Here is a 70,382-nt window from a genome sequence, read left to right as displayed (position 1 = left end):
TAACATTCTCCTTTCCCTTCCTCCCCCACAACAAACACTCTGTGAGGTGAGTGGGGCTGAGAGAATTCAAAGAAGTGTGACTGGCCCAAGGTCACCCAGCAGCTGCATGTGGAGGAGCGGAGACGCGAACCCGGTTCACCAGATTACGAGACTACCGCTCTTAACCACTACACCACACTGGCTCTCTGGAGCACATTGGAGCAGCCTCTCCTCTCTTTGCCCCTCTCCATCTGATTTGCTATGCAAAAAAGAGAGGGGGAAACAGAGAGGGAAAACAGCAGCTGTGTACACAAACAGGAGTGGGGATCTCTCTGCACAAGGCCCACTCAGGGTTAAACTGAAAATGGCACCTATCAGCATATTATCAGAACTTAACAGATGTCACAGCAAGGGAACCAGAGCCAGTTGTGCCATAGTGGTAAGAGGGTTGTAAGAGAGCCCAGGAGACTAAGGTTCAAATTTCCAGGTAGCCATGAAGCTCCATAGATAGAAGGTGGGATATAAGTACAGTGGTACCTCAGGTTAAGTACTTAATTCGTTCCGGAGGTCCGTACTTAACCTGAAACTGTTCTTAACCTGAAGCACCACTTTAGCTAATGGGGTCTCCTGCTGCTGCCGTGCCGCCGGAGCATGATTTATGTTCTCACCCTTAAGCAAAGTTCTTAACCCGAGGTAATATTTCTGGGTTAGCGGAGTCTGTAACCTGAAGCATATGTAACCTGAGGTACCACTGTACAATAAATAAACAGATAAATGAATGAATGCAATGACCTTGCTGAATTTCCCAGGCCACACAATGGCTTCTGGTTTAATGGAGAATTTTATGTCGGAGGATGCCTGTCCCTTGATGCTCCCAACTTTCATTCTGCTGTGAGATCTATTGGGAAATACGACCCAGTTCACGATATCAAAGTTGGCAGTCAGCTCCCCATTCTGATCAGAATACATCCCTCCTATGGATGAATTGGAAAGCCAAATTTCTTTCAAGAAAGTGTGAAGCTAGAATGGCAGAGAAAACACCAGCTTTAGAAAACATGATATCTGAATTTTGTGAGAAAATGAGTATGTGGGTATATGATTGAGCAAAGCTTTTCATGACTTTGAATATTTTGTGGGGCGTAGTCTTGTTTTTCTTGGATAATTGAGTAATGTTCCAGACATCTTACGAATTTTGAGAGAATGGTTCTAAATCAAGGACATCAAGGCCTCGTGTTAGCTAAAGATAACAACCTTTTGGTCATTACAACTGGTCCTTTATCAGGTTATAAATTCACAGGACGTATGACTCAAATAAACACATATAGAGGACACATCCTAGCAAGCACTTGGGAAGTGTAGAAAGCTAACATGCCTTTTAATTGGCTTTAACCTATCCTATTGTGATTTCAACTTTCTGTGTTTTAAATAAGGGTTTTCTTTAGTGATTTTTTTATTTTAATGTTTTTGTAAAGTGCCTTGAGGGTTTCTTCAGGAGTCAAGCAATATATAAATGTTATGAACTAAATATAGTAATTAATTAATTAAGCTTTATGTAAGAGAATGCTCCTTAACAATTTTTCATAGCTTATTTTGTGCTCTGAAAGATTCCTCCGAACCTTCCCAAATTATGTATTAAAAAATGATTTTAATCAATTTTCAAAGTATATAAGAACCACAAAAATAGATGAACAATTAAAAAATCCTTATTAACGTGTCCTACTAAAGACAGGGCATAGGAAACCTAAACATATTTAACAATAACAATGAGGTAAACTACAAAGAATATAAAATCTGAAACGGATTCCAGAGAGCATTTGCAAAAAAGGGGAGAGGACAGACCTTCCATGGCTGCAACCTTTGAAGTTCCAATCTGTCTCCTCCACCCGCCATTAACATCCATTTGGATCTGGATGAATATGCGACATTTAAGGCCTGGGCCACAAACTGGACGCCGTAGTAAGTGCTGTAGCGGTCTTGAGACCAGATTTCCCCCATCTCTTTCTGGGACAATGCTTCCAGTGGTTCCTTTTCTGTGCATCTTGTCCAACCCTCCACGGATAGCACACTGTTTGAACATGTACAACTGAATGCTCTTGACCAAAACTGTGCAGCTGCAGCTGTAGCTTCAAACGAAAGTCGAGTATAGTAGCCATGTTCTGTCCGTTTTTTGGTATTCATTACAAAGGACAAAGAACCTTGGGCAGGCTGGAAGTAATCTGTCCCACCAAACAACAGCTCATCAATGTCCAGAAGATCTGTTGTGATCCAGACTATCCCTTGAGTTTTCCTCACTTCATGAATTCTTTGTAACATCATGATTGGATAAATTCTGTGCTTAGAGTCCCCATAATAAACAAACACCTTGACTTGTCTCAAAACAGATACATTAAAATGCAAGTATGAGAGTTTCAGAAGATTAATTTTTTCCAAGAAAGCAACACAAATCTCACTCCGGATCAGCGGAGGTGTGAAAGCACTCAGGAACCTTTCTCCATTGTCATTGTCTGGAACAAAGAGACCGATCCACGTCCACCCAAAATATAGCAACAACTTGACAATCCCCATGTACTGGGTTTCTTCTTTGGGGACTATCCGGTAGATAAAAGGGAACTGGGTTTTGTCATTCAGATCATGAGCAGCTGAGCCAAAACTGATCTAGTATGAAAAGGATTGGTGTCAGGGTTTCAGGAATACACAAGAAAGGCCTCATTGCATGACCAGGCCAAAGGCCCATCTTCTCACAGTAGCTAACCAGAGGCTTATGGGATGCATGCCATGCCTCTGATGGAGGAATCCTGTTCAGTGGAGGACCTGGAGCTTACAGAGAAGGAAGTGGCTCCAATGGACACTGAGACAGACCAGGGCATCTGAGGCCTTCAGGGGTCATGGCACCCCAAACTCTTCCTAGAGCCACAATGCAAAGAATGAGAGGCAGATGCTAAACAGCAGTGCTTTTTTCTAAAAAATATGTTTAGGGGCACTTCTGCTTCCGTCTTATACTCAGGAAACACTGGGAAAGGAAAGGAAGCCGCCATTGGGGGTAGCAACGAAACTGATGATTCACGATGCTATTCAGTGGAAATGACGATTTACAATGCTAGAGAAGAAACTAAAAAATTTGTAGTTTCTTCTCCTGGTAGTTTCACAAAATGTTTAGGGCTATGCGTCTCCCTGCATCTCTACAGAAATAGCACTGCTAAGCAGCTATACAGTCTGGAGGAGTGCAAGCACTTAAACTGTGTTCAGTTAGTGCCAGACAGCCACTGGTCTTCCTGAGAAAGAAGAACACATTAGGAGCCAGGGGCTACTGTCAACTACATCTTCCTATTGACAGTCTGGGGAGGGAGACAGGAATCATAGAATCATAGAATCATAGAGTTGGAAGAGACCACAAGGGCCATCGACTCCAACCCCCTGCCAAGCAGGAAACACCATTAGAGCACTCTTGACATATGGTTGTCAAGCCTCTGCTTAAAGACCTCCAAAGAAGGAGACTCCACCACACTCCTTGGCAGCAAATTCCACTGTCGAACAGCTCTTACTGTCAGGAAGTTCTTCCTAATGTTTAGGTGGAATCTTCTTTCTTGTAGTTTGGATCCATTGCTCCGTGTCCGCTTCTCTGGAGCAGCAGAAACAACCTTTCTTCCTCCTCTATGTGACATCCTTTTCTATATTTGAACATGGCTATCATATCACCCCTTAACCTCCTCTTCTCCAGGCTAAACATGCCCAGCTCCCTTAGCCGTTCCTCATAAGGCATCGTTTCCAGGCCTTTGACCGTTTTGGTTGCCCTCCTCTGGACACGTTCCAGTTTGTCAGTGTCCTTCTTGAACTGTGGTGCCCAGAACTGGACACAGTACTCCAGGTGAGGTCTGACCAGAGCAGAATACAGTGGCACTATTACTTCCCTTGATCTAGATGCTATACTCCTATTGATGCAGCCCAGAATTGCATTGGCTTTTTTAGCTGCCGCATCACACTGTTGGCTCATGTCAAGTTTGTGGTCAACCAAGACTCCTAGATCCTTTTCACATGTACTGCTCTCAAGCCAGGTGTCACCCATCTTGTATTTGTGCCTCTCATTTTTTTTTGCCCAAGTGCAATACTTTACATTTCTCCCTGTTAAAATTCATCTTGTTTGTTTTTGCCCAGTTCTTTAATCTGTCAAGGTCGTTTTGAAGTGTGATCCTGTCCTCTGGGGTGTTAGCCACCCCTCCCAGTTTGGTGGGGAAGAGGCAGAGGGTTTTCTAAATCGCTTTCCACATTCTTAAAATGTGATTCCTCCCCGCCCCCCGGTCTCTCTTTTTCGGTGCTTCTCTTTTGTGTTCCTTGGAAAAATTGGCCCTTAGAATATTGCTGAAGTAGAAATTCCATCAGTCTGCAAAAGCATGGCTAATTGACAGAATGGTTGGCTTTGCAGTTTAGAAACTTCTGGGGGCATGAAGAGTTTCCTCACCACTGTTGGAGAGACAGCAAAGAGGAATGAAACATAACTGATCTCTTCCCTTCCAATTCCTACCTGGGGCATTTTGTAGATGCCCAACATGCTTGAAATCTGGCTGGGGATTTCAGAAGAAGTTGCTTCAAAAACCGCCAACACTCTATTCTGTCTTCCACAGCTGTAGTTCGGAATACTGTCTAGCATGGCATCGGCAGTTGTTCTGACATCAAAAGCGGCCTCATAGATGCTATAGCCCAGGGTGACATTGGCTAAATGCTTAAGATGTTGGGTGATCTCCTGGGCTGCAAACAAGATGGAGAGGACTGGTGAGGTCTCCTTTGCTGACCAACTGCAAATAAATGAATACACGAAAAATCGTTTTAGCCTTCCATTCTCCATTAAATGAAAACAACTCCTTGCTCTATACAAGTTATATCTAACGGGAAACTCTGCAGCTAGGAAGGAGCAGAATCTTGCCCAGATCCACCAACAAAGAGAGGAGCAGCATTTAGGAGAGCTTGAGCTGGGGTGAATTAGATTGAAATTTAGAATTCCTTAAGTTGGCAAGAACTATTTACAGGATGAGAAGATATGAAAGAGAGAAATGCCCTGTCTTGGGTTACTCACCTTAACTTCTGAGTCTGGTGGAACTACCTAGTAAGGTTCCTATACTGATTTGAGCGTTCCAGTGAGTCTGAAGTGAAGGAGGTGGTCACCTTACATTCTGATTTTTACACTTTCTTCGATCCCCAATCGCAAGATTAGCATGATGTAATCCAAATACACCCAACACCACATGAGACATTTAAGTTAGACAGTTCTGTTGGGAATACGGGAATAGGGGAAGCTCTGCAAAGGCATTTAATTTTGGACCAGGAAGAAACACCCTTTTTGCATAAAAATACATTAAAAAGCCAAATTTTCCTTTAATGTGTTATCTTTATATGGAGCAGTTCAGAAAGAACTTCCCAGGAAGAAGGATATGAGATGAACAACTGTGCTTTAGATGCTGCCTTTGTATTAAGGGAACTGTAGCCCAAAATAGGGAAAGGATTCAGAATTAAACTCTCTGTTTGCAGGATATCAAGGGGTCACTGGGTACTTTAATGCTGACTTTCAGTCCCTAAATCTTATTTAACAGGAAATAAGGGGGCAATGGAGAGAGAAAGTTTAATTAGGGATGGGCAGAAATTAAATGCTGTCTCTGGCAAACAGCAATAAATGTGAATAGAGGCTGGGTAACATAAAGTCACTTACGTCTTCACAGTGTTTTTGGGATGCTGGAAAAAGTTGAATGGGTAAATTCTATAAGATCCTGGAAATATGACCTGACTAATGAGGTGGTCTCCTGGCCTGTAATAATTCAGCGGATCACTTTCCTCATTTAGGTTCAATGGGCATTTTGCTTTCAGCATCCCACAGGCTCCATGGGGCATAAGCAGCACAAATAACAGCAGCACTAATATCATCCTGGCTATGCCTGCAAGAGTCATACACTCTTGTGACAGCAGTTACATTAGAAGCACAGCTGGACTCCTACAGTAGCTTCAGAAGCAGAGGTAGAAAAAGGAAACCTCCCACAGAAACAAGCCCTGCCAGCCCCAAATCTCTCAGGTGCGGCTTCTGATATTTATGACCCAGTCCTTCTTACAGGCTTGTGACAATAAGTTATCTCATTCTGCCTCTGATTCTGATGCTTATGTGATTTGTGGACTCCAAGGCCACCGTTGGGGAAATCCCTGGACTAGATGAACAAAATACCATGATGTTGATAATTATAGGGTTAAGAAGGTCCACCTCCTCTGCAACTCCCTGGAATCGGTGTGTGACTCAATGGGCAGCTGCAGAGCCAGGGAAAACATGTTTGTGAGAACTCAAAGACGGGGCTGTCAATCTGGGCCCTTCTAAACTTGAGGAAACATTGACCAGTAAAGTCCAAGAAACTATAGAATAGCTATGATGGACCAAGGCAGGACATGATAGAGGTTTATAAGCATGCTGTGGATAATATGGATAGGAAAAAGTTTTCCTCCTTCCCAGTAATAATACTAGAAGTTTGGACTTTAAGCGGGAATTTAAACCCTTGTGTCCTAGGCCCCTGTCCAACTCCCTGATCACTACACCACACTGCCTCAGAACTAAAGATTCATCAGCATCCAATGGAGGTCTCTAACACAGAGAAAAGCCATGAAATACTCACATGAGATAATAGAAGTTAGTGCTGAGTGATCCATTGGCTTTATACAGTAGCAATAATATCTGGCCTTGGCTTAGTAATACAGTGGTACCTTGGGTTACAGACGCTTCAGGTTACAGACTCCGCTAACCCAGAAATATTACCTCGGGTTAAGAACTTTGCTTCAGGATGAGAACAGAAATTGCGCAGCGGCAGCAGGAGGCCCCATTAGCTAAAGTGGTACCTCAGGTTAAGAATAGTTTCAGGTTAAGAAAGGACCTCCAGAATGAATTAAGTTCTTAACTTGAGGTACCACTGTATATTAGCAGCCGACTAGAGATTCAATTCAATTTGGCTTCCAATGAAGCTGAATGTTGGAAGAGTCAGGAGAGAGAAATCTCTTATAGACCTTGAAGATTGCTCCTTCCCTGGAAGAATTTCAATCATACATAGTTGGGCTGAGGAAGGCAATTAACATCAGTGATATCTATGCTGACCAGCATGTAACCATCCATTCAAGAACAGTGTGTTTTACTGCAGATGTTAGTGGAGTTTGGGGCAGATTCTTGAAGATGTGGAACCTTCTGAAGTGACTCTCACTGCTTGCGAATGAGGCCTTCAACTGTTGAGGTTCTATTGCTCTTTGAACCACTGGGGAAATTGCTTTTTGTAAGAACTCACTGATGGGCCTGTCAATCTGTGTATGGGTAAAAGTTCCCCATAATGCCAACAGTACAATCCTAGCATCTCTACTCAGAATTCCCGTTCAGTTTAGTGGGGCCTCCTCCCACTGTCTTTGCATGCTAGGAGAAGCTTTCCCAATGGGATTTCTGCTTCTGGAGCACATTAAGAACAAATCAGATTATAGACCCACTAGAGGTGCAAAATAAATGAAGCAGCACCATTGTGTTTTCATTGATTTTTTTAAAACTAAAATCATATTTTATAATCAAAACAGCAACAACTATTTTAATATTGATCTCCATATTCTTCTTCATGCTCAGGCTATGAACGAAAACATTAAGCTTGCTGGAGAGCCAGGCTGCTGGTGACCTAGTTGCAGGAGTTTATTGGCCACTGACGTTACCCTGGATGAATGCAGATGTATCATTGTGACATCAGGGTATGATGTCACAGACAGAATGAGCTTCAAACCCCAGCAAAGTGAGAGACAGTTAAGAGTCAGACCCAGGCTTAATGCTGTGGGTATTCGTGGCAGATGATGAAAAGGTGGAATGGCAGCTGGTTGAAGTCATTAGAAAGCATCCAGGACCGTCCATCTCCTAAAACCTGGCAAGCCTTGAAAGTAGGAGAGCAAAGAGCTCAAAGACAGAGGGCACGTGGCAGCACCCATAGAAGTGACAAATGAGGATATGGGAGAGACGAGGGTGGAGATTCACTCAGGACAACACTATTATCCAAGAGGCTGAGTTCTATAGCCTCTCTCTGTAATAATTGAACTAAGAAACGACAGTAAGAAACCTTTCCTTGTCTTTATGCTTTCCTGGGCAACCAGCCAGAAGCTGCTGACAGCATCCTGACAGATTGTCCCGAGTTAACTTTCATTGGCTGTTAGGTCATAAACCATGACAGATGGCGTAACAGGAGCTATAGGGCAGCCAGCCAATACTGATAACCGAGAAGAACAATTTCAATGGCTTTTACAACAAAATTTATTGTGAAGATGACACGTAGAACAATTAACCAGGCCAATAAATTATCAAAATGAAGAATTCGCAAAGATTTCCTGGGGTACCTCCTCACAACTGAGGGGGTGCATATGGATCCCACTAAGGTGCAGAGCGTACTTTCATAGCAGGAGCTCAGGATAATGAAAGACCTGCAGAGGTTTTAGGGTTCGTCAACTATTACCGCAAGTTCATGCCAGCCTATTTGAGACTCACAACCCCCCTCATGGATTGCAAGAGGGGCAAAAAGCCATTCCATTGGATTGCTGAGGCGCAACAGGTCTTTAGCATCTGGATCTATAGCATCTAGATCAAGGGAAGTAATAGTGCCACTGTATTCTGCTCTGGTCAGACCTCACCTGGAGTACTGTGTCCAGTTCTGGGCACCACAGTTCAAGAAGGACACTGACAATCTGGAACGTGTCCAGAGGAGGTCAACCAAAATGGTAAAAGGCCTGGAAACGATGCCTTATGAGGAACGGCTAAGGGAGCTGGGCATGTTTAGCCTGGAGAAGAGGAGGTTAAGGGGTGATATGATAGCCATGTTCAATTATGTAAAAGGATGTCACATAGAGGAGGGAGAAAGGTTGTTTTCTGCTGCCCCAGATAAGCGGACACGGAGCAATGGATCCAAACTACAAGAAAGAAGATTCCACCTAAACATGAGGAAGAACTTCCTGACAGTAAGAGCTGTTTGACAGTGGAATTTGCTGCCAAGGAGTGTGGTGGAGTCTCCTTCTTTGGAGGTCTTTAAGCAGAGGCTTGACAACCATATGTCAGGAGTGCTCTGATGGTGTTTCCTGCTTGGCAGGGGGTTGGACTCGATGGCCCTTGTGGTCTCTTCCAACTCTATGATTCTTTGATTCTATAACAGGTGTTTGAGCATCTCAAAACTTTGTTCTCCTCAGAGGTGTACCTAGCTCTGGCAGACCCCCACAGCCTGTTGGGTGTAGAAACGGATGCCTATGACCGATCGGTTGGTGATGTGCTGCTGCAGGAAGACCAAGAGGGGACCCTACGCCTGTGTGCCTTCCACTCTCAAAAATTGGCTCCTTCCGAACAGAATGACACTATTTGGGAAAAGGAGCTTTTAGCAGTCAATGAAGCCTTTGAAGTGTGGAGACACTTCCTGGAAGGGGCATAGCACAAGGTGGAGGTGTGCACCGACCATCACGATCTGGAGTGTCGTCTAAATCAGCAGCAGGTCCACTTCACACAGTTCTTTGCTCGGTTCGACTTCAGGGTCCAGTATGTGTCGGATAGTCAGAATCAAGCAGTGGATGCTCTCTCCAGGGAGCCTGAATATCAGAACGACGAGACAGTCCCAGTGTATAGGCATATCTTGAAACCAGCACAGCTACAGCTAGTTGCTGGATCAGTCATGGAAGTCAGAAACTTCCAGCAGCAAACAAGAGAGGATGCCTTTGCCAGAGGCAAGTTAACAGCACTGCAGGAAAGCAGCAATGAAGCAAAGGGCTTCGTAGATAAGGGTGGCCTATTGTAGAGAGAAGTTCTCTACATCCCAGCGGGAGACCTCTGAGCCAAGGTGCTGGGTTAATGCCATGACAACCTTAAACTGGGCTACTTCGGGCAGCACAAGACGTTAAAGCATGAGACACAGCAGTTCTAGTGGCCAAGGATGAGGGAGGAGGACAAGGAATACCTGAGAGCCTGTGAGATGTGTCAGTGGGCAAAGAGACCAAGGGAGGCACCAGCAGGCTTACTACAACTGCTGCCCACCCCACAAGGACCATGGGAAACCATAGCCATGGACTTCATCACAGATGGAGGAAGACACAGCTCAGAGGCAGATGAGGGGTAAAGTTGGGAAATAATGGGAGAGGAGGAGGAGAAGAAATGGAGCAGCGGCTTGCTGACACGGTATCAATAGAAAGCATCACAGACCCCCCCCTCGCCTCCCAGAACTCAGCAGGCCTTAAAAGTAGGAGAGCAAAGAGCCAATGACAGCATCCTGACACCAGGGTCAGGTCCACTTTAGCAATACTGTATTTTATGTGACACTAAGAATCTTCAAAGAACCAAAGAATCAGATACTACCATCTTTGCATTTTGTAGTTAGATGTGCTTTTGTGTTCAGATCAGGCCTGAGGATGATAATGTAGCACTTGGGAAGGAAGATGCAGCCCAGAAGCCCAGCACTGGAGGCCAACATAGAGAAGACCTGCACGGCCACCATATACTTCCCCTTGGTGCTCAGGTAGGTGGGCACAAAGGACACCCAAACACTGCAGAAGACCAACATGCTGAAGGTGATCAGCTTGGCTTCATTGAAGGACCCTGGAAGGTTCCTGGCTAGGAAAGCCACCGTGAAGCAGATTGCAGCCAGAAAGCCCATGTAGCCAAGGACAGTGTAAAACATGGCAACAGATCCTTCATTGCATAGAAGGATGATCTCTCTAGCTTGGGAGTGCATGTCGGAGTCTGGGAAGGGTGGGGAGATTCCCAGCCAGATGCTGCAGATGACAACCTGAATACCACAACAGGAAAGGACAATGGAGTTGGCCAGACTCTTCCCCAGCCATCTCCTCACCTTGTTCCCTGGCTTTGTGGCCAGGAAGGCCAGCACCACAGTGATGGTTTTTGCCAACACAGAGGAGACGGCAAATGAAAATATGATGCTGAATGCTGTTTGTCGTAGAAGGCAGGTCACTTTCCTTGGCCGGCCGATGAACAGGAAGGAGGACCAAAAGGAAAGCAGGAGGGAGATAAGGAGGATATAGGATAAGTCTCGATTGTTAGCTTTGACTATGGGAGTTTCCTTGTATTTAATGAAGATTCCTAGGACAACACCAGCGGTTAAGCACAAGAAGAGAGCAAAGGACACCAGGACAATCCCCAAGGATTCTTCATAAGTGAGAAATGTTATAGTCTTGGGGACACATTTGTCTCGCGCTTGATTTGCATGCTGATCTTCTGGGCATCTGGTGCAATGCTTTGCATCTAAGGAGAAGGAGAATGACTTCAGCATAACTCAGAAAATTCTTATATCCATAACTGTCTGTTTTCCGATACATTGGGAAACATCAATAATAAATTAATAGATGATAGGATTTTAATTGTCTGGAGCAGGGGTCCCCAAACTTTTTAAACAGGGGGCTGGTTCACTGTCCCTCAGACACTGTCGGGGGCCCGACTATAATTTGCAAGAAAATATGAATGAATTCCTATGCACACTGCACATATTTTATTTGTAGTGCACAAAAAGAGGAAAAACAATACAATATTTAAAATGAAGAACGATTTTAATCAACATAAACATATAAGTATTTCAACGGGAAGTATGGGCCTGCTTTTGGTTAATGAGATGGTGAATTCACTAATGCTCATCCCTACAAGCCAGGCTACACACGGATCTCCCTCACCCCCATGGCCCAGTCTACATGCAGGCCTTCCATGCCCCCATCCCCACAACCCAGCCTTGTCTGCCTGCACACACCCATCCCCACAACCCAGATGATACACGTCTCCCTAACCCAGATCCCCACGACCCAGCCAGACCCATGTCTCCTTAAGCCCCATCCTCACAACCCAACTTGCCCGAGTGTCTCCCTAACCATCACCCACCCACCCCAGCCTGTATGCCTGTCCTCCAGCCCCAAATCCTCACACTTCAGCCTGCCCATGCGTCTCCCTACCAATCTCCACGGTGCGGCCTGCATGCATGTCGCCCGTCCCCATGACTCCCGACTTACTGTGGGGCAGCTCCTCTGGCACATCATGAATTCCACGTCACGGCATTACAGATGCGCCAGATCGGGGGATTGGAGCCGGTACTGGGCTCTGGGGAGGCGCGGCAGGAGCCCTGTGATGCGGTAGCAAGGATGCGGTGTGCTGCAGTGCCAGAAAGGCCCTCATGCCGGCCCCATCCTATGCACTGCCGGCCTCTGTGGTGGGGAGGTAGGCGGGGAGAGGCCCGGCTTGCCCAGGCAGCGCGCTCACTCGCAGGTGGGTGAGGAGGCTGTGAGAGGGAGACGGGGTGCATGGGGTCTGGGGCGCGGGGGTGCCTCTTCCTCCGCAATCCCCTTCCGACTCCAGGCGGGCCAGGTCCAGGACCCTGGTGGACCAGATACAGCCCACGGGCCTGAGTTTGAGGACGCTAGGTCTGGAGTATTGAAGGTTGAAAGTCAGGCTAGGTTTCTTTCCAAGCCAGGACGTTACATGGGGCAGAGGCTCCAACACGACAAAGGCTGTTGATGGCCCATCTGAGAGGAATTCTTGGGCCTGGGAAGATGGAGGTTGCCCTGGTGATGGGGTGTGCATTTGAGGTGTCAGGAAAATACAGTCTTTAGGAAGGTAGGCTGGGAAGAATAAGGCAGAGAACAAGGAGGGACGTATCTTGGCTAGGGTGGCTGAAAAATGGTTAGGAGAGATTTCTTGCACTCGAGTTCTGCACTGCTATGGGGAACAAGTCCCTCTTGATCATGTGCTAAGATGTGGACTCCCTCCATACAGATTGAAGGTGTAAATATGTGAATAAATCATATTTCTTAAAGCTACAACAGTTTTCCCGTGTCTTCAATTCTCCGAAGGAGCACAAACTCTGGGTGACCCCTCGAACCCCCTGAAATTTTGCTTCTGCTCGGCAGAGAGTGGGGTGGTGCCCAACTTCTGTAGGCTTCAATATTTGTCCCCTTCCCTTGACGGCTGTTGTGCTCAGGCCCTGCTTATGGGCTTCTCATAAGCATCTGATTCAACGCTGTGAGAACAGGGCTTTGGACTACCTGGGCCTTTGGCCTGATCCAGCAAGCCTCTCCCTTTCCTCTGGAGTCACCCACCTTCCTGAACAGAGATGGTCCCTTCCGCACAAGGAGCACAATCATAGCAGCAAACGGTCTCCCCTTCTTTAGTCACTCTGGCATATCCTGGGTGACAGCTTTTGGTACATCTTGAACGAGGCACGACCTAAAAACACGGAGAGGGAGAATCAACGGAGAGCAGCATAAATTGCAGACATCAAAGAATAATCATTTTTAGAATTCCGAGGCCAGGTTAGAAAGCTTAAAATGGGAACGAGACCCTTTCAAATTTTGTTGGACTGTGGAGAACTTGTCTTCTTTCTGACATAAAGTTTCATTTTTAATTGTTGAACGCAAAAGATGAAACAAACTTTGGCATTTTAAACTGTATTTGATATTTATTGGTTTTTGTTGTTACTATGATAGGGTTGCCATATTCAGGACAAAGTTAAAGCAGAACCTCTACATACATCCCACTGTACTTAGGCCCGTTCCAAGTCACGGCCGCGGCAAACCCGGAAGTAAACACCGGGTTTGCCACGACTCGCGCACACGCAGAAGTGGCTGCTGCCATCTGCACATGAACAGAAGTGGGCTGCCGCCAAATGCGCCTGCACACAGTGGATCATTCCACTATAAGGATGGGCCTCCGGAAGGGACTGTGGTCGTGAGTAGAGGTTCCGCTGCATTGAGCTTTAATTTTTCTCCGCTCTCATTTTGTGTGTGTTTTTCTATGAATTACTATTATTTTAATTGCCCTACTTGTCATACATTTGATTTCTCCAGTACACTTTTCTGTTTCAGCAAAAAGCTGATTGGGTGCCATTTCTGCAGCCCAATTCTTGGATGTGTCTGAGATAACACGGAGGTATGGCAGCCCCATACTATGGTGTGTATAAAAGCACTATGGTGCTTTTATAAGCAGTTGCTGTTATTGGGCAGCTGATAAAGGCCACATGGCAGTTAGGCCCACACTGCCCACTTTTGGCCCATTGATGTGCTTGTTTCATCCACTCGGAGGGATAGATGAAAATGCAAGCTTAAGAGCAGCCTCTCCTCTATTTGCCCCTCTCCATCTGAATTGCTATGAAAAAAAGAGAGGGGAAAACAGAGAAGGAAAACAGCTGTGCTCTACACAATCAGGAGTGGGTCTCACTCTGCACAGAGCCCACTTAGGGTTAACCTGAAAATGGCTCCTATCAGCATATCATCAGAACGTAACAGATGTCACAGCAAAGGAAGCAGAGCCAGTTGTGCCATAGTGGTCAGAAGGTTGGACAAGAATCTGGGAGACTAAGGGTTAAATTCCCATGAAGCCATGAAGCTTTCTAGGTGACCTTGGGCCAGTCACTTCCTCTCAGTCCATCCTACTTCACAGGGTTGTTGTGAGGATTAAATGAAGAGGCAGAAAACCATATATAGTTCAAATAGTTCAAGTAGACAAAAAATGTGTAAACAAGCCTGATGCCTTTTGTCACGCTAATTTTGTCTGGTCAATACGAAGGGTATCGGCAAGAAAAACTGACATTCTGTCGCCTATCCCAGTATTCCTTCAGCAATTAGACCTATCCTGCACTCTGAGGAACTCCCAATTCCAGTTTTTAAGGGATTTGTCTCTTCTGAAGATGAAGGAAGTGAACATCGTGAGGAGCACAACTGGACCATCTGTGTGGCTCTCAAAATGGTCAACTTCTTGCTTGGACAACAGAAAGGCTTTACCAAGTACCTGAATAACAACAGCTTGTAGAGACCACTGGGAAACAAAAATAGCAGTCACTTGTGTGATCCTTGGGTTCTCACCAAACCATGGGAACCCAAAAAGGCATACTCTTCCATTTTCCTTTGGTCCAGTCTCTAAGCATTTCCTCACAATTGTGACAAACAATATGCAGAGCCCATTTCTTGTCTTGGTTGCCCAGGGGAATTTCAAAATAGCTTTTATAGGCACGCCTCACAAACACTGTTTGTGTTTTTGCGTCTTTGACGAGGAAGTGCGTAGCAGCCACATACATAACAAAAGGCACCAGGCTTGTTTACACATTTTTGTCTACTTGAAGAAGCCATGGTCCGATCTGAAAAATACAAATATTTAGGTTACAAAACTATAAAAATAAAGAAAAATTAAGTTTGCAAAACAAGAATTACCATGTGGTTAGGGCAGATCAAAGTGTCAGTGTCCATTTATCCCCAGTGTAAATATGACATATCGGCAAAAGTCGGAAATTGAAAGATACCTATAGCACGTACATGTAAATCGATTTCAGATTTGAAATCAGCATTGAAAGAACATATATGAACAGTTGAAAAATCTCATGCAACAGAAAATGAAAAAAAATTGTTCCCCAGTGATATATACGCAATGAAATAAAGAAAGAATGACTGAATGAATGCAATGACCTTGCTGAAGTTGCCAGGCCACACAATGGCTCCTGGTTTAATGGAGAATTTTATGTCGGAGGATGCCTGTCCCTTGATGCTCCCAACTTTCTTTCTGCTGTGAGATCTATTGGGAAATACAACCCAGTTCACGATATCAAAGTTGGCAGTCAGCTCCCCATTCTGATCAGAATACATCCCTCCTATGGATGAATTGGAAAGCCAAATTTCTTTCAAGAAAGTGTGAAGCTAAGATGGCAGAGAAAACACCAGCATTTAGAAAACATGATATCAGGGTTGTTGCAGGATGTTTCCTGGGTACATGATTGAGAAAATCCTTTCATGAAGTTGGATATTTTGTGGGATGTAGTCTTGTTTTTCTTCTTTGAGGAAGATTCCAGACATACAAATTCTCATGAAATTGTCCTAAATCTAGGACATTGAGGCAGAGGCCTTGGGTCAGCTAAATGATGACCTTTTGGACATTACAACAGGTCCTTTATCAGGTTGTAAATTCACAAAGACATATGACTCAAATAAAGACATATAGAGGACACATCCTAGCAAGCACTTGGCAATTGTAGAAAGCTAGCATGCCTTTTAATTGGTTTTAAGCTATCCTATTGTCATTTCGACTTTCTATGTTTTAAATAAGGGTTTTCTTTAGTGATAATTTTTTTATTTTAACTTTTTTGTAAAGTGTTTTGAGGTGTTTTTTCAGGAGTCAAGCAATATACAAATATTATGCAATAAATATAGTAATTAATTCATCTTTATGTAAGAGAACGCTTCTTAACAATTTTCATAGCTTAGTTTGTGCTTTGAAAGTTCCACCAACTTTCCCAAATTATCTAATTTAAAAAATGATTTTAATCAATTTTCAAAGTATCTTAGAACCTCAAAAATAGATGAACAATTTTTTAAAAACTTATTAACATGTCCTACTAAAGATAAGGCATAGTATTTAATAATTACAATGAGATAAACTGCAAAGAATATACAATCTGAAACGGATTCCAGAGAAGGACAATGTGTTTGCAAAAAAGGGGAGAGGACAGACCTGCCATGGCTGCAGCCTTTGAAGTTCCAATCTGTCTCCTCCACCCGCCATTAACCTCCATTTGGATCTGGATGAATATGCAGCATTTAGGGCCTGAGCCACAAGTTGGACACTGTAGTAAATGCTATAGCGGTCTTGAGACCAGATTGCCTCCATCTCCTCCTGGGACAAAGTTTCCTGTAGTTCCTTTTCTGTGCATCTTGTCCAACCCACCATGGGCAGCACATCCTTTGAACACGAACAATTGAATGCTTTCTCCCAAAACTGTACAGATGCAGATTCAGTTGCAAATGAAAGTCGAGTATAGTAGCCACGTTCTCTCCTTTTTTTGGTATTCATTACAAAGGACAAAGAACCTTGGGCAGGTGGGAAAGAATGCATGTTAAGAAACAACATATCGTCAATGTCCATAAGATCTGTTGTGATCCAGACTATCCCCTGAGATTCCCTCACTTGCTGAATGCTTTGTAAAATCATGATTGGATAAACTCCGTGTTCAGAGTCCCCATAATAAACAAACACCTTGACTTTTCTCAAGTCCGAAGCTTTACAATGTAAGGATGACATTTGTCGCAGGGTCAAAATCCGAAAATTTTCTAAGAAAGCAACACAAATCCCACTGCGGATCAGCAGAGGTGTGAAAGCACTCAGGAACCTTTCTCCATTGTCATTGTCTGGAACAAAGAGACCGATCCACGTCCACCTGAAATGGAGCAGCAACTTGACAATCCCCATGTGCTGGGTTTCTTCTTTGGGGATCATCCGGTAGATAAAAGGGAACTGAGTTTTGTCATTCAGATCCTGAGCAGCAGAGCCAAAACTCATCTAGTAAGAATAGGAGTGGTGTCATGTTTTCAGAAATACCCAAGAAGGGTCCCATCACATGATCAGGTCAGAGGCTCATCTAACCAGATGCTAACCACATGCTTACAGGATGTCTGCCATGCCTCTGATGGATTAATCCTGTTCAGAAGAGGACCTGGAGCTTACAGAGAAGGAACTGGCTCCAATGGACATTGAGACAGAGTATCTGGAGCCCTCAGGGGTCTTGGCACTCTAACCTCTTCCTACAGTCACAATGTGCCACTACACAGAATGAGAGGCAGAAGCTAAGCAGCTGCACAGTCTGAAGGAGTGCAGGCACCTAAACCTCTGTGTTCATTTAGCTGCCAGACAGCCACTGGTCTGCCTGAGAAACAACAACTCCTTAGCAGCCAGGGGCTACTTTTTAATACATCTTCCTATGACAGTCTGGGGAGGGAGACAGAAAGAGGCGGAGGGTTTTCTAAATCGCTTTCCACATTCTTAAAATGTGATTCCCACCCCCTTTAGTCTCTCTTTTTGGGTGCTTTTCTTTTGTGTTCCCTGGAAAATTTGGCCCTTAGGATATTGCTGAAGTACATCTCCCATCAGTCTGCACAAACATGGCTACAAATAATGGTTGTCTTTGTAGTTTAGAAACTTCTGGGGGCATGAAGGGCTTCATCACCACTGCTGGGGAGACAGCAAAGAGAAATGAAACATAATTGATCTCTTCCCTTCCAATTCCTACCTGGGGCATTTTGTAGATGCCCAACATGCTTGAAATCTGGCTGGGGATTTCAGAAGAAGTTGCTTCAAAAACAGCCAACACGTTATTCTGTCTTCCACAGCTGTAGTTTGGGATACTGTCTAGCATGGCATCGGCAGTTGTTCTGACATCAAAAGCGGCCTCATAGATGCTATAGCCCAGGGTGACATTGGCTAAATGCTTAAGATACCGGGTGATCTCCTGGGTTGCAAACAAGATGGAGAGGACTGGTGAGGTGTCCCATGCTGGCCAACTGCAAATAAATGAATACACGAAAAATCATTTTAGCCTCCTATTCCCCATTAAATGAGAACAACTTGCAACATTCCTTGCTCTGTAAGAGCATCAGAAGATCGTGCTGATTTTATATCTAACGGGCCAAACTCTGCAGCTAGAAGGAGCAGAATCTTGCCCAGATCCACCAACAAAGAGATGAGTAGTATTTAGTGGAGCTTGAACTGGGGTGAATTAGACTGAAATGATCACTTAAAGTTTCTTAAGTGCAGAGACTTGTTAGGAACTCTTTACAGGATGAGAAGATATGAAAGAGAGAAATGCGCTCTCTTGGGCTACCCACCTTAACTTCTGAGGCTGGTGGAACTACCTAGTAAGGTTCCTATACTGATTTGAGCGTTCCATAGAGTTTAAAGGGAAGAAGTTAGTCGCCTTACATTCTGATTTTTACACTTTTTTTGATCCCCAAATGCAAGATTGCGCAGTGCATTTAATACTTACTTAAGATACAATGTAATCCAAATACGCCCAAGACCACCTGGGACTTTTAAGTTAGACAGTTCTCTTTGGAATACAGGAATAGGGGAAGCTGTCAAAGGCATTTTATACTTGACTAGGAAGAAACACAGGGACACGGGTGGCGCTGTGGGTTAAAGCCTCAGCGCCTAGGGCTTGCCGATCAAGAGGTCGGCGGTTCGAATCCCTGCGGAGGGGTGCGCTCCCGCTGTTCCGTCCCAGCGCTTGCCAACCTAGCAGTTCAAAAGCACTCCCGGGTGCAAGTAGATAAATAGGGACTGCTTACTAGCGGGAAGGTAAACAGCGTTTCCGTGTGCGGCTCTGGCTCACCAGAGCAGCGATGTCACGCTGGCCACGTGACCCGGAAGTGTCTTCGGACAGCGCTGGCCCTCGGCCTCTTGAGTGAGATGGGCGCACAACCCTAGAGTCTGTCAAGACTGGCCCGTACGGGCAGGGGTACCTTTACCTTTACTTAGGAAGAAACACAGTTTTTGCATAAAAATACAAAATGAGACATGAGATGATCAACTGTGCTTTGTATTATTGAAACTCCAAAATAGTGAAACGGTTCAGAATTAGCCTCTCTGTTAGCAGGATGCCAAGGGGTTGCTAGGTACTTTGTTGCTGACTCTCAATCCCCAAATCTTCTTCCAAAGGCAATAGAGGGCCAAAGGAGAGAGAAGGTTTTTATCAGGGATGGCCAGATATTAAATGGTGTCTCTGACAAACAGCCATAAATGTGAATGAAGGCTGGGTACCATAAAGTCACTTACGTCATAACAGTGTTTTTGGGAGGGATGGAGAACTTGAATGGGTAAGTTGTATAAGCGCTTGGAAATATGACCCCACTAATGAGGTGGTCTCCTGGCCTGAAATAATTCAGAGGATCACTTTCCTCATTTAGGTTCAATGGGCATTTTGCTTTCAGCATCCCACAGGCTCCATGGGGCATAAGCAGCACAAATAACAGCAGCACTAATATCATCCTGGCTATGCCTGCAAGAATCATACACTCTTGTGACAGCAGTTACATTAGAAGCACAGCTGGACTCCTACAGTAGCTTCAGAAGCAGAGGTAGAAAAAGGAAACCTCCCACAGAAACAAGCCCTGCCAGCCCCAAATCTCTCAGGCCTGGCTTCTCATATTTATGACCCAGTTCTTCTTTCAGGCTTGTGACAATAAGGTATATCATTCTGCCTCTGATTCTGATGTTTATGTTATTTGTGGACTCCAAGGCCACCATTGGGGAAATCCCTGGAGTAAGTAAATTATCACGATTTTTATAATTATCAAGTTAAGAAGTCCACCTGCTCTGCAAATCCCTGGAATTGGTGTGTGACTCAATGGGCATCTGCAGAGCCAAAGCAAAACATGTTTGTGAGAACTCAAAGGTGGGGCTGTCAATCTGGGCCCTGCTAAACTTGAGGAAATGTTAACTTCAGTGAAGTCCAAGAAACTATAGAATAGCTATGATGGACCAAGACCAGCAAGGCAAGAGTTGTTAGACGTTTATAAATTCCTGCATGGTGTGGATAATATGGATAGTAAAAATTTTCCTCCCTCCCAGTAATAATACTAGAAGTTTGGACTTTAGACGGGAATTTAAACTCTTGTGTCCTAGGCCCCTGTCCAACTCCCTGATCACTACACCACACTGCCTCAGAACTATAGATTCATTGGCCTCTAACACAGAGATAAGTCATGAGATACTCACATGAGCTAATAGAAGTTCGGGTTCATGAGACAACCCAACCAGCTGACTGGTCCATTGGCTTTATACAGTAGCCATAATATCTGGCCTTAGCTTAGTAATATACAGGTATGTAGTAACAGCCAACTAGAGATTCAATTCTAATTCAATTCAGCTTCCAATGACGCTGAGTGTTGGAAGAGTCAGAACAGAGAAATCTGTTAGAGACCTTGAAGACTGCCCTTTCCCTGGAAGAATTTCAATCATACATAGTTGGGCTGAGGAAGGCTATTAACACAAATGTTATCTACAGAGTCCAGTATGTAATGATCCATTATACATTCAAGAACAGTGTGTTTTACTGCAGGTGGTAGTGGAGTTTGGGGCAAATTCTTGAAGATGTGGAACCTTCTGAAGTGACTCTCACTGCTTGCGAATGAGGCCTTCAACTGTTGATGTTCTATTGCTCTTTGAACCACTGGGGAAATTGTTTTTTGTAAGAACTCACTGATGGGCCTGTCAATCTGTGTATGGGTAAAAGCTTCCTGTGAAGTCATCAGTGCAATCCTAGCATCTCTACTCAGTATTCCCATTCAGTTTTGTGGGGCCTCCTCCCAAGTAAGCAGCTATTTGATTGCAGCCAAAAAGGGTTGGGAGGACATTCCTTCAGGTGTCCTTGCTGCTTACAAAACAACTCACATGAAATTGAAAAAGACTGAAGGCTCATCAGATGTTCCGGCTGATCCTGCTGGATGAACCTGGTGTTCTATTTCTGAAGGAGCTTTTGATGGGACTGTCACTGCTTGCAAGAGAACTGATGAATCGTAGAGTTGGAAGGGTACTTGAGGATCCTGTAGTATAAACTTCTGCAACGCAGGAATATGCAGCTGATGAACTTGCTAGGCGCCGAAGTCCAGCTGGTCTTTGAAACACAAATAACCTACGTTTATGAGCACTTGTTATTCCTAATAAGTGGACTTATTCAGCAGCTGTTTCATCAGGATAAAGGAGAGATGAGACTACATGTCTCTCCTGAGAGACTTCGAATGGGTGCCTGAACTTGCTGTTCCCGTTTTCCCTCCCAGACCACTTTTATGTTGTGTCTCTTAGATTGTGAGCTGAGGGCAGGATCTGTCTTCTTGATATTTGTGAGTCAATCTTGGGAGCTTACTTGTGTAGCAGGATTAAAATGCCAATAATGATTAAGCATGCATGCATATATATATATATATATATATATATATATATATATATCAACCTCTCTTTTAAACTTTTTTTTAAATGTTGTGAAAACCTATCTGTTGCCTTACTGTATCTAACATGTCATGTGTTTTTAGGTTGCATTGCCCATTTCTCCTGGGGAAAGACCTTCTTGAGATAAATTCTCTCACTCCCTAAGTGCAGACAGGAGACAGTGGTCCTTTTCCATACATGCAGGAGCATAAATAGCTCTGTGTGTGTGTGTGTGTGTGTGAGAGAGAGAGAGAGAGAGAGAGAGAGAGAGATAAGTGTATATTCTGGGAGGCATAGCTAATTGTATATAATATTTTTTATTAATTTTCAATTACAATACAGTGGTACCTCAGGTTACATACGCTTCAGGTTACAGACTCCGCTAACCCAGAAATAGTACCTCAGGTTAAGAAGTTGGCTTCAGGATGAGAACAGAAATCGTGCTCTGGCGGCGCGGCGGCAGCAGGAGGCCCCATTAGCTAAAGTGGTGCTTCAGGTTAAGAACAGTTTCAGGTTAAGAACAGACCTCCAGAATGAATTAAGTACTTAACCCGATGTACCACTGTAATCCAATGACAATCACATTATCACAAACCAAATTATACCACTAAAAAAGGAGCCAATTATTCAAATACCAAATGAAACATATTTAGGTGACTTCCCGTGTCTGGACTTCTGGGTGCGATGATCTTAATTAGGGCTTTAAAGGTCAGCACCAACACTTTGAATTGTGCTCGGGGAGCCAGTGAAGTTCCTTTAGAATCACTGTTATATGGACCTGGTGGAGATAACCAGAGCATGCACCACTCTGGTGAGACAGTTTGCGGGCAGGTAGGGTCACAGCTAGCATACCATATGGAGCTGGTAGACAGAGTTAACCTGTGCCTCCATGGACACCTGTGAGTCCAAAATGACTCACCTGCACACCTGGTCCTTCAGGGGCACAGTTGCCCCATTCAAGACCATTCAAGACCAGGGGGTCCCCCATGCCCGCCCCCATCTCCCCAAAACAGTACCTCTGTCTTGTCAGGATTCAACTTCAGTCCGTTAGCCACCATCCATTCTCCAGCCACCTCCAGATACTCACACATTAACCTTAACTGGTTCCTCAAACTGATGAACACCCAGCCCAAACCACCTGATGATCTCCATATTCTTCTTCATGCTCAGGCTATACATTAAGATTGCTGGAGAGCCAGGCTGCTGGTGACCTACTTGCAGGAGTGACGTTGGCCAGTGATGTTACCATGGATGAATGCAGATGCATCATTGTGACATCAGTGTATGATGTCACAGACAGAATGAGCTTCAAACCCCAGCAAAGTGAGAGACAGTTAACAGTCAGACCCAGGCTTAATGCTTTGCGTATTCATGGCAGATGATGAAAAGGTAAAACATCGGGGCTATGGTATCTTTTACCAAAGGTTACAGTTGTCTAGAGAGCAAAAATGAATTAGATGGATGAAACAATAATATAAGGGCACAGCAGAACATGGACCATATACATGCTGAAGGTCCTGGGTTCAATTCCTGACATCTGCAAATCATCCTGAAATCTTTGGGGCAGGAGCAAGACTGCAAGAAACCTTTAATTGCCTTTATAATTTCCAAGGCAACCAGCCGAAAGCCGCTAACAGCATTCTGACACCAGACTCGGTTCCACTTGAACAACGTGGTATATGATGTGAAGCTAAGAATCATCAAAGAAGCTAAGAATCAGACACTACCGCCTTCACTTTTTGTAGTTAGATGTGCCTTTGTGTTCAGATCAGGCCTGAGGATGATAATGTAGCACTTCGGTAGGAAGATGCAGCCCAGAAGTCCAGCACTGGAGGCCAACATAGAGAAGACCTGCACAGCTACCATGAACTTCCCTTTTGTGCTCAGGTAGGTGGGCACAAAGGACACCCAAACACTGCAGAAGACCAGCATGCTGAAGGTGATCAGCTTGGCTTCATTGAAGGACCCGGGAAGCTTTCTGGCTAGAAAAGCCACTGTGAAGCAAATGGCTGCCAGGAAACCCATGTAACCAAGGACAGTGTAAAACATGGCAACAGATCCTTCATTGCATAGAAGGATGATCTCTCCAGCTTGGGCTTGGATGTCAGAGTCTGGGAAGGGTGGGGAGATTCCCAGCCAGATGCTGCAGATGACAAGCTGCATACTGGAACAGGAAAGGACAATGGAGTTGGCCAGACTCTTCCCCAGCCATCTCCTCACCTTGTTCCCTGGCTTTGTGGCCAGGAAGGCCAGCACCACCGTGATGGTTTTTGCCAAAACAGAAGAGACAGCAACTGAGAAGATGATGCTGAAGGCTGTTTGTCGGAGAAGGCAGGTCACTTTGCTTGGCTGGCCGATGAACAGGAAGGAGGACAAAAAGGAAAGCAGGAGGGATATAAGGAGGATATAGGATAAGTCTTGATTGTTAGCTTTGACTATGGGAGTTTCCATGTATTTAATGAAGATTCCTAGGACAACACCAGTGGTTAAGCACAAGAAGAGAGCAAAGGACACCAGGAGGATCCCCAAGGGTTCTTCATAAGTGAGGAATGTTATAATCTTGGGGACACATTTGTCTCTTGCTTGATTTGCATGCTGTTCTTCTGGGCATCTGGTGCAATGCTTTGCATCTGAAGAGAAGAAGAATGACTTCAGTATCACTAACAAAATTCTTACACCCATAACTGTCTATTTCCTAATACATTGGGAAACAATAATAAGAGATTAATAAATAATAGGATTTTGATTATTTGGAATATTGAGGTATGTAAGCCAGAGGAAAAATACAGGCTAAGCTTCCTTCCAAGCCAGGACGTTATCTGGGATAGAGGTTCTAACTTGATAAAAGCTGTTGAAGGCCCATCTGCAAGGTATTCTTGGGCCTGGGAAGACAGAGGTTGCCATGGTGATGTGGTGTGCATTTGAGGTGTCAGGAAAAGAGAGTCTTTACCAAGGTGTGCTGGGAAGAATAAGGCAGAGAAGAAGAAGGGACCCATTTTGGCTAGACTGGCTGAAGAAGGGTTGGGAGAGATTTCTTGCACTCAAGTGCTGCACTGCTATGGGGAACAAGTCCCTCTTGATCATGGGCTAAGATCTGGACTTCCTCCATGCAGACTGAAGGTGTAACTATGTGAATAAATCATATTTCTTAAAGCCTCCCCTGAGTATTCATTTCCCAAAAGGAGCACAAACTCTGGGCGAGCCCCAGGAACCCCCTAGAATCTTGCTACCGCTTGGCAGAGAGTGGGGTGGTGCCCAACTTCTGTAGGCTTCAATGTTTGTCCCCTTCCACTGATGGCTGTTGCGCTAAGGTCCTTCTTGTGGGCTTTTCATAGGCACCTGGTTCAACATTGTGAAAGGGTGTTAGACTAGATGAGCCTTTGGCCTGATTAAGCAAGCCTCTCCCTTTCGTCTAGAGTCACCCACCTTCCTGAACGGAGATGGTACCTTCCGCACAAGGAGCACAATCATAGCAGCAAATGGGCTCTCCTTCTTTAGCTACTCTGGCGTATCCAGGGCGACAGATTTCGGTGCATCTTGAACGAGGCACGACCTAAAAACAAGGAGCAGGGGCATCAAAGGAGATCCGCATAAATTACAGACATCATCTGAAGGCCCTGACTGAAAAAAATGCTCAAATAAATATCATTTTTACAATACTGAGGTCAGGTGAGGAAGCTTAAAATGGGAACAAGACCCTTCCAAATTTTGCTTGGACTGTGGACACATGATTTTGTTTCTGATGTAAAGTTTCATATTTAAAAACCATAATGGGATTTATACATTGTTTACGGTAAAAGGTTAACTAATTAAACTCTCTATTGCCTTTTAAAACGTGTTTGGGGTTTATTGCGCCTGTTTGTTACTATGATATGTATTTTTGTGTTTTTATAAGCCCAGATTTTATAAGGCATTATTGGGCAGCTGTTAAAGCCCAAATGGCAGCTATGGCCCCACTGTCAACTTGGGCCCATTGATACATTTTCATCTCCCCCTCTGAGTGGATGAACAAGGAAAAGTGTAAAGACAGCCTGTCCTCTGTTTGCCCGTCTCCAACTGAATTGCTATGCAAAACAGAGAGGGCAAGGAAAACAGCAGTGATGCAGACATCTGGGAAGTGGCTGTCACCCTGGGAAGGGCCATTTTAGGGTTATCCGAACTTAGCAGATGTCACCACAAGGGAACTGCAGCCAGTGTGATGCAGTGGTTAGAGGGTGCAGTGGTGAAGTGGTTACCCGAGAGACCAAGGTTCAATTCCCACTCAGCCATGAAGCTTCCTGAGTAACCTTGGACTGTTCACTTCCTCTCTGCCCTATTTCACAGGGTTGTTGTGGGGATAAAAATAAGAGGCAGCAAAGCATATATAGGGTTTTGAGCACCATAAAGGTGGGATATGTCAGGTATAAGGGCATTTCTGAAGTACAGAAGCCATGGAAGCTTATAGAATCTAACAGAAGTGTTCCAGAATCTTCTAGTGTCTCAGGAAGTTTCCCAAGGTTCCCATGGAAACAGACATGCAGCTGGAATGAGCTCGTTCTGCTTCCAGGTCAAACTCCCCCAGCCTGCCTATAAATGAGATGGGGTCGAATGTTATTCTTACTTTCCCTCTCTCTGATATTCCTTCACTCTCTCATTCTGAATTGATTTTCTCAGAGTATGTTGTTCGTTTTAAGTTTTTTACTGTTGTATTTTACTGCAACTGGATTATTAAGAGAGTGCCCTTCCAGGGACCTGATACTGAACTGTCAAGCTTATTTCTGCCTCAGTAAACTTTTACTAATTAATCCACTGTGTCCTGAGTTCTCCCTGTGTCTTCTTGAAGCTGCTACTCACTTACAACTGCGAAGGCATTCCCCCAGAGACTTGGGGTGCATGACTCCTGACACAATATTAATGCAATCAATCAATCAATCAATCAATCAATGCAATGACCTTGCTGAAGTCCCCAGGCCACACAATGGCTTCTGAATTAATGGTGAACGTTATATCAAAGGATGCCTCTTCCTCGATGCTCCCAACTTTCATTCTGCTGTGAGATCTATTGTGAAACACGACCCAGTTCATGATATCAAAGTTGGCAGTCAGCTCCCCATTCTTATCAAAATACATCCCTCCTATGGATGAATTGGAAAGCTGGATTTCTTTTAAGAAAGCGTGAAGCTAGAACGGCAGAGAAAACAGCTGCATTTAGAAAACATGATACGAGGGTTGCGTGTGGGAACTACAGGCTTGGGTGCAAACTCCATTGCAGATGACAGTACACTATATAATTGCATAACAATTGCAAGATCTTTCCTGGGCATTTGATTTATCAAATCCATTCAAGAAGTTGGATATTTTGTGGGATGTAATCTTGTTTTCCTTTGATAATTGAGAAAGGTTCCAGACCGCTTACCACTTTTGAGCGATCTATCCTAAATCAGGGAGATAGAGGCAGAGACCTCGTATCTACTTTATTTGGTGACTTTCGGGTCATTATAACAGGTCCTTTATCAGGTTTTAAATCCTCTTGGGGATAAGAGTCAAATAAACATATATTAAGGACGTGGCCAGGAAAGCACTTTGGAACTCTAGAAAAGATACATGCTTTTTAATTTTCTATGATCTATTCTATTGTGATTTCAACTTTGTATATGTTTCAGAAATAGGGTTCAAATTAGGGTTTTAAATTTCTTTATTAGAATTTTATTGTTTTAACATTTTTGTAAACTGTTTTGAGGTTTTTTGAGCAGTCAAGCAATATATGCATCTTACGAAATAAATATATTAAATACCAATGTGACAGAACACTCCTTAGCAATTTATCATGCCCTATTTTGTGAATGAATATTTCCCAATGCTTTTGTTTATTAATTAGTTTCAAACTATTGTAGAGCCCCAAAAAGATGAACAAAAACAAAAAATTATCGGGATGCTCAGTTAAAGACAGGGCATACAATCACAATGTGATAAACTACAAAAGATATAGACTCCGTAACGGATTCCAATGATGGAAAACAGATGGCAAAAAGGGGAGAGGACAGACCTGCCATGGCTTCAACCTTTGCCGTTCCAATCTGTCTCCTCCACCCGCCATTAGCCTCCATTTGGATCTGGATGAATATGCAGCATTTAAAGCCTGAGCCACAAGTTGGATACCGTAGTAAATGTTGTAGCGATCTTGAGACCAGATTCCCTCAATCTCTTCCTGGGAAAAAGTTTCTAGTTGTTCCTTTTCTGTGCACCTTGTCCAGCCTTCCACAGACTGCACTTTGTTTGAACATGAACAATTGAATGCTCTTGACCAAAACTGTGCAGCTGCAGTTGCAGCTTCAGATGAAAGGCGAGGATAGTAGCCATGTTCTGTCCTTTTTTTGGTATTCATTACCAAGGACAAAGAACCTTGGGCAGGCTGGAAGGAAGCCACATCACCAAACAACATCACATCAATGTCAAAAACATCTGTTGTGATCCAAACTAACCCCTGAGATTTCCTCACTTCATGAATGTGTTGTATGAATGTGATTGTATAAACTCCATTTTCAGAGTCTCCATAGTAAATGAACACCTTGACTTGTCTCAGGACAGATGGTCTACAATGTAAGGATGACATCTCCATAATGAAAAAAGGCATTTTTTCCAAGAAAGCAACACAGATTCCACTGCGGATCAGCAGAGGTGTGAAAGCACTCAGGAACCTTTCTCCATTGTCATTGTCTGGAACAAAGAGACCGACCCATGTCCACCCGAAGTGGAGCAGCAACTTGACAATCCCCATGTACTGGGTTTCTTGTTTTGGGGCCATCCAGAAGATAAAAGGAAACTGTTTTTTCCCCTTAAGATCATAAGCAGTAGAGCCCAGACTGATCTAGAAATAAAAGGATTTGTGTCTTGTTTTCAGGAATAAAAAAGAAAGGCCCTGTCACATGATCAGGCCAATGATCATGTGACATCTAATCCAGCATCCTGTTTTCACAGTGACTAACCAGTTGCTTCTGGGAAACATTTCATGCCTCCGGTGGAAAACCTGGAACTCACAGAGAAGGAAGTGGCTCTAATGAATATTGAGGCAGAATAGGGCCCCTGGGGCTTTCAGGGGTCATGGCATTCTAACCTCTTCTAAGAATCACAATGGGCCACTTCAAAGAATGAGGGGCAGAAGTAGAAGCTAGGTAGTGACACAGTCTGCAGGAGTGCAGGCCCCGTAACCTTAAATTAGCTTCTAGACAGCCACAGGTCTGCCTGAGAAAGAAGAACTCCTGGGGTGCAAGGGACTATGTTGAAATATGATACTAATTCTTCCTACGCCAGTCTGGTGAGGGTGAGAGAAAGAGACCCAGGGCTTTCCAAATCAGTTCCCACTTTCTTAAGATGTGATATTCTTTCTATGGTCTCTCTTTTTGGGTACTTCTGTTTTATGTTCCCTGGAGAGTAGGGATGTGGAAAATTTGGCCCTTAGGTTGTTGTTGAACTACAACTCCCATCAGTCCCCATAGCCAGCAATGGATGGCTTGGTAGTTCAGAAACCTCTGGAGGGGTGAAGGGGTTTCTCAACACTGGTGGAGATATAGAAAAGAGGAATGAAACAAAGTCCTACCTGGGGCATTTTGTAGATGCTCAACATTCTTGAAATATGGCTGGAGATTTCAGTAGCTGTTTCTTCAAAAGCAGCTAACACATTATTCTGTCCTCCACAGCTGTAGCTTGGAATGCTGTCTAGCATGGCATCAGCCGCTGTTGTGACATCAAAAGCGGCCTCATAGATGCTGTAGCCCAGGGTGACATTGGGTAAAAGCTTAGGATTCTGGTTGATCTCCTGAATGGCAAATAAGGGGGACAGAGTGGGAGAGGGGTCCGTTGATGTTGAGCTGCAAATAAATGAATAAACAATTGTTTCAGAGGTCCACTTTCCATTTAATGAAGACAACATGTCATACTCATTGTTCTATAAGAACCTAAGAAGAATCTACTAGTCTTATATCTAATGGGCCAAGCTTTTAAGGAGTACAATCTTGTCCATTCGCTCCAAAAAGGAAATAAATAATTTTTAGGAGAGCTTGCAGCTTGGGTGAATTTGATTGGAATGATAACTTTCAGTTTCTGGAGCTCAGAGACTTAACAGGAACTATGTATAGGATGAGAAGGAAAGAAAGAAAGAAAGAAAGAAAGAAAGAAAGAAAGAAAGAAAGAAAGAAAGAGCAGACATATTGTCTGGAGAGGACATAAAATCTCTGAGGTTTGATAGGCAGAGTTATCACTGACATAGTGGCTTTAAACAAGTGCTGGCTAGGTTGATAGACAAGCAGTGCCCTTGTGTGGTTTCACGTATCCAATGCAGGAACTAAAAGCTCAGAAGAAGGAAATGTGTTTGCTCTTTTCCAACAGTAGCAACATTAAATCACAGCTGAGAACAAGGTGAAGATTCAGGAGTTCATGATGAAAAGCATCTGTTCCGACAATTTCCCCTGCCCACTTACCTAGCTATTAGAGAGAAAGCAGAGAAAGCTTAGTTCCTTGCGAGTCTGGAGCTGAGGTTTGTAGTTAACACCCCAAAATCAAATTTAGTCTGATTCACTCCAACCTGCACTAAAGTTTGCCAAATGTTTTGCAGAGAAAACACAGCATTTTGCAGCACCCCAAAAAGGGAGCAAATGTCACTTAATATGGGGGTCACAGGGTCACCCAAAAACCCAACGTTGCCTGATTCATTCCAAACCCAAGCCAACAATTTGATTCAACAGGACCTGAACAAACTGCAGAAGTTTGCCAACAGAAGCAGGAAAAGAGATGATCGGCTGTTCTCTGCCTTTGCAAATTAAACTGAAGCCCCCAAAGGGTTCAGAATTAGCCTCCCTGTTTGCAGGGTACCAAGAGGCCAGTGGGCACTGAGATTCATTCAAAATCAAGAGATGGGCAAAGGAGGGAGAAGGGTTTATTAGGGATGGCCAGAAATTAAGTGCTAATAGCAGCATTTGTGAATGTAGGGTGGGTAACATACAGGCACTTACCTCATAATAGGGTTTACGGGGCGCTGGGAAAAGTCAGGATTGTAAATTATAACACCACCGTGATATATGACCCCACTAATCAGGTGGTCTCCTGGCCTGTAATAATTCAGTGGATCATGTTCCTTTTTCATATTTAATGGACATTTTGCTTTCAGTATCCCACTGACTCCATGGGGCATTAGCAGCAGAAATAGCAGCAGCAGTGTTATCATTCTGGCCATGCCTGCAAGAGTCATACACTCTTGTGATAGCAGTGACATTAGGAGTGCAGCCAGACTCGTACAGTAGCTTTAAGCAAAGGTACAAAAAGGAAACCTCCCACCGAAATGACCCCTGCCTGCCCCAAATCTCTCAGGCCAAGCTTCAGATATTTATGGCCCAGCTGTTCTTGCAGGCTTGTGACAATAAGTTACCTCCTCCTGCCTGTGATTATGGTGTTTATTTTATTTTTGGACTCAAAGGCCATTATTGGGGAAATCCCTGGACTAGATAATTATAAGGTTCAGAAGGTCCATCTCCCTGGCATCTGTGTGTCTCTCGATGGGCACAGGAAGAATGTGGGCAAAGCATGTTTGTGAGAACTCACAGATGGGGCTATCAGTCTGGGCCCTGCTTAATTTGAGGGATCATGAACTTTAGTGAAATCCCAGAAACTAAAGAACAGCTATGATTGTTAAAGTCTAGTAAGGCAGGACATGATGAAAGTTTATAAACTCCAGTATGGTGTGGATAATATAGATAGCAACAAGTTTTTCTCCCTCCCAACAATAATACTAGAAGTTCTGATGGAGTAGAACTTAAATCGTGGTGTCCTAGGCCCTCATCCAAGACCCTGATCCCTACACCACCTGGTTTCATAACTATAGAACTCATGGACAACCAGTGAAGCTGAATTGGATTAGCCAGGATAGAGAAAATGAAGTACTTATCCACACAGTGTACAGAGTTAACCTGTGGAATTCATTTCCTCAGAACTGAGTGATGATCAGGATGGCCTGAAAAGGGGATGGGTCGCATTCATGGAGGACATGGCTGTCAGTGGCTTACAGCTTGATGGCTATGTTTGTGCCTCCACTGTCACAGGCAGGATGCCTCTGAATACCCATTGCAGCAAAACCCAAGTGGAGAGCTTGCTGTTGTGCTTGGGTCCTGCTTGTGGCTTCCCATTGGGGCATCTGGTTGGCAACTGTGAGAGCAGATAGCTGAAGGAGAGGAGTCTTAGATCTAATACAAACTGTATACACATCAAGATATTGGCAGGATTATTGTAAAACCCTGCAGTTTAATATATATATATATGAAAATAGACGATTAAACGAATAAGTTAGGGCAATCTGGAGTATGTAGGAAAGGATGAAAATAAATGCAAGGAACAGCAGAAAGAGAGGGAAAGGAGTCAAAACTGAAATGTTAAAACTATGCTTAAATAATTGTTGTAATGTGTATCAATAAAAATTATAAATTACTATTTTATTTTATAAGTCACATACAACTTAAGCAACAAGCAACTTTAGAAAAATATAAATAAACAGTTTGCAAGGAAGGAAGTGGTCCCCTTACATCCTGAGTTTCACACTGCCATCGATCCCGGAATGTTAGATTGCACAATGGATTTAGAACTTATTTAAGAAACCATGTAATCCAAAAGCATTCAACAGCACTTGGAGCTCTTCGATGCTGACTCCAGATCACCAAATACTGTGTCCAGTTCTGGGCACCACAGTTCAAGAAGGACACTGACAAACTGGAACGTGTCAAGAGGAGGGCAACCAAAATGGTCAAAGGCCTGGAAACGATGCCGTATGAGGAACGGCTAAGGGAGCTGGGCATGTTTAGCCTGGAGAAGAGGAGGTTAAGGGGTGATATGATAGCCATGTTCAAATATATAAAAGGATGTCACATAGAGGAGGGAGAAAGGTTGTTTTCTGCTGCTCCAGAGAAGCGGACACGGAGCAATGGATCCAAACTACAAGAAAGAAGATTCCACCTAAACATTAGGAAGAACTTCCTGACAGTAAGAGCTGTTCGACAGTGGAATTTGCTGCCAAGGAGTGTGGTGGAGTCTCCATCTTTGGAGGTCTTTAAGCAGAGGCTTGACAACCATATGTCAGGAGTGCTCTGATGGTGTTTCCTGCTTGGCAGGGGGTTGGACTCGATGGCCCTTGTGGTCTCTTCCAACTCTATGATTCTATGAAATATTCCTCCGGGGCTTGAATTTGGTATCAAGGTACCCTGAGGAAGGATAAAATTTGCCCCGTCCCCAAGATTCCTTGTTTCCACAATAATACCTTTTGGTACAGTTTTTACATTTAATCTTCTCAGTAGATAACTGTATAAATACAGGATTCAGAATTGCTGCTGTTATTTTATGCCCCCTCGGCTTGGCACCCTCAGCGGGGGAACCATCCTGCACAACTTTAAATATAGCAATGTCTCCTCCAAAGGCAATAGGGGAAGAAAGGAAGGAGAAGGTTTTATCAGGGATGACCAGAAATTAGGGGATGTCCCTGATAAACAGAAATTATTTGGAATGCAGGTTGGGTAGCATAAAGTCATTTAATGCAGGATTGTGTTTCTGGGGGTTGGGAAAAGTCGTATGGAACATCCACTGCAGCTTGTGGACTGATGACCCCACTAATGAGGTGGTCTCCTGGTCAGTAATAATTTAGTGGATCATTTCCCTTTTCCAGATTCAAGGGGCATTTTGCTTTCAGCATCCCACTAGTCCCATGGAACCTTAGCAGCAGACGTAGTAGCAGCAATATCACCCTGGCTACGCCTGCCAGAGTCTTACTGTATTGTGATAGCAGTGACATTAGTAGCACAGCTGGACTCCTACAGTAGCTTCAGGAAAAAAAGTAACAAAATGAATACGCCTACAAAAATGAGTCCTCTGCCCCCAATGTCTGAGACCAGGTTCTCAGTAGTATTGGAGATATTTATGTCCCAGTTCTTCTTTCAGGCTTATTACAAAACTTTTAACTCATCCTGTCTTTGAGTCTGATGTCTATGACTCAAAGGCCACCTTTGGGGAAATCCCTGGAGTAGTGAAAAAAAATCACCATGATTTTGATAATGAGAAGGTTGAGAAGGTCCACCTCCTCTGCAACCTCCTCGAGGGGCAGGGGCAGAGTTGTAGCCAGAGAAAAACAGCTTTGAGAGAACTCACAGATGGGACTGCCAATCTGGGTCCTGCTAGGTCTGATGAAACCAGAGAAGTTCAGCAAAGTTCAACCATCAGTAGAGAAGCCATGATGGATAAAGGCTAGTAAGGCAGGAGATGATAGTGTTTTAGAAACTGAATTATATTATCCTTACAACAAACCTCTGAGGTAGGTTAGGCCGAGAGACTTGCCCAAGGTCACTCAATGAGCCTAATAAGTGAGCAGGGATTTGAACCTTCGTTTCCCAGGTCCAAGGCATAAAATGAAGCTGGATGTTGCATAATTTAGGACAGTCACAAGGAAGTACCATACCTTCCAATATTTCTCTGGTGAGAATAGGGACACCCTATTCCATCATCATTTTATTATTTATATCCCCCCCCCCATCTGACTGGGTTGCCTCAGCCACTCTGGGTGGCTTCCAGCATATATGAAACCATAATAAAACATGAAACATAAAAAAACTTCCCTATACAGGGCTGCCTTCAAATGTCTTCTAAAGGTTGTACCCACTTGGCTCAGGGGTCACATAACTCCATACCCTCTAACATTTCTCTGATGAAATTAGTCAGACTATGGGATTTGCTCCCACATGAGGCAGAGGTGGCCACCAACTTGGAGAGCTTTTCTAAAAAATAGGCTTGCCAAATTCATGCAGCACAAGGCTATCAATGGCTACTAAGTATTTCGAATCTCCACTACTAGAGGCAGTAGCTCTCTCAATACCAGTTTGTGGGAACCCCAACTCTGAAGGACTGATCTTGCGCCCAGGTCCTGCTTGCGGCCTTCCCACAGGAATCTGGTTGGCCACTGTGACAGCAGGAAGCTGAACTGAATGGGCCTTTAATCTGATCCAGTGAAGAAGAAGAAGAAGAAGAAGAAGAGTAGTAGTTTAGATTTGACATCCCGCTTTACTACTACCCTAAGGAGTCTCAAAGTGGCTAACATTCTCCTTTCCCTTCCTCCCCCACAATAAACACTCTGAGGTGAGTGAGGCTGAGGGACTTCAGAGAAGTGTGACTAGCCCAAGGTCACCCAGCAGCTGCATGTGGAGGAGTGGGGAAGTGAACCTGGTTCACCAGATTACGAGTCCACCGCTCTTAACCACTACACCACACTGGCTCCCTCAAGTGGGTCTCCTCAAGGTTCTTTCATGTGTTTTCCCCAGGCATAAACAGATATTTCCCTCTCACATGCCTAGACCATCTGACTTCACACAATAAGGGTATGTTTGGGGTTGAGGGGTTTCTTGTGATAACTGATACTAAGCACTCACTGAGCCTTCAGAACCTTCCTTGACCAAAGTTTAGAGGCAGAAGGAGAAGCAACGGCAGCATCGTTCAGTTTTGGACACTTGGAGCTACTGCTAGTCCCTAGCAGTGTGAGGAGGTTATTGCTTCTGTTTGCCGGGTGTAGCATGGCAGCTATTCAAACACTGCCTGACCAGCTCAGCATGTCACCACAACTTCCTGCTTTTGCTGTGGATGCCCCTTCCGTGAGGTGGGCGGAGGTTGTGATACTTCTGACACCCACTGCTTCCTTTCTTGGAAGGAGAATCTTATGGAGGCGGAGTGCTGATTTTGCTGACATCCTTCCAGCCCACAGTGTTCTGAGCCTTTTAATGTATTTTGGCCCTTCCTCAAACTGGGGTGTAGGGATGGGTGAATCTGCCAATGTTGGTTTCTCATTTCCCCAATCTTAAATTTGGTTCTCCTAATTTGTGATTTATTCATTTCTAGCACAGAATTTATGGTGCTGGAGGAGACTCTTGAGAGTCCCATGGACTACAAGAAGATCAAACATATCCATTCTTAAGGAAATCAGCCCTGAGTGCTCACTGGAAGGACAGATCCTGAAGCTGAGGCTCCAATACTTTAGCCACCTCATGAGAAGAGAAGACTCCCTGGAAAAGACCCTGATGTTGGGAAAGATGGAGGGCCCAAGGAGAAGGGGACGACAGAGGACGAGATGGTTGGACAGTGTTCTCGAAGCTACCAGCATGAGTCTGACCAAACTGTGGGAGGCAGTGGAAGACAGGAGTGCCTGGCGTCCTCTGGTCCAGGGGGTCACGAAGAGTCGGACACGACTAAACGACTAAACAACAACAGCACAGAATGTCCCATTTGTCAGCATTCTTGTGTGACTTATTATGCTTACAATGTACATTTCAATAAGAAACATTTCCTTTTTTTTTTTTTTTTGCAGATTTCCTCTAATATAATGCCTTACTTGGCTAGAGAATTGTGTTGCAAAATCAGAGAATGGTGAATTATAAAAGATGCGGCATTTTGCTTCATGTCTTGCTCAAAAGGTTTTCTCCCTTTTCAGAACTGTCTCTTGCAAATTCCACCCGCAGCTACAGCCACTTCTACCTCTGCCCTTCCCTGCTCACCACTGGCACGTGAACCCAAGAAAGTTGCTTAGAAAAGGAATGAGGCCCCTGGCAGAGGTGGATTTAGGGAATGGCGACCTGTTTGGCCACACTGGGTGTGGAGTCTTGGGGGAGCCACAGGAGGCGCTGCATCTATGATAAAGAATGGAAAGTGAGAGGCCAGGGAGGACACAAAAATTTGGCATCACACAGGGTGCATCTGGAAATTGAGACTGCAGGGTCTACCACTACACTTGGGCTGTAAACCCCATTCCCTGTTTCAAAACAATATCAAACCCTGAAAAATCCCTTTTATTTGCAGCATTGGTCAGTTAAAGCAGTTAGTGCAGCCTTGTATTTAAGCACTCGCCTGGTTGCCATAGGTGACCAGGAATTCCATGCAGGTCGGTAGAGGAGGGAAGGCTCTCTCCTCGTTAAGCAAAGCCTATTGAATTCATGCATTTACCATCTTTGGGCAGATGCCATGGGGAGTGGATGCTCAGCAGGGCCCTCTTATCCAGTGGTGTCGCAATGGGGGCAGGGGGGCAGTGCACCCTGGGTGCCATGTCGGGGGGTGGTGGTGGTGACAAGAAGGCACCCTGCGGGAGCTTGCGGCAGCGGGAGCAGCTATCGCGCTGCCACAGCCGCATGTGGAGGATCTGCAGCCACGAGCAGAGGATCCCAGCACCGGTGGAAAACCGCTATGTACAGCGCATGTGCGGCATCGCACGCATGCACTGTACATAATGATGCCAACACTGCTCGAGCACCGTGCGGACGGAGGTGGGATCCCCCCGTCACAGCTACAGCCACGAACATAGGCTCCTCTGCGGCTGCAGCCACGAGCAGAGGATCCCGGCACCATCCGTACGGTGCTGGAGCAGCGGCACAAGCAAACCACTATGTACAGCGCATGTGTTGCCAGTGTGGTGTAGTGGTTAAGAGCGGTGGACTCATAATCTGGTGACCGGGTTCACGTCTCCGCTCCTCCACATGCAGCTGCTGGGTGACCTTGGACTAGTCACACTTCTCTGAAGTCTCTCAGCCCCACTCACCTCACACAGTGTTTGTTGTGGGGGAGGAAGGGAAAGGAGAATGTTAGCCACTTTGAGACTCCTTTGGGTAGTGATAAAGCGGGATATCAAATCCAAACTCTTCTTCTTCTTCTTCTCTTATCAAATGCTTGTCATCAACAGGAGACAGAATGCAAGGATACAAAAACTTACGGAATATGCAGAAATGGCAAAACTTGCCGGAAGAATAAGAAATCAAGATAACAAGCTTTTTATTAAAAAAAAATGGAAATGGTTTATTGAATATTTACAGATAAATTGCAAACAGATAAAAAACACTGGGAGGATTATTGTAGTAACCTGCAGTTTCATACGAGTATATATTTAAAGTAGATAAATGAGCAAATTGAATGAATTTGGATATGCAGAAGATATTAAAAAATAAATTTAAGGAACCACAGAAAGAGGGAGAAGGAAGTCAAGTTTTGAAATGTTAAAATGATTGTAAAATTAATGAAATGTATAAACCTGAAAAGTATAAATATTTTTTTTAAAAAAACCACAATGCAATATACCATTATAAAAACAGGTGACTCTATTACAATTATTAAACAGGCCAAACTATTCCAAATGAAACAGAACAGCACAAAACAAAAGTGGTGGGTCTCAGAACAGCTCAACTGTTAGAGGTCAAGGTAAAGAGATGCAGGATAACTTTAAAAGGAGTTCAGAAAATTTCATATAAGATAAGGCTATCAGTAGCCACTAGCCATAATGTCTATGTCATCACTCCATTATCAAAAACATCTGCCTCTGAAGACTAACTACTGGGCATCAGAGAAGGGGAGACTGCTGTTGTGCTTCTAGTCTGGCCTGTTGGCTTCTAGTTTGGCCTGATCCCACAGCCTCTTCTGACATTCTTCTGATTACACTATTACTACAAAAAAAAAAAAACCACATCGACTAAGAGTTTCCCCCTCTGGTGTGAGTCTTAGAATTTTCCTCCAGGTGCAAGTATGCCTCAGGGCTATCCAGAAGCACTTCATCTCAAGCCAAGGCCTGTGACATTAAAAAAAGAGTGAAAGACAAAGATCCAAAGTATATCTTGGTTCCAGCCAAGCTGAAGGACTCCCCAGAGGACAAAATTGGGTTCAGAGCATGGATGCGCTCATTCTCCCTCTCATTGTCCCAGAATCGCGTCCCCATGGTTGGTCATACTGCAAAGAGAGAGATAAAACAGATACTTACAAAAAAATAATAACAGCGACATATTATCTATGGTAGGGTTTGAATGACCCTTGTGTACATAAAATATTAAGAAATAAAGGAAAATCTAGGTTGTAAGAAAGTATTAGAAAGTATATTAAATGTAAGGTAATAATTATAAGTACATTCAAAATCACAAATGGCAACTATATCGGGAAATGATATTTTACTTCAGTTTGTTGTTGTTTTATTTTATTTTATGTACCATTATATGATTTTAGCTTAGCTGATATCTAAGTGGAATTAGGTCAAATTAACATTCTAAGTTAAACTAATTTAAGAATATATATCTATATATTGTATGTATGTGTACGTGTGAAGTTAAATCTGTAATGACATTAATGAATTTCAATAAGGAATTTTTCATCCCCCCCCCCCAAAAAAAAAGGAACAGAGAGAGAGAGAGAGAGAGAGAGAGAGAGAGAAAACAGGGAACATCCTGCAAAATGGAAATATATAATTGTATGTAAGTATAGATCTGAAATTGTTGTTTACGGTGAACACTTTTCTGTTTTCTAAAATTCCATTTTTAACTTTTCTTTTTTCTTCCCTCCTTTTCTTTCTGAATATTGCTTTTTAGATGTATAAATAATTATGTTTATGTGTATATGTATGATAGTTGTTTCTTAATTTCTTTACTTATTCGATATTCTTTTTTTTTGTACTCAATAAAATTTATAATAAAAATTTAATTTAAAAAACAAAAACAAAACAGGGAGTGTCTGCTGCGCATGGAGCCAAACAGATGAAACCAAAAGATTTCTCCTGACAGAGAGAGGTGGGGAGGGAGGGGACCCCCAACTTAATCCTCAAATGACAGAGACTCCTACAGAATCTGCAATGTGGTCCTGCTTTGAGGGCTCCCCATTGAGACACCTCGTTGGCCACTGTGGGGACAGGATGGTGGTGGATAGATGTGGCTGTTTCTTGTAACAAGTGCCATATTTTTCTGATGTAAAACTTTTTTAAAAAAAATAATACACAATCTTTTAAGATTGGCTCATTAAGTCCTTGTATGGACCAGACTCAAGGGGAGACTTCCAACTCATATTCTATGATTCTGTGGTTTCTATGTGCCTAGGTCATTTGGTTTCAAAATGGTGGGGGGCAGAGGCAGATTTAGGGGAGCATGCCCCCTGGTACATCATAGTTGCAGAGTCTCGGGGGGCACTGCAGGGGGTGCCACAACTATGATGTAGAATGGAAGGCGCAAGGCGGGTGGTGCCAAATTTTGATGTTGCACAGGGAGCCACTGAAATTTGAGACCCCAAGGTCCATCACATGCGGGGTGTGTGTTTGTGTGAATTTGATTGAGGAAACATGTAGTTGTGGCTTAGCACCTCATCAAACTCTGGGAAGTGCTCCATTCATTCGCTGTCTGAAAGCTGCGGCAGCACCACCAAAACCACAACCCAACAGGAGGAAGTAGTGAGGGCTGAGGATCGGATGTGCTGACATTCTTCTATCCCACTGGGTTCTGAGTTCCTGTTTTTAAACCGCTTTGGGTCAACCTTAGTTCCAAAACTTTCCCTTCCCCAAACTGAAACTTCTGTACTGGTTGTCAGGATATTACCCACTTAAGCTCAAGGTTCTACTGCAAGTGGACTAAGCCCTAAGCAGACCAGGTTACCCAAAGGGCCATCTTATGTACCAGCCATATTCCTAGGATCAGCTGCAGAAGCCCTCCTTGTTGTCCCACAATATTATCTCATATTCGTTTCATTTCTACCCAGACTGAAGTTTTCAGCAGAGCATCACCATTAACTTGGAGCATTGTTCCTGGCGCTGCCTCACATTTTGTCACCTGCTGGTAATGTTTCTGTTTCTCCAGGTATCTTTAGATAATTAATTGGATTCAGTGTTGGCCATTTGCTGTTTATTGTATGATTTTTTTTAAAAAAATTGTAATGATTTCATTGTACATCACAATGTACACCGTATTTTCTACAGGTTGGGGGCTTAAACATATCCCAGAAAAGGAACAAGCCATTTCAGGACCTGAAATGTACAATATTGGTGGGGCAGTAGGAAGGAAAATATAGGATTTTCTCAAGCCTGGTGACTGGGAGCTTGGATTGCCCAGCTCAAGACCTTGGCCTCTTCCCCCGACTCAAGATGACACACTCTTCCTCTGCCATTCACCTGCTTTGAGGCTGCTAGGCTGCCAGGTTCCTCCCTGCATTGGAGAGAAAGAAAAGAGTTAGCTTCCTCTTTAAATAGTATGTGTGATTGACAGTTCTGCGATGGTGGTGGTCATGGTGGTGAGGAGCTCCTCAGTTTTCCAAGGATCTGAGGTCTTGTTATGTTTCTGAGCACAATTCAAAGTGTTGGTGCTGACCTTTAAAGCCCTAAACGGCCTCGGTCCAGTATACCTGAAGGAGCGTCTCCACCCCCATCGTTCTGCCCGGACACTGAGGTCCAGCGCCGAGGGCCTTCTGGCGGTTCCCTCACTGCAAGAAGCCAAGTTACAGGGAACCAGGCAGAAGGCCTTCTTGGTAGTGGCACCCGCCCTGTGGAATGCCCTCCCACCAGATGTCAAAGAGAAGTACAACTACCAGACTTTTAGAAGACATCTGAAGGCAGCCCTCTTTAGGGAAGCTTTTAATGTTCAACAGACTACTGTATTTTAATACTTTGTTGGAAGCCGCCCAGAGTGGCTGGGGAAGCCCAGCCAGATGGGCAGGGTAAAAATAAATAATAATAATAATAATAATAATCATCATCATCATCATCAAATGGCAATGCAAACAGAAATGCCTCCAGGACTTTGCTTTATGGCATTGGCAGGAGGCTGCAATAGATTCCAAGCTTGTCCTCACAAGAGTTCAATGTGTAATTGAAGCTGTTTGCATTCCCAATGAAGCAACAGTGTTCACATGACACCCCCCTCTAACAGTTCTTACTCTGTTTTCCCCTGTAAATTCAGATTTCCCTGCTAAGTTTTGAAAAATGCAGTGTCAAACTGCTCCACTTGCAGACGCATTGACTCAGTTATTTTCTAGGGGGGTGAATCATGCATTCATTTTCATTGCTCCCGTTTCAATGCCACCTACAACCCCTTAAAGCTGGCTCTGTTCTGGCAGCCTATTTCTGGCAAGCTCCACAGCCACGGTTAAAAGAAAACACATATCCCTGTTTTGTTCCACACACCCCACTGTGTGTTATTCAATTGCTTACTCCAAAAACCCTATTTCTGTTTTGGAATCAACTGCTTTGGCCAACCTAAAATGAAGAAAACGTGGACTCTACCTCAAATGCAGAGAAGCTGACTTCTTGCTTCTTGCACTATTTAGGCAGGGGGTTTGGAATCCAACCAAGAGGGAAGAATCTTCCCTTTAGAAATATAAACCAGGTAGGAAAAGAACATGGTCAAAGGCCTCACCTCAATCACTGAGATCCTCTGATAAGGCACTACGGGTGGTTCCTCACTAGCCCAAGAGCTCCAGTTAACTGTAACTAGGACACTGCCCTGTTCCTAATTGTTTAAAGTTACTCTGAGTTACTTTTGTAAAAGAAGTGACAAATAACATTAATAAGCAAAATAAAAGTAAGAATGCCATTAAAGGAACCATCCCCATCTTCTTTCAGAAGTCTCTTAAAAGCTATACCTTTTAAGACAGGCCTTTGTTAACATGAATTTTCTCTTTCTAACCAATCGCCATCCAGTGATGTTTTTTATGGATACGTTGGCTTGTACATGACCATTAGGTCCAGTCGTGGCCGACTCTGGGGTTGCGGCGCTCATCTTGCTTTATTGGTGTACAGCTTCCGGGTCATGTGGCCAGCATGACTAAGCCGCTTCTGGCGAACCAGAGCAGCGCATGGAAATGCCGTTTACCTTCCCGTTTACCTTTACCTTGCACTTTGACGTGCTTTTGAACTGCTAGGTTGGCAGGAGCAGGGACCAAGCAATGGGAGCTCACCCCATCACGGGGATTCGAACTGCTGTCCTTCTAATTGGCAAGTCCTAGGCTCTGTAGTTTAACCCACAGCGCCACCCACATCCCTTAAAAGGGTTTTGCAGCTACAGTTTATTTGCAAATATAATTTCACTGGAGCAGCCTCAGTGAAAGACATAATTGCTCTTCCTCACATACTTGCCCCCGCTTATCCCCACACACTTACCCCCACTGGAGCTGCCAGACCCTTGTTTCTTAGCTGCAAAAGAGGGAAAGGAGAAGAAGGTTAGTGTCTTTGGCTGGGTGAGCAAGGATGGGGGTGCTGGCATATTCCGTTCCACCTTAAGAACAGATGTGTGGAATTGTTGTATGTCACATGTCTGTTTACACTCATAGAATCATAAAATCATAGAGTTGGAAGAGACCACAAGGGCCATCGAGTCCAACCCCCTGTCAAGCAGGAAACACCATCAGAGCACTCCTGACGTATGGTTGTCAAGCCTCTGCTTAAAGACCTCCAAAGAAGGAGACTCCACCACACTCCTTGGCAGCAAATTCCACTGTCAAACAGCTCTTACTGTCAGGAAGTTCTTCCTAATGTTTAGGTGGAATCTTCTTTCTTGTAGTTTGGATCCATTGCTCCGTGTCCGCTTCTCTGGAGCAGCAGAAAACAACCTTTCTCCCTCCTCTATGTGACATCCTTTTATATATTTGAACACTCCAGCACAGCTTGCCGGGAACTTCCGTTTGTGTATAGCTTTTGCTTATGCTGTCTTGCTTTGGACACAAAGGAGATCAGACATGTTTTCCTTTTGTCCTGATGTATGCTGAATAAACTGCTTGTAAACTGCTTGTAAATATGCTCACACAACTTCTCCTGCCACCTCTGCTACGTAGCGTTTACTCTGCTGAGTAGCGTGCCCTAGATTCTGAAGCTCGGGTCACAGGTTTATGCCAAGGACTGGAGATTGCCTGGCACACCGGCCGGTGGGCTGGGGCCAGCTGGGGGCCTGCCAATTGCCCCCGTTTCCTTGGTCGCATGCCAACAACAGGGTTATGGGCCCAGATCCACGGTGCTTACACCTCTCTCTCCCCCCTCTATCTCTCATACACACACATGCCCTTATCTGATCAGCTGTCTTATTGTTTTAGCCAGAGACAATACCTGTGACAAATACACTTATATGCTAAGAGTTACAAACCTTTAAATTAATGCATCAGTGGCGGGGGAGATAAGCAGGGGAGGGCCAGCAGAGGAGAGCAGCAAAACTGCTCCCCAAAACTGTAAACCAAACTGATGCATCCTTCTCAGAATGGAGAGGAAAAGAAATCACTTCAGCCCACAGAATGCCTGACTGCAACCTAGTAGCAAATGTGGCCACAAATATACTTACTGATGTGCACATAGATCCCAACACTCACAGCCACCAGGAAGAAGATTCCGCCCAGGATGCAGCCAATAATGATCCCCACGTGGGAGCCTAAAGTTGAATGGTGGGAAGGGAGGAAGAGGAGAATAATTGAAGGGAAACCAAGAAGAGTCTTTGCTTTTCATGGGAGGAAACCAACGATGGCCACAGGACTTAGGAGCTCATGAAATTCAGAGAGGTTCAATGATACAAAGGGGGAATAGCGAAGAGTGGCCGATCCCACCCCTCATCGCCTGCCCAGCTTTGCAAGAGTCCTTGCAAAGCTGGAGTGAAAGGTCATTCTCTCCCTACAGAGGGATGCCTTAATAAGATTTTACTCATCAACACGTTCACCTTCAATATTCTTCAATATACATAAAATATTTGTGAACATTCCAGGACATCGCAACCACTCAAGCTTACCAGGAGAAAGATGGCAGCCAACTTTTGCCAGTACTGTATTATTGAAGGAACAGCTCCACCCCCATCGCTCAGCCCAGACACTGAGGTCCAGCTCCGAGTACCTTCTGGAGGTTCCCTCACTACGAGAAGTGAAGTTAAAGGGAGCCAGGCAAAGGGTCTTCTTGGTAATGGCACTCTCTAACATGGAATGCCCTCCTATTAGAAGCCAAGGAGATAAAGAACTACAAAACTTTTAAAGACATCTGAAGGCAGCCCTGTATTGAGATGTTTTTGATGTTTGACGTATTATTATTATGCTTTAATATGTGCTGGAAGTCGCCCAGAGTGGCTGGGGAAACTTGGCCAGATGGGCAGGGTATAAATAATAGAAGTATTATTATTTAGAAAATCTAAATTTGAGTTCAGAGCAGATTGGGCATACTTCCATCCCATTCGTCTCCCCGCAATCTCTCACCAGGTTCTTCTGAGGGCACGTCCATAGGCTTCTGTAGGCCAATGTGCTCCACATGGCACCAATAGTGGTTCCTGTCTTTGGGGTTGATCTTAATGCTGAGCCAGTTGTAGTAGGTTCCATCTGAGTTGGGGAGAACGCCCCCGTGAACTGTATCCTGCCCGGAAGTCTCCCCATCCTTTCTCCAGGTAGAGTTGATCTCCTTGGGATAGAAGCCGTGGGCCCGGCACATGAGAGTTTCCATGCCATCATTGTTTGGCTTCCTAGTTACCTTGACTACTGGGGGTTCTGCAAAAATGGCAGCACTTTAGTTAACACACGAGGCTATCCAGTGGCTGGCAGGACTAACACTGAACTATGCCCCACCCCAGAGATTACGATCTCAGGCCTAGAGCATCCCCAAGAGACACATTTCCATAGGAGCTATTGTACAAAGTAGCTTCCTTGCGATAAATGCTTAAGTACCTCATTGGCACTCACAACCTCTGATTATTCCTAGAATGACAGGAATACAGCATTGTCCAAAAACAACTTCCCCAAGGAATTTGGTTGAATCTAAATTTATCAGACATAAAAAATTTCCCAATACAGAACTATCTAAACAGATCGTTGTTTATTTCCTTGACATCTGTTGGGAGGGCATTCCACAGGGAGGGCGCCACTACCAAGAAGGTCCTCTGTCTGGTTCCTTGTAATCTCACTTCTCGTAATGAGGGAACCGCCAGAAGGCCCTCGGAGCTGGACCTCAGTGTCCGGGCTGAACAATGGGGGTGGAGACGCTCCTTCAGGTATAGTGGGCCGAGGCAGTTTAGAGCTTTAAAGGTCAGCACCAACACTTTGAATTGCGCTCAAAAACGTACTGGGAGCCCATGTAGGTTTTTCAGGACCAGTGAAAAAAATTGCTGAGCCAAGAAACCAAGACTTTAGTGTCATCAGTCCAGTCCTTTGGAACACTCCAATAGAAATTTGGCAAGCACCTTCAAGTCCCAATTTTTAAATGCTTACTGAAAACGTTTCTATGCCACATGGCTTATGCAGGCAATTAAGACTATAACCATCTGCAATAGTTAACTGATGTCTGGTTTTGACTGTTTAAATGTTTTATTGCATGGTTTTATAGTTTTATTACTGTAAACTGCTTGGAGATATTTGTTGTGACAAAGCAGTGTGGAAATATTTTTATAGCTATCTAACCAATTAACCAAATGAAATATGCCATCTTCCCCCACCTCTGTTGCCCCCTCACCTTTCCGCAGCAGAGCCTCCTTTGCGTAGGCTTCATATTTCTCCAGCCATTCAATGAAAACCACCTCCACTAAGAACTTGAAACGTGGGATCATGGAACTGTCAGCCTCCCACATCCTCTCAATCACTTGGGCCACTGCATCTGCTGCAATCCAGGCATCAGTCTCCTTGTCAAGGCTGAGAAAGTCCCTCCCATCATAGCCAAACGTCCAATATGCTTCATTGCTCCCATGTGGACTCACCTCAGAGCCAACCATCATCTGCCAGGTATGAAAACCTGAAAAAGACACCCATGATGAGATCACAATGGGGGCATTAGAACAGGTGCAGACCACCCTCTCAAAAACAACAACAACCACTTTTCACCATCAGATCTCAAGCCCTATTTGGTTCTTCTAGATAGATTGAATCTCTCTGACAATGCTCCATTCATCACTATTTGTGCTTCTGGGTACTGATACAAAAGTCAGATCCAGTTGATAAATTCCACACCCAAATTGAACTATTCTAATACTTTAAGCGACTAAATCAATTCTACTCTATCAAATGCTTTTTCCGTAGAAACAGAAAAGCATGTGGTTGTTTGCTCCTATGTGTGATCCGTATTGTGTTTCTCAGTCTTCTAATACTTGTTGCAGGTTTCCTACCTTTCAACCTGCTTGATCTAAATTTATATATTTTACAATGATATCATTCAGCCTTATTGAATCAAAACTATCTTTGCTTAAATCATGGAAGAAATCAATCTGTTAATGCACGTGACTTCTGTTATTATTTGCAATAATGGTTTTTCTATGTCATGAAGAAAGACCACCTGTATCCATTGAGCTGTATCCAGCTCAAGCTGTTGTCTAGTACCCTTTCATTGGTCATATATTTGTGAATCTCTATTTTGCTTATGTAGTCATTCCAAAGTGCTAACCTTATTTCTTAGAAGAGTCCCTTGTTGAAATATTCTTTTTAAGAATAATTATGCCTCTTATATAGGCTTTGCCTGCATCCTATATAGGCCAAGTGACATTCAGTCACAAGATCTACCAGGAAAGGTAGATGTGTTCTCTGGTGGTAGTTATGCATATTATCCAATATAGCTGGATTGTTTACCTTGCTCACCTCCCCAGAAAAAAAAACTTTCTTAAGCTCATCTCTCTCTCTGCCCCCTTCCCTCCCAACCAGCATTCAATGTGCATAGTGTGTGGCGAATTCAAATCTCTTTCACCACCAGGGATGGGGGGGGGGGGGGTCAGTTCAGTTTAGTCCACTTCTATAGGTGAACCTACTTAAACTGCACTATCTCAAACAATATGATGGTCGCAACAGACTCTTCCTTCAATTTTGCAGTTCTCCCAATTTTGCTCCAGCCAAGTAATGTGAACAAAACTGCAACACCTGGACAAAGTTTGCATAAAAATGCATAAATTCATGAAATGGTCATAGAAAAATGCAATACATTTGGGGAAACTGAAAAAAGGTTCATTGTTGGGGGGGATGTTGATGTATTAGGAGAAATTCACACTAAAATGTTAATGAGGACTTCCTTTTTAAGTGCAAACTGATGTAGAAACGAGAACTGAATTTGAGATTGGAAAAATAAGAAATGGAGGGAGCTTGAAATCGACAGATTCGGCCCTTTCTTACATACTCACCCTTGCTGTGGTTGTAGTACTGCCTTATGATATTGTGGTAATTTTCAAACCACCACTCACTGTCTTTCAAGACTTTGGTGTACCTGTCCCAGTACTCATGAATATCCTCCTTCAGCTTTTTAGCCCAGGAGACTTGAGGCACCCCCTCCTCTGTGTTGCTATCAAAGCGAGTGATGAGCTGGTCATCTGCATACCCCAAAGCAGTGAACTTGGGCATTGTCTGATCGGGTTCTGACACAGATATGTAGATAAGCTGGAACTTGTGGAAGGAGGAGCCTGGAGAGGAGAAAGAGGGGCAGAGTTCAAGAGATCTGCGAGCGACACTGCCATGGGCTCCACCACCATCCCGGAGGGTGAGGAGAAGTGGTGGCAGCGGCTTCCCGGTTCCAGAAAGATCTCAAGAGAGCCCCGCAAAATCTTGTGGGCTCTCGTGAGATCTTGCCAGAGCCCAGAAGCCAGAGCCCAGCCATACAACCCCAGTAAGTAAGGCCTTGGTGGGGGTGATACTTTCCCATTCTGTCTGTAGTAGCAAAACAGGATGGGATGGGTTTCCTTCTGCCAGTGTCAGGGGCGGAGGAAGGGGGTGCTGTGGGAGCCCCGGGTGTCACCACTGAGGGAGGGTGACAAAATGCCAGGGGTCACTCACTGTGGGACCTGCAGTGCACCCAAGCCACGCATCTCTCCTGGGAGTGACGTGGTGGCTTTGGGTGCCCACAGGCTCCATGCTGCCCCAATGGTCCGGCCACCACCTCCCACTCAGCTGTAGGGGGGCTGAGTGGGAGGAGGCAGGCAGACTCCTTGGAGGCCCCGTGGAGCATGCTGCCCTGGCTCGCCCCTTCCCCACGGGAAGGGATGCATCTGGGGAGACGGGGGCATTTGGCAGGCCCCCAGCTGGCTCCAGCATCAATCAGCGACTCAAGCCTCAGAAGCTGAGCACGCTCTTATCAGCAGAGTGAATAACTTCTTACAACGGAAGTGGCGGACAGAGACATGTGTAAGCATTTTTACAGGCGTTTATTCAGCATAGGAACAAAGGAAAAACATATCTGCTTCCCTTCGTGTCCAAGCAAACAGCAGTAAAGCAAAAGCAATACACAATGGAAGTTCCCAGCAGACTGTGCTGGAATGTAAACAGACATGTGACATACAACAATACACATATCTGTTCTAAAGGTGGAATGGAACTATACCCTAACAGCTCCACCCCTGGGCACAGGGCACACATGCCACCCCAGGCACCTGATCGAGAGAGAAGCAGAGAAGCTTTGGCTATCTAGACACTGTGTGGCATTTTGTTTGTTGACAGCTCTTTCTGGTTTACAGAAATAAAACTGTATGAGCACAGAAATGTGCTTCTATGGGGCAGTTTTATTGGGATTCAGTTGCAAACCCACGCACCCCCATCTCAGGCACTTTTTGAAAGAAAACTATACAGTGGTACCTTGGGTTAAGAACTTAATCTGTTCTGGAGGTCTGTTCTTAACCTGAAACTGTCCTTAACCTGAAGCACCACTTTAGCTAATGGGGCCTCCCGCTGCTGCCGCACCGCCAGGACACGATTTTTGTTCTCATCCTGAAGCAAAGTACTTAACCCAAGGTACTATTTCTGGGTTAGCGGAGTCTGCAACCTGAAACGTCTGTAACCTGAAGCGTCTGTAATCCGAGGTACCACTGTGGTGAATAAAACAATTGTAAATGGCAAGTGACAGAAATTTGGGGGCACCATCTACTATCGTGCAGGTGATAGAGGGACATAGTTGTAGGCCTACAACTGCAATGAAAAGTGCACTGTGTGAGGTGGATTTTACCCCAAGTGGCTGGGAGGAAACCGCAGGAGATTTGGCTGTGAACTGCACGCACCTGGGGAGCTTCTGCGGCTTGCTATGTCATGGCCCCCCTCCCATTCAGCTTCCTTTCAGGGTCAAACTGCAGTTAGGTTCAGCCAGCCTGCGGAACATCTGCCACTTTTATTTTGAGAGAAAAGCAGCCTCTCAGAAGCTGCAGGTGTTGCAAGGTGGTGGACGCAGTGCGCGGCAACGCCCCCTCCCCTCTCCTACTTCTACCTGAAGCAGAAGCTGAAAAAGAGCAAAGAGGGGGGATTTTCTACCCCGCCCCCAGGCTGAGAAGCCCCTGAAACTTCCCCCAACCCTCCTCACCAGCAGTACCTCTGCCTCTGTTGCTCTTTGTGGTGTGTGGCGGAGGGGGGGGGGACATGCAGGAAGGAAAAGAGAAGAACTGCTCTTACTTCCTCTTAAATGTGTGGTTATTTATGCATCAACACACCCCCAGTTGCAAGGAAAATCAAAGGTCAGCACTGGCACAGTTATGTAAAAACTGAAAAGAGCCCAAATGGAAGCTAAAACCCACGGCCATCAGATTACAGAATCGTACCATTGTTGGAAAGGACACCCAAGGAATTGGGCGGGGGGGGGGGAGAGAATGTAGGAATCACAGCTAAAGAATCCTTAACAGACAGCCATCCAACTTAAAAACTCCCAATAGAGGAGAGTCCACCAACTTCCAAGGTAGTTTGCTCCATAAATGTTAAAGGAAATCTTAATAATTCAGTTCCAAAGCTGGGCAACCCCTTTAACAAATAAAAATATGTTCTTCATCAGGAAAGACGCTATACAAAGTTAATTCGTTCCGGATGTCCGTTCTTAACCTGAAACTGTTCTTAACTAGAGGCGTGCTTTCGCTAATGTGGCCTCTTGCTGCCGCTGTGCTGCCGGCACACGATTTCCGTTCTCATCCTGGGGCAAAGTTCTCAGCTTGAGGTAACTCTTCCAGGTTGGCAGAGTTTGTAACCTGAAGCGTTTGTAACCTGAGGCATTTGTAACTTGAGGTAGAAGAAGAAGGAAGAAGAGTTTGGACTTGATATCCTGCTTTATCACTACCCTGAGAAGTCTTAAAGCAGCTAACATTCTCCTTTCTCTTCTTCCCTGACAACAAACACTCTGTGAGGTGAGTGGGCTGAGAGACTTCAAAGAAGTGTGACTGGCCCAAGGTCACCTAGCAGCTGCATGTGGAGGAGCAGAGACGCGAACCCGGTTCCCCAGATTACAAGACTACCACTCTTAACCACTACACCACACTGGCCACACTGGTACGACTGTACAAAGCAGAGGTGAAGTTTCAAGGGGAAGGAGTCCTGTTTTATATACTTTTGCTGAACCACAAGCTTCTAGGGAGCGGTTAACAATGACTGCAGAGTCTGTTTTGATGGACCTCCGCCCCTCCCCACCTCTCTCTCTCTCTCTCTCTCTCTCTCTCTCTCACACACACACACACACACAACTGGTCCTGCTAGTTAGGGATAATGGGAGTTGTAGTCCAAGAACAGCTGGAGACCCAAGTTTGGGAAACACTGCAGTCTGAAGGCACATTCTGTGCCCAGCCAAAAAGACAGAGATTGCCCCACAACTACTCGAGGGACCTGCAAAAGCGAAACTCCCCAGAGGCGGTTTCAAGCGAAGCACAAAACTTAAACTCTCCTGGGCAGTTACATTTTTGCATAAACTGAAAAGCTGGCAGGGCTCATTTCCCACTAATCTGAAATATTTAAATGCCTTGGCAAGAGCTCAGCCAGATGTGAGGAAGGTGTTTTGTGTGTGTGTGTGTGTGTGTGTGTCTGTCTGTCTGTCTGTGTCTCTGTGTGTGTGTGTGTGTGTGAGAGAGAGAGAGAGAGAGAGAGAGAGAGAGAGAGAGGGAGTTGTTCAGTCCAGGTCCAGAGTCAGCACCCGGGGCAAGGCAAGTAATTTGCGCCCCCTAACCCGGGGCAAGGCAAGTAATTTGCGCCCCCCCCCGCTGCACTGTCCCTCCCCCAGATAGTCCCTCGCTCTCTCTCCGCACCGCACCGCACGCCTGGCACCCTCCCCTCCACAGTGTGCGGCGACCCGGCGGCTCGGATCGGATTCGCACAGCCAGCACTGCAGTGAGAGAGAGTGAGAGAGCCAGGTAGGGGCAGAGAGCTGCGAGTGCGAGCGCGCCCCCCCAGATGTTGCGCCCAGTGCGGCCGGCCCCCCCTGCACCCCCCACGCTACACCACTGAGTGGAGCAATGTGTGTTTGTGTTTACAGAGATAAAAGTACTGTGGGGTGGGAAACTCCTGTTTGTCAGAAGTTGTGTACTCTCCCTTTCCTATGGCAAAGCCTAAGGCTGGTGCTTCTTCTATACTTCTGACAGCATGCACGACTTTGCAGCGCAAGGGATTTTATTTTTTTATTTTTTTGCATCTAAAAGACAGTGGAGTGGACTCGCTCTCCTTCCTTGGAGGTTTTTAAGGCTTGAAATTTAAGCAGAGGTTGGAAGGCCATCTGTCATGGATGCTTCAGCTGAGATTCCTGGGTTGGACTAGATGACCCCTGAGGTTCCTTCCAACTTTGCAATTCTATTATTCTATGACACAAAGTTGATCAGCTGAAGATTTGGAAGCGGGCAAATTCCCCAAACACGTTCAGCGGAAGAAAGGGACACCTCCAGGCTCCCCCCCCCCCATGCAAGGCTAGCTTTTGGGGGGGGGAGGGCAGTACGGGGCTCCAGAACGATAAGGAGTTTTTTCTCGCGATGGCAACCACAGGAACTGACCGGGAAGGGAGACTTGTGTTGGGGACACAGTACAAGCTGATCAAATCCGCCTACCCTTACTCTGCCTCCAGTAAATGCGTTGCGCGGAGTAAATTGCCTGTTGCGCGCGAGGCAGCTTAGCCCGCAAAGTCACTCACCGGCGCAGCCGCGCAGCAAAAAGTCAGCAGTCGCCACTAGGATGAAAACGCACCGCCGATGCAGCCGCAACTCCATCCTTCCTCGCCCTCTGCTCTCCTCCTCTGAAACCCGCTGAGTTGCGGCCGCCGGAATCCGTGGCAAGAGCAACGATTGGAGGAGGGGAGGGGGACATTTCTGCCAATCAGAAAAGCGCGTGCAGCTGCCGGAGAGCGCGGAAAACGAAAGAAAAGTTTTTAGCGCTGAGCTCCTGTCTGGATTTCCTGGCGCAAGAGCGTGAGAGAAGGAGCTTGGCTCCTAAATCAGACCCAAAGCCCTTCTCAGGACAGTATTAGGACCTTTAGAGGCCCTATGAATTTTGGTGCCCCCATGTGTACCATGTGTAATAATAATAATAATAATAATAATAATAATAATAATAATAATAATAATAATATGTTCACCTGCACCAAGTGGCTTCTCCTTACCTGGAAGCTTTTAAAGAGAAATTGGATGGCCATCTGCCATTGCCTATATTTATTTACCTACGGAATTTATAGAGCTGCCCCATAGCAGAAGGACTCTAGGAAGGCAGTGGGGTGTAGTGGTTAGAGTGTTAGCCTAGGACTAGGGAGATGATGATGATGATAATAATAAATAAAAAAATAAAATATAAAAAAATTATTTATACCCCGCCTTCCCCAGCCAAGACCGGGCTCAGAGCAGCTAACACCAGGTATAAAAACAATTAATTAAACTACAACTTAAAAACAAGATTAAAATACAACATTAAAATGCAGCCTCATTTCAGTAGAAACTCAAATCAAAAACCTTTTAGGGGATGAAAACGTCAAATCTTCACCAAGGCCAACTATCCAGACTGGTCCTGCGTGGGCCAGAAAAAAGCCAGGGAAGTCCCTAAATAGGAGTTCCATCACAGAAAAAAGCCAGGGGAAAGAAGGAAAGAGGGGGGGGGGGAATAAAGTTGATTCCAAGCCAAAGGTCTTGGATCCGGGTTCAAGTCCTCACTGGGTCATGAAGCTCACGGGGTGACTTCGGAGTCAGTCACAGCCTCCTAACCAACCTCTCAGGGTTCTTTAACTGAAGCGGGGGTTATACCATGTACTTTTTGTAGAAAAAGGTGGGATATAAATGCAATAAGCTCTTCCGCTTACCTGCTTCAGAAAGCTGGAGGGGCCAGCAGGGTGGCGAGCCCCCAACCCAGCATCCAGAGAACTGTACATGGTCTCATTTGGGCCCACAAAATGCACCTGTCACATCACTTATTTCTAAGACTGAGGAGAAGTCAATGACCATTTGGGGTACAGGGAGCTATTGGGAGTTGCTGGCCAGCAGTGGCCAACGCTGGTGATGGGGGAATCCAGAGTCGAAACAGTTTTGGATAAATCTGACGGAGAAACCACCCTGCATCTGTTTTGAACCTTGGATTAGAATAATAGAATTGGATTAGAATACAGTGGTACCTCAGGTTACAGACGCTTCAGGTTACAGACTCTGCTAGCCCAGAAACAGTACCTCGGGTTAAGAACTTTTCTTCAGGATGAGAACAGAAATCACGCAGCAGTGGTGTGGCGGCATCAGGAGGCCCCATTAGCTAAAGTGGTACCTCAGGTTAGGAACAGTTTCAGGTTAAGAACGGACCTCCGGAACGAATTAAGTTCTTAACCCGAGTGTCAGGGAACTGCCATCAGTGTCCGAGGGAGAGAGCAAGCTCCAAAGGGATCCCAGAGAGCGTCCCGGGAGTGGGAGAGGCAGCCCGTCTTCTGGGGAAGAGAATCAACGTAGCTCCAGTGGAGAAGGGGGGCAGATGGGGGAATCGGCGAGGCGGTCCCATGATTCCTTGCCAGGGACCAGCGGGGAGAGGAAGGGTCCTCCGCTGCCTACGCCCTCCTTGCGCAGAAGGCTTCCGCGCAGGGAGAGTAGGCGGAGACTTGGCGTCAAAGAGCTTCTTTGCTGGAAGAAGTTTAAGAAACGCCCACTGATGGATTCTGCCAGCGATTGAGACAGCCACGGGCGAGTGGCTGTCCGGACAGGAAAGGTTCACTAAGGTAACCCAGCCAGAGGTTGGGACAAGCTTACACACGAGCAACCCCTAGAACCATTACACCGAGTTATGCAGAATTGGCGAAATTGAATTTGCAGGTATTCTGCTTTCCTTTATAATTACCAAAACAAGAGTGATCTGTTCCTTCTCTTCTTGGAGGAAGTTCAGTGGACTCCCCCCCACCCCATCCTGATTGTTTGCATCTCAGTCCAACAATTATCAGAGGACACAACAACATGAGGCAACTTCTTGCCCAGAAGAAGTTAAAAACCTCCACTTTCGCTGAGACTGTAGCCTGAGATTTAGGCGAGTTGACAGGGACTATGACTATTTGAGGTGTCATAGAATCCCCTGAATTGAAATTGAATGCAGATTTCCAAAAAAATAGCAATATATAGAGTCAAGCAATATATAAATGTTATGAACTAAATATAGTAATTAATTAAGCTTTATGTAAGAGAATGCTCCCCTTCATGGATCACTGCCTTGCCGTGGTGAAGGGGCTTGAATAACTCAGAGAAACTATGAACTATGCCGAGCAGGGCACCCAAGATGAACAGGTCATAGTGGAGAGTTTTGACCAAACGTGATCCACCTGGAGGAGGAACCGGCAAGCCACTCTAGGATCCCTGCTAAGAAAACTCCATGGACAAAGACAACAGGCATATAAAAGTTATGACGCTGGAAGATGAGCCCCTCAGGTCGGAAGGTGTCCAACATGCTACTGAGGAAGAGCGGAGGACAAGTGCAAGTAGATTCAGAGCTGATGAAGCGGCTGGGCCAAAGCCGAAAGGACGCTCAGTTGCAGATATGCCTGGAAGCGAAAGGAAAGTCCAATGCTGTAAAGAAAAATATTGCATAGGAACCTGGAATGTAAGAACCATGAACCTGGGTAAGTTGGATGTGGTCAAAAATGAGATGGCAAGAATAAATATTGACATCCTGGGCATCAGTGAACTAAAATGGGCGGGAATGGGCGAATTCAGTTCGGAAGACTATCATATCTACTACTGTGGGCAAGAAACCCGTAAAAGAAATGGAGTTGCCCTTATAGTCAACAAAAGAGTGGCGAAAGCAGTACTGGGATGCAATCTCAAAAATGATAGAATGATCTCGATACGAATCCAAGGCAGACCTTTTAACATCACAGTAATCCAAGTTTATGCACCAACTACTGGTGCTGAAGAAACTGAAATTGACCAATTCTATGAAGACTTACAAGACCTTATAGAAATGACACCAAAGAAGGATGTTTTTCTCATTATAGGGGATTGGAATGCTAAAGTAGGGAGTCAAGAGATAAAAGGAACAACTGGCAAGTTTGGCCTTGGAGATCAAAACGAAGCAGGGCAAAGGCTAACAGAGTTCTGTCAAGAGAACAAGCTGGTCATCACACGCTTTTCCAACAACACAAGAGATGACTCTACACATGGACATCACCAGATGGGCAACCTCGAAATCAGATTGATTATATTCTCTGCAGCCAAAGATGGAGAAGCTCTATACAGTCAGCAAAAACAAGACCTGGAGCTGACTGTGGCTCAGATCATCAGCTTCTTATAGCGAAATTCAAGCTTAAACTGAAGAAAGTAGGAAAAACTACTGGGCTGGTAAGATACAATCTAAATCAAATCCCTTATGAATACACAGTGGAAGTGAGGAACAGGTTTAAGGATTTAGATTTGCTGGACAGAGTGCCTGAAGAACTATGGGTGGAGGCTCGCAACATTATACAGGAGGCAGCAACTAAAACCATCCCAATGAAAATGCAATGCAAGAAAGCAAAGTGGCTGTCCAACGTGGCCTTACAAATAGCGGGGGAGAGAAGACAAGCAAAATGCGAGGGAGATAGTGAAAGATACAGGAAATTGAATGCAGATTTCCAAAGAATAGCAAGGAGAGACAAGAAGGCCTTCTTAAACGAGCAATGCAAAGAAATAGAGGAAAACAACAGAATGGGAAAAAACAGAGATCTGCTCAAGAAAATTGGAGATATGAAAGGAACATTTCGTACAAAGATTACCATAATAAAAGACAAAAGTGGAAAGGACCTAACAGAAGCAGAAGACATCAAGAAGAGGTGGCAAGAATACACAGAGGAATTATACCAGAAAGATATGGATGTCTCATACACCCCAGGTAGTGTGGTTGCTGACCTTGAGCCAGACATCCTGGAGAGTGAAGTCAAATGGGCCTGCTAATAACAAGGCCAGTGGAAGTGATGGTATTCCAGCTGAACTATTTAAAATTTTAAAAGATGATGCTGTTAAGGTGCTACACTCAATATACCAGCAAATTTGGAAAACTCAGCAGTGGCCAGAGGATTGGAGAAGATCAGTCTACATCCCAATCCCAAAGAAGGGCAGTGCCAAAGAATGCTCCAACTATCGCACAATTGCACTCATTTCACACGCTAGCAAGGTTATGCTTAAAATTCTACAAGGCAGGCTTAAGAAGTATGTGGACCAATAACTCCCAGAAGTGCAAGCTGGATTTCAAAGGGGCAGAGGAACCAGAGACCAAATTGCAAACATGCGCTGGATTATGGAGAAAGCTAGAGAGTTCCAGAAAGACATCTACTTCTACTTCATTGACAATGCAAAAGCCTTTGACTGTGTCAACCACAGCAAACTATGGCAAGTTCTTAAAGAAATGGGAGTGCCTGATCACCTCATCTGTCTCCTGAGAAATCTCTATGTGGGACAAGAATCTACAGTTAGAACTGGATATGGAACAACTGATTGGTTCAAAATTGGGAAAGGAGTACGACAAGGCTGTATATTGTCACTTAGAATCATAGAATCATAGACTCATAGAATCATAGAGTTGGAAGAGACCACAAGGGCCATCAAGTCCAACCCCCTGCCAAGCAGGAAACACCATCAGAGCACTCCTGATATAGGGTTGTCAAGCCTCTGCTTAACGACCTCCAAAGAAGGAGACTCCACCACACTCCTTGGCAGCAAATTCCACTCTCGAAAAGCTCTTACTGTCAGCAAGTTCTTCCTAATGTTTAGGTGGAATCTTCTTTCTTGTAGTTTGGATCCATTGCTCTGTGTCCGCTTCTCTGGAGCAGCAGAAAACAACCTTTCTCCCTCCTCTATGTGACATCCTTTTATATATTTGAACATGGCTATCATATCACCCCTTAACTTCCTCTTCTCCAGGCTAAACATGCCCAGCTCCCTTAGCCGTTCCTCATAAGGCATCGTTTCCAGGCCTTTGACCATTTTGGTTGCCCTCCTCTGGACACGTTCCAGTTTGTCAGTTTCCTTTTTGAACTGTGGTGCCCAGAACTGGACACAGTACTCCAGGTGAGGTCTGACCAGAGCAGAATATAGTGGCACTATTACTTCCCTTGATCTAGATGCTATACTCCTATTGATGCAGCCCAGAATTGCATTGGCTTTTTTAGCTGCCGTGTCACACTGTTGGCTCATGCCAAGTTTGTGGTCAACCAAGACTCCTCGACCCTTTTCACATGTACTGCTCTCAAGCCAGGTGTCACCCATCTTGTATTTGTGCCTCTCATTTTTTTTGCCCAAGTGCAATACTTTACATTTCTCCCTGTTAAAATTCATCTTGTTTGTTTTGGCCCAGTTCTCTAATCTGTCAAGGTCGTTTTGAAGTGTGATCCTGTCCTCTGGGGTGTTAGCCACCGCTCCCAGTTTGGTGTCATCTGCAAATTTGATCAGGATGCCCCTAAGTCCATCATCCAAGTCGTTGATAAAGATGTTGAATAAGACCGGGCCCAAGACAGAACCCTGTGGCACCCCACTAGTCACTCTTCTCCAGGATGAAGAGGAACCATTGATGAGCACCCTTTGGGTTCCGTCAATCAGCCAGTTACAAATCCACTGAGTGGTAGCATAGTCAAGACCGCATTTTACCAGCTTCTTTACAAGAATATCATGGGGCACCTAGTCAAATGCCTTGCTGAAATCAAGGTAGGCTACATCCACTGCGTTCCCTTCATCTACCAGGCTTGTAATTCTGTCGAAAAACGAGATCAGGTTAGTCTGACATGACTTATTTTTCAGAAATCCATGCTGACTATTGGTGATCACAGCATTCCTTTCTAGGTGCTCACAGACTGTTTACTTAATGTTCTGCTGCAGAATCTTCCCTGGTATTGATGTCAGACTGACTGGGCGGTAATTATTTGGGTCCTCTCTTTTCCCCTTTTTGAAAATAGGGACATTTGCCCTCCTCCAGTCTGCCGGGACTTCGCCCGTTCTCCAGGAATTCTCAAAGATGACTGCCAGTGGTTCTGAGATCACATCTGCCAGTTCTTTTAATACTCTTGGATGCAGTTCATCTGGCCCTGGAGACTTGAATACATCTAAACTAGCCAAGTATTCTTGTACTATCTCCTTAGTTATTCTAGGCTGTGTTTCCTCTGCTGAATCATTTGCTCCAAATTCTTCAGGTCGGGCATTGTTTTCTTTATCGGAGAAGACTGAGGCAAAGAAGGCATTGAGGAGTTCAGCCCTTTCTGTGTCCCCTCTTTGCATTTCACCATCTTCTCCTCCGAGTGACCCCACTGTTTCTTTGTTCTTCCTTTTGCTACGAACATACCCATAAAAGCCTTTTTTGTTGCTTTTAACCTCTCTAGCAAGCCTGAGTTCATTCTGTGCTTTATCTTTTCTGACTTTGTGTCTACACGTGCTGGCTATTTGTTTGAATTCCTCTTTGGTGGTTTCCCCCCTTTTCCATTTTTTGTACACATCCTTTTTTAATCTTAACTCAGTTAAAAGTTCTTTAGATAGCCACCCTGGCTTCTTTAGGCACCTTCCATGTTTCCGTCTCATTGGTATTGCCTGAAGTTGTGCTTTTACTATCTCCCTCTTAACAAACTCCCAGCCATCATGAACTCCCCTTCCTTTTAGTATTACTGTCCATGGGATCTCACCCAGCACTTCCCTAAGTTTTATGAAGTCGGCTTTCTTAAAGTCAAGAAATTGAGTCCTAGTATGCTTGGCCGCTCCTTTCCGCTGTATAGTAAACTTCAGAAGAGCATGATCACTCGCGCCTAATGATCCTTCCACTTCTACCCCACTAACCAGGTCATAACATTGGTTGATTGAGTCACTTTCAGAAGTCATTGAGTCACTTCAGAAGGTTCCACATCTTCAAGAATCTGCCCCAAACTGCACTAAAAGCTGCAGTAAAACACACTGTTCTTGAATGTATAATGGATCATTACATACTGGACTCTATAGATAACATTTATGTTAATAGCTTTCCTCAGCCCAACTATGTATGATTGAAATCCTTCCAGGGAAGGAGCAATCTTCAAGGTCTATAACAGATTTCTCTGTTCTGACTCTTCCAACACTCAGTGTCATTGGAAGCTGAATTGAATTAGAATTGAATCTCTAGTTGGCTGTTACTACATACCTTTATATTACTAAGCTAAGGCCAGATATTATTGCTACTGTATAAAACCAATTGACCACTCAGATGGTTGGGTTGTCTCATGAACCCGAACTTCTATTAGCTCATGTGAGTATCTCATGGCTTATCTCGGTGTTGGAGACCTACACTGGTTGCCAATGAATCTATAGTTCTGAGGCAGTGTGGTGTAGTGATCAGGGAGTTGGACAGGAGCCTAGGACACAAAGGTTTAAATGCCCATCTAAAGTCCAAACTTCTAGTACAGTGGTGCCCCGCAAGACGAATGCCTCACAAGACGGAAAACCCGCTAGACGAAAGGGTTTTCCGTTTTGGAGGTGCTTCGCAAAACGAATTTGCTATGGGCTTGCTTCGCAAGACGAAAATGTCTTGTGAGTTCCTGCGGGTTTTTTCCCCCTCCCCCCCTTTCCCCCAAGCCCCTAAGCCGCTTAACAGCTGTTCGCTAAGCCGCTTAACAGCTGATCGCTAAGCCGCTTAACAGCTGATCTAAGCCGCTTATCAGCTGATCTAAGCCGCTAATAGCCTTTTAGCAGCGAATCCGCTAATCCCTTAAGCCTTTAATAGCCGCTAATAGCCTTTTAGCAGCTAATCCGCTAATCCCTTAAGCCTTTAATAGCCTTTAATAGCCGCTAAACCGCTAATAGCGCTAATAGTGCTAATCCGCTAATGGGCTTGCTTCGCAAGACGAAAAAAACCGCAAGACGAAGAGACTTGCGGAACGGATTCTTTTCGTCTTGCGAGACACCACTGTATTATTACTGGGAGGGAGGAAAATTTTTGCTATCCATATTATTCACACCATGTAGGACTTTATAAATGTCTAACAACTCCTGCCTTGCTGGTCTTGGTCCATCATAGCTATTCTATAGTTTCTTGGACTTTACTGAAGTTAACGTTTCCTCAAGTTTAGCAGGGCCCAGATTGACAGTCCCATCTTTGAGTTCTCACAAACATGTTTTGCTTTGGCTCTGCAGATGCCCATTGAGTCACACACCAATTCCAGGGATTTGCGGAGCAGGTGGGCATTCTTAACTTGATAATTATAAAAATCGTGATAATTTACTTACTCCAGGGATTTCCCCAATGGTAGCCTTGGAGTCCACAAATAGCATAAACATCAGAATCACAGGCAGAATGATATGCCTTATTGTCACAAGCCTGAAAGAAGAACTGGGTCATAAATATGAGAAGCCAGGCCTGAGAGATTTGGGGCTGGCAGGGCTTGTTTCTGTGAGAGGTTTCCTTTTCCTACCTCTGCTTCTGAAGCTACTGTAGGAGTCCAGCTGTGCTTCTAATGTAACTGCTGTCACAAGAGTGTATGACTCCTGCAGGCATAGCCAGGATGATATTAGTGCTGCTGTTATTTGTGCTGCTTATGCCCCATGGAGCCAGTGGGATGCTGAGAGCAAAATGCCCATTGAACCTAAATGAGGAAAGTGATCCGCTGAATTATTTCAGGCCAGGAGACCACCTCATTAGTGGGGTCATATTTCCAATAGCTTATAGAACTTACCCATTCAAGTTCTCCACCCCTCCCAAAAACACTGTTATGACGTAAGTGACTCATTTTGTATTTTTATGGGGGAAGGGTGTTTCTTCCTAGGATAGTATGCCTTTGACAGCTTCCCCTATTCCTGTATTCCAAAGAGAACCATCTAAATTAAAAGTCCCAGGTGGTCTTGGGTGTATTTGGATTACATTGTATCTTAAGTAAGTATTAAATGCACTGGGCAATCTTGCATTTGGGGATCAAAGAATGTGTAAAAATCGGAATGTAAGGTGACCACCCCCTTCCCTTCAAACTCTGGAACGCTCAAATCAGTATAGGAACCTTACTAGGTAGTTCCACTCAGAAGTTAAGGTGAGTACCCCAAGAGAGGGCATTTCACTCTTTCATTTCTTTTCATCCTGTAAATAGTTCCTGCCAAGTTTCTAAACTTAAGAGGCTTTAAGTAATCATTTCAGTCTAATTCACCCCAGATCAAGCTCTCCTAAATGCTACTCCTTTCTTTGTTGGTGGATCTGGGCAAGATTCTGCTCCTTCCTAGCTGCAGAGTTTGGCCCGTTAGATATAAAACCAGCAGGCACTTCTTATGTTTTTGTAGAGCAGGGAGTGTTGCAAGTTGCTTTCATTTAATGGAGAATGGAAGGCTAAAACGATTTTTCGTTTATTCATTTATTTGCAGTTGGTCAGCAAAGGACACCTCAGCAGTCCTGTCCATCTTGTTTGCAACCCAGGAGATCACCCGGCATCTTAAGCATTTAGCCAATGTCACCCTGGGCTATAGCATCTATGAGGCCGCTTATGATGTCAGGACAACTGCTGATGCCATGCTAGACAGTATCCCAAACTACAGTTGTGGAAGAAAGAATAACGTGTTGGCTGTTTTTGAAGCAACTTCTTCTGAAATCCCCAGCCAGATTTCAAGCATGTTGGGCATCTACAAAATGCCCCAGGTAGGAATTGGAAGGGAAGAAATCAATTATGTTTCATTCCTCTTTGCTGTCTCTCCAGCAGTGGTGAGGAAGCCCTTCATGCCCCCAGAAGTTTCTAAACTACAAAGACAACCATTATTTGTAGCCATGTTTGTGCAGACTGATGGGAGATGTACTTCAGCAATATCCTAAGGGCCAATTTTTCCAGGGAACACAAAAGAAAAGCACCCAAAAAGAGAGACTAAGGGGGGTGGGAATCACATTTTAAGAATGTGGAAAGCGATTTAGCCTCTTTCTGTCTCCCTCCCCAGTTTGTCAATAGGAAGATGTAGTTGACAGTAGCCCCTGGCTCCTAATGAATTCTTCTTTCTCAGGAAGACCAGTGGCTGTCTGGCAGCTAAATGAACACAGAGGTTTAGGTGCTTGCACTCCTTCAGACTGTGCAGCTGCTTAGCTTCTGCCTCTTATTCTGTGTGGTGGCACATTGTGACTCTAGAAAGAGGTTGATGTGCCATGACCCCACAAGGCCCAGATGCCCTGCTCCTCCCCAGGGTCCATTGGAGCCACTTCCTTCTCTGTAAAGTCCAGGTCCTCTTCTGAACATGATTCCTCCATCAGAGGCATGGCAGACATCCCATAAGCACCTGGTTAGCATCTGGTTAGATGAGCCTTTGGCCTGATCATGTGATGGGACCCTTCTTGTGTATTTCTGAAAACATGACACCAATCCTATTCTTACTAGATCAGTTTTGGCTCTGCTGCTCATGATCTGAATGACAAAACTCAGTTCCCTTTTATCTACCGGATGATCCCCAAAGAAGAAACCCAGCACATGGGGATTGTCAAGTTGTTGCTGCATTTCAGGTGGACGTGGATCGGTCTCTTTGTTCCAGACAATGACAATGGAGAAAGGTTCCTGAGTGCTTTCACACCTCTGCTGATCCGCAGTGGGATTTGTGTTGCTTTCTTGGAAAAAATTCAGATGTTGACCCTGTCCTCCTTACATTTTAAACTATCTGTTTTGAGACAAGTTAAGGTGTTTGTTTATTATGGGGACTCTGAACACAGAATTTATCCAATCGTACTGTTACAAAGAATTCAGGAAGTGAGGAAATCTCAGGGGATACTCTGGATCACAACAGATCTTCTGGACATTGATGAGATGTTGTTTGGTGGCAAAGATTACTTCCAGCCTGCCCAAGGTTCTTTGTCCTTTGTAATGAATACAAAAAAACGGACAGAACATGGCTACTATACTCCACTTGCATTTGAAGCTAGAGCTGCAGCTGCACAGTTTTGGAAGAAAGCATTCCATTGTTCATGTTCAAACAAAGTGCTGTCCGTGGAGGGCTGGACAAGATGCACAGAAAAGGAACAACGGGAGACTTTGTCCCAGGAGGAGATGGAGGCAATCTGGTCTCAAGACCTCTACAGCACTTACTACGCTGTCCAACTTGTGGCTCAGGCCCTAAATGCTGCATATTCATCCAGACCCAAATGGAGGTTAATGGTGGGTAAAGGAGGCAGATTGGAATTTCAAAGACTACAGCCATGGCAGGTCTGTCCTCTCCCCTTTTTTGCAAATACGTTGTCCATCTCTGGAAGGTTTTCAGATTCTATATTCTTTGAAATTTATCCAATTGTAATTGTTAAATATGTTTAGGTTTCCTAGGCACTGTCTTTACTTTAGTAGGACATATTAAGAAGTTTTTTTAATTGTTCATCTATTTTTGTGGTTCTACAATATTAATTTGAAAATCATTTGAAAATTAATTAAAATCTTTATTAAAATAGATAATTTAGAAAAATTAGGGGGGAAATCCTTCAAAACATAAAATAAGGTATGGAAAAAATTGTTAAGGAGCATTCTCTCACATAAAGCTTAATAAATTAATTACTATATTTACTTCATAACATTTACATACTGCTTGACTGCTGAAAAAAAACCTCAAAGCACTTTACAGAAAAAGTTAAAATAAAAAATTATCACTAAAGAACTTAAAACCCTTATTTGAAACATATAGAAAGTTGAAATCACAGTAGGATAGATTAAAGCCAATTAAAATGCATGCAAGCTTTCTACAGTTCTACATATAAAGGACATGTCCTCAATATATGTTTATTTGAGTCATATCCCCCAAGGATTTATAACTGACATAGGACCTGTTGTAATGACCAAAAGCTCATCACCTATAACTGACACGAGGCATCTGTCTCAATGCCCTCAATTCTCTACAAATTAGTCTGGAACTTTCCTCAATTGTTAAAGGAAAACAATACATCCCTCAAAATATCCAACTTCATGAAAAGCTTTGCTCAATCATATGCCCAGGAAACATCCTGCAATTATTTTGTTTAAACATAGTTTACTCTCATCTGTTATAGAATTTGCACATAAGCCTTCAGTTCTCACACACAACCCTGATAATATGTTTTCTAAATAATGCCATTTTCTAAATACTGCCATTCTAGCTTCACACTTTCTTGAAAGAAATTTGGCTTTCCAATTCATCCATAGGAGGGATGTATTCTGATCAGAATGGGGAGCTGACTGCCAACTTTGATATCGTGAACTGGGTCGTATTTCCCAATAAATCTCACAGCAGAATGAAAGTTGGGAGCATCAAGGGACAGGCATCCTCCGACATAAAATTCTCCATTAAACCAGAAGCCATTGTGTGGCCTGGGAACTTCAGCAAGGTCATCACATTTATTCATTTATCTGTGTATTTATTGCACTTATATCACACTTTTTCTCTATGGAGATCAAAATACTATATATGGTTTTCTGAAGTAGGAAAGACTGAGAGGAAGTGATTGGCCCACGGCCACCCAGGAAACTGCATGGCTACCTGGGAATTTGAATTTTAATCTCCCAGGTTCTCTTACACCCCTCTAACCACTATGGCACAACTGGCTCTGGTTCCCTTGCTGTGACATCTGTTAAGTTCTGATAATTTGCTGATAGGAGCCATTTTCAGTTTAACCCTAAGTGGGCCCTGTGCAGAGTGAGACCCACTCCTGGTTGTGTACACAGCTGCTGTTTTCCCTCTCTGTTTTCCCCTCTCTTTTTTGCATAGCAAATCAGATGGAGGGGGCAAAGAGAGGAGAGGCTGCTCTTAAGCTTGTATTTTCATCTATCCCTCTGAGTGGATGAACAAGGACATCAATGGGCCAAAGTTGGCAGTGTGGCCCTAGCTGCCATGTGGGCTTCATCAGCTGCCCAATCATGCCAACTGCTTATAAAAGCTCAACAATAGACACCATACCTCCTGCCATACCTGCATGTTATCTCAGACACATCCGGGAATATGACTGCAGAAATTCAGGCAGATTTTTGCTGAATCGTCAAAATGTTGGGGAAAATCCGAAAGTAGGGGAAGTAGGGCATTTTTTTTTTTTTAAAAAGGTTAAAAATTCAAAGAAAAACCCAAAAACTTTTAGGGGGGGGGGGAATAAAGCTCAACAACTTTGTCCGGAATATGGCAACCCTGTCATAGTAACAAAAAAGAACAATAAACCTCAGTTTAAAAGGCCAAAGTTGGTTTAATATTTTATGTTCAACCATTTTTGTGTTCAACAATTAAAAATGAAACTTCATGTCAAAAAGAAGAGGAGTTCTCCACAGTTCTAACAAATCTGGAAGTGCCCCAGTCCAATTTTAAAGCTTGCTAACCTGGCCTCAGTATTTTAAAAATGATTTTTATTTGAGCATTTTTTTTAGTCAAGGCCTTCTGATGATGCAATTCATGCCGATCTCCTTTTGTTGCTCCTTCTCCTGGTTTTTAGGTCGTACCTCGTTCAAGATGCACTGAAAGCTGTCACCCTGGATATGCCAGAGTGGCTAAAGAAGGGGAGGCCGTTTGCTGCTATGATTGTGCTCCTTGTGCGGAAGGGACCATCTCCATTCAGGAAGGTGGGTGACTGAGTGCTCTATGGGATACAGCTGTGGGCAGCCTGAGGATGCTGCTTCATCCACCATGGGGCCTGCTCATAAAGGAGTAAACCTAGAGTGAAAAAACTGATTATTGCTTAAGTTGTCAGCTGTTGCTTTAGTTTTCTGTGCACCACTTTCATGTTAAGTAGCCTAGAATTGGAAGGATAAAGGAATGAATGCAATACAATCAAAACATGTGCAAACTTTCCTTATAGAAGGAGAACACTCTGTAATCTGTTCTGTTTCTCCAACATGGAAGCAAATCTGATGATGCCTACATGATGCCTACATCAGACTAAAATGTTCAAAAATGGCTTAAGAATGCAAATCCTGACATAAGCCAGGGAAATGTTCTCCCTCTCTGATTTCCTGACCTCTCCCACTTTGTTGTATTATCCCATTGTATTGGAACACAGACAGTTAAGGATGTGTGAGATTTCTTAGTGATGCTGAAGTCATTCTTCTTCTCTTCAGATGCAAAGCATTGCACCAGATGCCCAGAAGAACAGCATGCAAATCAAGCAAGAGACAAATGTGTCCCCAAGATTATAACATTCCTCACTTATGAAGAACCCTTGGGGATTGTGCTGGTGTCCTTTGCCCTCTTCTTGTCCTTGACCACTGGCATTGTGAAAGGAATCTTCATTAAATACAAGGAAACTCCCATAGTCAAAGCTAACAATCGAGACTTATCCTATATCCTCCTCAGCTCCCTCCTGCTTTCCTTTTTGTCCTCCTTCCTCTTCATCGGCCGGCCAAGAAGAGCAACCTGTCTTCTCCGACAAACAGCCTTCAGCATCATCTTCTCAGTTGCTGTCTCTTCTGTTTTGGCAAAAACCATCACTGTGGTACTGGCCTTCCTGGCCACAAAGCCAGGGAACAGGGTGAGGAGATGGCTGGGGAAGAGTCTGGCCAACTCCGTTGTCCTTTCCTGTGCCGGTATCCAAATTGTCATCTGCAGCATCTGGCTGGGAATCTCCCCACCCTTCCCAGACTCCGACATGCAGTCCCAAGCTAGAGAGATCATCCTTCTATGCAATGAGGGATCTGTTGCCATGTTCTACACTGTCCTTGGCTACATGGGCTTCCTGGCGGCTATCTGCTTAACGGTGGCTTTCCTAGCCAGGAAGCTGCCTGGAGCCTTCAATGAAGCCAAGCTGATCACCTTCAGCATGCTGGTCTTCTGCAGTGTTTGGGTGTCCTTTGTGCCCACCTACCTGAGCACAAAAGGGAAGTACATGGTAGCTGTTCAGGTCTTCTCTATTTTGGCCTCCAGTGCTGGGCTCCTGGGCTGCATCTTCCTACCGAAGTGCTACATTATCATACTCAGGCCTGATCTGAACACAAAGGCACATCTATCTACAAAAAGTGACAGTAGTGTCTGATTTTTAGCTTCTTTGAAGATTCTTAACTTCACATAAAATATGTTGTTAAGGTGGACTCTACCCTGGTTTGTGTCAGGACAATTAGAAACAAAATTATATTATGAGTTGTTCTGCGTCTGCTTGCTACAGTATTGGATAATGTTGGGAAATTACAGACTTATTGGATCTGGAAGGACATGAGAATAGATTTGGGTGGCATGCTTAATTATGGTATTACAAAGTTAAAGTAAATAAAGGATTCCAGAACCACATTATAGGAAAGTCAATCTACGAGGTATGGGATAGATACAAAAAAGTAGTTGAAAGGAAAACCTCTTGTTGGCTCTCACCCTTAGAAGCTGTTTCTGTTAAAAAATTAAATATGAAAGGGATATGGGCCACCTATAGGGATTTGTTAATGCAGACAGAAAACCAGTTAAAATAGAAAAAAAATGAGGAGGTGAAAGAATTGATGGCAGATTGGTTAGAATACTACCAGATAAGTGATATGTTTAAGATAGATAAAAGAAAAGGTTTTGACACAAGATCAAAGTCTGAGGTAGAGTTGCGAGATAATAATGTGAAAATATTATAAAAAATGTTCAAGCTATTGTTGGAATGGCATACAATGGATGAAGAAGTAAAATCTGTAATGATCCAATGAACAAAAGATTTTGGGTATAATATCCAAATGAAAGCCTGGGAAAAATTGTGATAAGAGGACATAAAATTTACTGCAAGCTGCTCATTGAATTTTTTTTTTTTTAATGATGTATCGTTGGTATCTAACACCAGTTAAAATTGCAAAGATGTTTAAAACCTGCTCAAAAGTGCACTGGAAGTGTAACGAAAGCAAAGGTACGTTTTACCATATATGGTGGATGTGTAGTAAGGTAAAGACTTTCTGGGAAATGTCATATAATGAATTAAAGAAAATATATAAAAATACATTTGTTAAAAAGCCAGAAGCCTTTCTGTTAGGTATAATTAGTGAGGAGATACCTAGAGAAGATAAACATTTATGTATGCAACAACAGCAGCAAGAACTTTATTAGCCCAGAACTGGAAACAATAAACAATACCATCGAAGAAAGATTGGCAGATGAAACTGATGCACTACGCAGAGATGGCAAAGTTAACCGGAAAGATCTGAAACCAAGATCAAATATTCAAAAAAGACTGGAAAATTTTTGTGGGATTTAAAGGACCACTGTAAGCACTTAAAAGCACTGATAGGAATGAAAAAAAGCTAGTTATGTTGGAAAATCAGTTTATGTGCATTAAGAAGGAAGGAAAAATAGTTGGACAATTTAGAAAGATGGAATTGATGTTCGTTTTAAATTAAGAACCCATGGGGGGCGGGAGGGAAATTGACAAGTTCTAAGGAACTGGGTTGGATGATGTATGAAATGTAAAAATATGTTAAATCTGAAAAAACAATAAAAATATTATATATATATATAAAGAAGGAAACACTATTAAGTCATAGAATCATAGATTACCTAAGAGTGTTTGTAATTGTCTTGCCGCAAACATCTCCATCATCTGCACTTCCCAACAAGCGGTTTTAGCAATGAGGTAGTAGAAATGATAAACCTATGAGTTCAGGTTGGAAATTTTCAGAAGTAGTCAAACCACATCTTTCTTTTTTATATTATTTTTTTAAATTAGTTTCCTGAATTTTAACAAATCAGTCCAAATCATTTAAATTTAATACACTTTGCCTGCTAATGTTATTAATTCTTTGCAATTGTCCTTCAAATAGGAAGACGTGCAATGTTTATGATTGATACCTTTTTATATTTATTTAAAATGTAAAAATTGAAATGGATGAAATGTAAGGAGGAAGAGGTACAAATGCGGTGAAATAGATAGGAATTATGGTAACCACAAGGCGGGAGGGAGGGAAGTCGACCAGCTCATATGAGCAAAAACTTAATGTGAGTAATATAGATGTGTTTATATATAATGAAATGGAAACTTAATAAAATATTATTTTTAAAAAATTAATACACTTTTTTAAAAATAAAAAAGGTTTCCCGCTCCTTTCACAAACATATGTTGATTGCTTTCTGATGCTGCCACATTCATTCTTCTTCTTTAATCACCCCCTTATTCGTCTGTCTTAATCCATTTTCGTAGCTAGCCTTCTTGTTTTCTTATAAACAGCAGCAGTTATTTTCCAAACAACAGCAGTTATTTTCCAAACACATTGAATAGCCATTTTGCATGTTGAGCCTTTCCAGCAGTCTGTTTGCAGACCTAGAGTGGAGAGAGATTAATTGCCATCTTTCTGAGTCCATGCCATTCCTATGGAAACATCCCTTCTGTTGTCCAAGGACGTGCTGAGTTATAAATAACTTCTGAGAAGATGGTTATTTTCCGCAGCTCGCAGTTAAAGATCAGAATCACATTTATAATCTCCTGGCAAGTGTAATTAAGAGTCCTTGGCAAATTGATTCTCTTCTCCACTTCTTTCTTCATACAGCTTAAAGAAAATTAATATAAAATCCGTTCAACTGCAGTCAACAGGCGAGGGTATAAAAACACTGTAAAGCCCTTTATTGAGTATAAATCATTTGCTTCTCTCTCTTCCTCTATAACAGATAACATCTAAATGTCTGCACATGATTCTTTCATTTTGCGGTGAAGGTCAAAAGAGGAAAAGACCTTTTAGGAGCTTTAGGAGACCTTTCAGAACAAATATTGCCTTGCCTCCCCTTTCATTCTGGCTATTGTAAGTCTCTTCGTGCTAGTTGAAAAATCATTAAAATACCTTCATGGCTCAAGCCAAGTCCATTCAGCAGCTGATTAGTTGCAGCCCTTTATCATATGCCACTTCAGGAGTGCCCCATAATTTATGCCAATA

The 70,382-nt window shown here is 44.1% G+C and overlaps 4 protein-coding genes across 9 annotated transcripts in view; 1 reads left to right on the top strand and 3 right to left on the bottom strand.

Moving 5' to 3' along the window:
• Positions 1-5,889, bottom strand: part of LOC310672796 (vomeronasal type-2 receptor 26-like) — a gene marked incomplete at both ends in the record, with an annotated part of 16,410 nt that extends 10,521 nt beyond the window's left edge. The window contains 3 exons of the mRNA XM_083430454.1: positions 2,465-2,634; positions 4,499-4,769; positions 5,678-5,889. Coding sequence (XP_083286580.1) covers positions 2,465-2,634; positions 4,499-4,769; positions 5,678-5,889 — 653 coding nt within the window. The remainder of the gene's footprint in view (positions 1-2,464; positions 2,635-4,498; positions 4,770-5,677) is intronic.
• Positions 5,890-24,143: 18,254 nt separating this feature from the next.
• Positions 24,144-31,499, bottom strand: LOC310670402 (vomeronasal type-2 receptor 26-like). The gene is made up of 6 exons (XM_083425715.1): positions 30,709-31,499; positions 29,298-29,568; positions 27,747-28,568; positions 26,654-26,881; positions 25,144-25,274; positions 24,144-24,680 (listed from the first exon to the last, which is right to left on the bottom strand). Exons 1-6 carry the CDS (start codon positions 30,966-30,968, stop codon positions 24,668-24,670), a joined length of 1,725 nt encoding a protein of 574 aa, XP_083281841.1. The 5' UTR covers positions 30,969-31,499; the 3' UTR covers positions 24,144-24,667.
• A 6,016-nt stretch (positions 31,500-37,515) lies between these two features.
• LOC310670744 (major histocompatibility complex class I-related gene protein-like) lies at positions 37,516-52,448 on the bottom strand. Of its 5 annotated transcripts, XM_083426469.1 has the most exons (8): positions 52,320-52,448; positions 47,596-47,871; positions 45,951-46,226; positions 44,708-44,992; positions 43,816-43,902; positions 42,648-42,680; positions 40,665-40,698; positions 37,516-38,473 (listed from the first exon to the last, which is right to left on the bottom strand). In XM_083426469.1, the coding sequence occupies exons 1-7, from the start codon at positions 52,393-52,395 to the stop codon at positions 40,679-40,681; spliced, it is 1,053 nt and encodes a 350-aa protein (XP_083282595.1). In that variant the 5' UTR covers positions 52,396-52,448; the 3' UTR covers positions 37,516-38,473; positions 40,665-40,678. The 5 variants fall into 5 exon arrangements, with proteins under 5 accessions (XP_083282595.1, XP_083282596.1, XP_083282598.1 ...); XM_083426470.1 differs by lacking the exon at positions 40,665-40,698; XM_083426472.1 differs by lacking the exon at positions 40,665-40,698 and having other exon boundaries at positions 52,237-52,419.
• Positions 52,449-61,764: 9,316 nt separating this feature from the next.
• On the top strand, positions 61,765-68,235 carry LOC310670537 (vomeronasal type-2 receptor 26-like). 2 transcript variants are annotated; one of them, XM_083426031.1, is made up of 3 exons: positions 61,765-62,233; positions 66,002-66,128; positions 66,624-68,235. In XM_083426031.1, the coding sequence occupies exons 1-3, from the start codon at positions 61,772-61,774 to the stop codon at positions 67,532-67,534; spliced, it is 1,500 nt and encodes a 499-aa protein (XP_083282157.1). In that variant the 5' UTR covers positions 61,765-61,771; the 3' UTR covers positions 67,535-68,235. The 2 variants fall into 2 exon arrangements, with proteins under 2 accessions (XP_083282157.1, XP_083282158.1); XM_083426032.1 differs by lacking the exon at positions 61,765-62,233 and adding an exon at positions 64,548-64,912.
• Positions 68,236-70,382: the final 2,147 nt, after the last annotated feature.

Source organism: Podarcis tiliguerta, assembly GCF_965153285.1.
Source record: "Podarcis tiliguerta genome assembly, chromosome: 2".
Taxonomy (NCBI): Eukaryota; Metazoa; Chordata; class Lepidosauria; order Squamata; family Lacertidae; genus Podarcis; species Podarcis tiliguerta.
The sequence above is the reverse complement of the archived record's forward strand: the minus strand, read 5'-3'. Positions and strand labels throughout refer to the sequence as shown.

Excerpts from the sequence above, each read along its gene's own strand:
- LOC310670402 (XM_083425715.1), bottom strand. The coding sequence starts at position 30,968 with ATGTCACTGCTATCACAAGAGTGTATGACTCTTGCAGGCATGGCCAGA. Across the intron at positions 29,569-30,708 it reads CCCGTAAACCCTATTATGAG|CTCAACATCAACGGACCCCT; the intron begins GTAAGTGCCTGT and ends ATTTATTTGCAG. Across the intron at positions 25,275-26,653 it reads GGCCTGGGGACTTCAGCAAG|GTCGTGCCTCGTTCAAGATG; the intron begins GTCATTGCATTG and ends CCTTGTTTTTAG.
- LOC310670744 (XM_083426469.1), bottom strand. The coding sequence starts at position 52,395 with ATGGAGTTGCGGCTGCATCGGCGGTGCGTTTTCATCCTAGTGGCGACT. Across the intron at positions 46,227-47,595 it reads GTACTACAACCACAGCAAGG|GTTTTCATACCTGGCAGATG; the intron begins GTGAGTATGTAA and ends TGTCTTTTTCAG. Across the intron at positions 43,903-44,707 it reads CGTGCCCTCAGAAGAACCTG|GCTCCCACGTGGGGATCATT; the intron begins GTGAGAGATTGC and ends ATTCAACTTTAG.
- LOC310670537 (XM_083426031.1), top strand. The coding sequence starts at position 61,772 with ATGCTACTCCTTTCTTTGTTGGTGGATCTGGGCAAGATTCTGCTCCTT. Across the intron at positions 62,234-66,001 it reads GCATCTACAAAATGCCCCAG|GTCGTACCTCGTTCAAGATG; the intron begins GTAGGAATTGGA and ends CCTGGTTTTTAG. Across the intron at positions 66,129-66,623 it reads GACCATCTCCATTCAGGAAG|ATGCAAAGCATTGCACCAGA; the intron begins GTGGGTGACTGA and ends TCTTCTCTTCAG.